This window comes from Spinacia oleracea, chromosome 5 (genome assembly GCF_020520425.1).
Source record: "Spinacia oleracea cultivar Varoflay chromosome 5, BTI_SOV_V1, whole genome shotgun sequence".
Lineage (NCBI taxonomy): Eukaryota > Viridiplantae > Streptophyta > Magnoliopsida > Caryophyllales > Amaranthaceae > Spinacia > Spinacia oleracea.
This window is the reverse complement of record NC_079491.1, coordinates 115,107,419-115,179,507: the sequence shown is the minus strand read 5'-3', so window position 1 is coordinate 115,179,507 and position 72,089 is coordinate 115,107,419. Positions and strand designations below refer to the sequence as shown.

General features: G+C 37.9%; 2 protein-coding genes across 4 annotated transcripts; both read left to right on the top strand.

Moving 5' to 3' along the window:
• The first annotated feature begins 63,546 nt into the window (after nt 1–63,546).
• LOC130460993 (uncharacterized) lies at nt 63,547–68,823 on the top strand. Of its 3 annotated transcripts, XM_056828843.1 has the most exons (12): nt 63,547–64,014; nt 64,102–64,134; nt 64,308–64,367; nt 64,519–64,578; nt 65,671–65,748; nt 65,844–65,900; nt 66,523–66,579; nt 66,674–66,736; nt 66,987–67,819; nt 67,909–68,025; nt 68,119–68,226; nt 68,498–68,823. In XM_056828843.1, the coding sequence occupies exons 1-12, from the start codon at nt 63,956–63,958 to the stop codon at nt 68,758–68,760; spliced, it is 1,788 nt and encodes a 595-aa protein (XP_056684821.1). In that variant the 5' UTR covers nt 63,547–63,955; the 3' UTR covers nt 68,761–68,823. The 3 variants fall into 3 exon arrangements, with proteins under 3 accessions (XP_056684821.1, XP_056684823.1, XP_056684822.1); XM_056828844.1 differs by lacking the exon at nt 65,671–65,748 and having other exon boundaries at nt 63,548–64,014; nt 68,498–68,822; XM_056828845.1 differs by lacking the exons at nt 65,671–65,748; nt 66,674–66,736.
• LOC130461801 (uncharacterized) lies at nt 68,798–71,233 on the top strand. The gene is made up of 6 exons (XM_056830019.1): nt 68,798–68,843; nt 68,960–69,064; nt 69,340–69,781; nt 70,428–70,755; nt 70,846–71,019; nt 71,213–71,233. The coding sequence occupies exons 1-6, from the start codon at nt 68,798–68,800 to the stop codon at nt 71,231–71,233; spliced, it is 1,116 nt and encodes a 371-aa protein (XP_056685997.1).
• The last annotated feature ends 856 nt before the right edge of the window (nt 71,234–72,089 follow it).

Below are 72,089 nucleotides of genomic sequence, written 5' to 3'. Positions count from 1 at the left end.
CTGCAAATAAAAAGTAGTTGTAGCGCATTGTTGAGAAATACGCGCTGCAATTAGTTGTCATTTTGCAGCTTATTTTTAGCACACGCGCTGCAAATTCTTTTTTTTTTTTTAATAAATAAATATAATAGCTCCGGTCAGATGCAGATTTATATATTATCCTTGGACAATCCTGTTATTTTGACAAAAAATTATAATAACAACATTATTAATAGGTTGCAAAAAATTTGCCATAGTTTCCCTTGTAATTTGCGAAACCCGGACAAAACGGGAATTTATAAAAACCTGTATAAAAGACATAACATACATATATGTTCCAACAACTACATATATATATGCTCCAAGTAGCATCCAACGTCATATCCAACATATAACAAAAACATAAAACATAACATTACTAGATCACAACAAACTCATTCGCCGGCATCCATCAAATAGTTGTCCTTAAAATACTTTGCCCATTGTTCTCGAGTTTCTTCTAACTCCTCATCAGAATATTGCATTTCTCTTTGTACATAACCCTTCAAAAAAGAAAAACTTGGTATTAATTACTCGAAAACTAATTTGAGAGAAAATTGAATCTTATACCTAATTAAATAAGCTCACGTACCTCAAACAAATTATCCTTGTATTCATTGTATACTGTGACAACATCATGCATGTATTTCATCAAATAATAACCACTATCCACTGCATCAACTTGTTGAGCACACTATTTACACAAATGAAGCACGTATATATGCTTTGTTTAAACTTTCTAAGACTCATTCCAATCAAGTTATGCACGTTTTAGGCTTGTTGGGTCGTTATGAACATATTTAGGCTTAAATGAGACCTTTTCGCTCCCATTCTTGAACTAATGAACTTAATGATTCATTTTAATCTAATTACAAGTTTTATATGCATTGTTTAAACTTTCTAAGACTCATTCCAATCTTGTTATGCACGTTTAAGGCTCGTTGGGACGTTATAGAACATATTTAGGCTAAATTGAGGCATTTTCGCTCCCAACTTTGCACTAAAGAACCTAAGGACTCATTTAAAACTAATTACATGTTTTATATGCTTTGTTTAAACTTTCTAAGACCCATTCCAATCAAGTTATGCACGTTTTAGGCTTGTTGGGTCGTTAAAGGACATATTTAGGCAAATTGAGGCATTTTCGCTCCCAACTTTGCACTAAAGAACCTAAGGACTCATTTAAAACTAATTACATGTTTTATATGCTTTGTTTAAACTTTCTAAGACCCATTCCAATCAAGTTATGAACGTTTTAGGCTTGTTGGGTCGTTATGGACATATTTAGGCTAAAATGAGACATTTTCGCACCCATTTTGGAACTAATGAACCTAAGGACTCACTTTAAACTAATGACATGTTTTATATGCTTTGTTTAAACTTTCTAAGACCCATTCCAATCAAGTTATGCACGTTTTACGCTTGTTGGGTCGTTATGAACATATTTAGGCTAAAATGAGCCCTTTTCGCTCCCATTCTTGAACTAATGAACTTAATGATTCATTTTAATCTAATTACAAGTTTTATATGCATTGTTTAAAATTTCTAAGACTCATTCCAATCTTGTTATGCACGTTTAAGGCTCGTTGGGACGTTATAGAACATATTTAGGCCAAATTGAAGCATTTTCGCTCCCAACTTTGCACTAAAGAACCTAAGGACTCATTTAAAACTAATTACATGTTTTATATGCTTTGTTTAAACTTTCTAAGACCCACTCCAATCAAGTTATGCACGTTTAGGCTTGTTGGGTCGTTAAAGGACATATTTAGGCAAATTGAGGCATAATCGCTCCCAACTTTGCACTAAAGAACCTAAGGACTCATTTAAAACTAATTACATTTTTTATATGCTTTGTTTAAACTTTCTAAGACCCATTCCAATCAAGTTATGCACGTTTTAGGCTTGTTGGGTCGTTATGGACATATTTAGGCTAAAATGAGATATTTTCGCTCCCATTTTGGAACTAATGAACCTAAGGACTCACTTTAAACTAATGACATGTTTTATATGCTTTGTTTAAACTTTCTAAGACACATTCCAATCAAGTTATGCACGTTTTAGGCTTGTTGGGTCGTTATGAACATATTTAGGCTAAAATGAGACCTTTTCGCTCCCATTCTTGAACTAATGAACTTAATGATTCATTTTAATCTAATTACAAGTTTTATATGCATTGTTTAAACTTTCTAAGACTCATTCCAATCTTGTTATGCACGTTTTAGGCTTGTTGGGTCGTTAAAGGACATATTTAGGCAAATTGAGGCATTTTCGCTCCCAACTTTGCACTAAAGAACCTAAGGACTCATTTAAAACTAATTAAATTTTTATATGCTTTGTTTAAAATTTCTAAGACTCATTCCAATAAGGTTATGCACGTTATAGGCTTGTTGGGTCGTTAAAGGACATATTTAGGCAAAAATGAGACATTTTCGCTCCCATTTTTGAACTAATGAACCTAAGGACTCATTTGAAACTAATTACATGTTTTATATGCTTAGTTTAAACTTTCTAAGACTCATTCCAATCAAGTTATGCACGTTTTAGGCTCGTTGGGTCGTTATGGACATATTTAGGCAAATTGAGGCATTTTCGCTCCCATTTTTGAACTAATGAACCTAAGGACTCATTTTAAACTAATTACATGTTTTATATGCTTTGTTTAAACTTTCCAAGACTCATTCCAATCAAGTTATGCACGTTTTAGGCTTGTTGGGTCGTTATGGACATATTTAGGCTAAAATGAGACATTTTCGCTCTCATTTTTTAACTAATGAACCTAAGACTAATTATTATGGTATAACACACTGTTCAACTAAGTTACTTGGAATCTTCATTTTACCCCAAGTACCTCGGATCCTCGGCACCCGAACGTGGGTATGGACACTTGACATTTTATTTTGGACCAAAATAATGAATTAACATAGCTGTTCAATTTATAATCTAAACACGATTAAGAGATTCATGCCAACCCGAAAAAACGATAATTTTGGGATACATGGTAATCATAATAAGCTACGAAGTGTGCTGAGACTGAAATATAAGTATGGTTAGAATGATAAAAATGATTTCCAAAGAACACAGTTTGAAGATCTTTACAAAAACTTCCTGTCACGGGAAAGAAAATTAAATGGAAGTATGAAGGAAAACTCCTTAAACCTAAAAGTTACATCTTACTTTTAGCCGAGTAAAGCAAATAAGGGGCTACGGATGCTAAGAGGTAGGTCTGAGAATTTGTAAAAGAACTAAAACAGAGTCCCACAAGTATAATGTAGAACCCAAGGGCTCTCAAAATGATGAATCATGGAAGACCTAAACCAAAGTCCCACAAGTATACTAATGCAGAGGGTTGAAATGATCTATGTCCTACACTCACAATATTCACAACTTGCTAATCTTTATGACTCGTGGAAAAAGCACGAGCATTTTGGCAAAATCCTAGACTAAAGCTTAGAAAATTATTCTATTATTAAATATGAGTTCTACAAGTCTGTTATTATGAAATATGAGTTCTACACGAATTCTTCTGCTTGTTTTGTCGACATAAAAACCCAAGTAATTTTCACCCTCAGCTTTTCTTTCAGTCCCAATTCAAAATAATGGACTAAACTACATGGCTGTCCCTAGGGCTTGTCATCCATGGCTTTGAAATCATTAAAAAGTCTAATCAAGGCCAGGTTTTACCACGGCCAAGCAAAAATGGGTTGTTAGACCTGTTACTACTTAATGAGGGCATGAGGCAGGTCAAACACAATGTATGTTGTTCATCCTCTATACTAGCAACCAATTCGCACAAATATGTCTCTTAATGCCTCCGATGTTCCCGTTCCCGTTACATTGACATTACAACTTGTATTAATTAACTTCGTTCCCGGTGCATTTTTCCTTTTTATGGTAGAACTTGCCATATTTTAGTCCCTGTAATCAACCTACTGTAAAAAAAAAAAGTTGGAAAATGGAAGGAAACTTCTGTTCTTCATTTTAGTTAACAATGAGAGTTTGTTTTCGTATTTTTGAAGATGAAACATTCCAAACTAAGATTAGTTATAGGATTTAATTTGTAGCTTTTTTCCAACTAAAACAGGAGCACCACAAATCACAATAACTAAACTAACCAACTAAAACATGGTAATATCATATGGGAATTGGGAGCAGCACGCCAGCACCACAAGTCTACAGACTACAATAACTAAACTAACATGTAATTGCAATAAAAGACTTGATTGAAATTGCAGACTAACTCACTCACTAACTCTAAGCCACACACTAACTCACTCACAGTCACACACTAACTCACTTACTTACAAATTGATCAGGGATGAATCGCATCAGATCAAGTTAATTAACAACATGAAGTTCAATGAAATTGATTTGGGCGGGACATTTATAAATTAAAATTTCGATAATACATAAATCAAATTAAAATTTTGAAAATCAAATCAATTAATCAAATGAATGTTGCGAAAATATTAACAGAATATCTGAATTGCTCAAATTGAAGAGGTGAAGAACAAGAAGCAAAAATTTACCTTGTATTAGTCGAGAAATTGGTTGAACTCGTTCCAAACAAGTTATGCACGAGTTCCCGTGAACAGATCGAAAAAGAACAGATGGCAGAGCAGCGGAGAAGAGGAAGGTACGTAGTGGAGCAGAGGAGAAGATGAAGGTATGCAGGCGGTGAAGTAGCGGAGGAGCGAGCTGCAGATGCGGAGGAGCGAGCGAGCTGCGGTGAAGTAGCGAGTGGCTATGGAGATTGGGAGAATATGCGGAGGAGAGAGATTGCGATTCTAGATCTGTGGTGGCTAGGTTGAGAAGATAGATTGAGATTGGGAATTCGAAAAAATTTCCTTAATTGCAGCAAACTAGAGACATGGAGGCTGCGAATATTATGAGTTGCAGCATTCAGTACGGCCACAAGCTGCGATTAATCAGTTTAATTGCAACTTGTACATGGTTCCCACGCTGCGAAATCCTCTTTCAAAAAAAAATTTAGCTTTTTCGCAGTGCTTGGTCAATGAAGTTGCTGCGAATAGTTCATTAAAACGTTGACCCGCGTTGACCAAACCCTTGTTGCAACTCGTATGACTTGCGTGAGTTGCAATTGATGAGTTGCAAATGACGATTTCTCTACTAGTGTCGCAGAGCTTGGAGAGTTTTACCTGCTGATAGGGTAATATTCTTGTACTGTTTTGCTCTCTTGTATTTGTATTTGTACTGTTGCCTGAGTTGTTGGTTTCGCAGGTGGTATGGTGTCCTTTTGCCAACGCGGTTGTACCTGCCTTAGCTGCTCGTGCCCATTTCCTGTCTGGGCGGCGGGTTTTGCTTCCAGAAGTGTATCTCCATATGTGGTATCTGGGGAAGCGGGTGTCCCCTCAGCACAATTCGGGGGAGATACTCATCCCCAAGGACCCACCAGGGTCCATGCTGGCGTTGGATGAAGAGTTGGCCGGCTCTATGTGGAGGCTAGGGGCGATGCTGTTTGCCGCTCTTGGAGGGATTTTGTACACAGGAAGAGGAGCTATGATGACTTCCTGAGGAGGCTGGCTCCACCAGTACGCTTTGTACTGCAGGTGAGCTTTTGAACCTTGTATTCTTGTATTCTTGTATTCTTGTATTGATGTATTCTTGTATTGATGTATTGATTGGATGATTGTATGGTTGTATGATTGTATGATTGTATGTAGGAGGAGGAGGTTGATCCTGAGGACATTCCTCATGCTGATAGGATCCTCCGCTATGAGAATTCGGACGGGGAAGAGGTGGTGGAGACCATTCCTTGGGCTTATCCTCCGCACCGGAAATCATATGATGTTATACCCGAGCATTATGCCCCTGTAAGTACTGTTGCATTTTTGAAACTGTTTGTAACTTTGCATGGGAAAATTGATCTTGAATTTTGTATGCAGGCGCCTAGGGTGAGAGTGCGTCGCTGGATGCTCTTGCTTGATTCTTGGAAGAGGCAGTGCGCCAAGCTGACCCCACTAGTAGAAAAAACCCTTATTGCAGCGGGCTTTTAGACCCCTGTTGCAGCGTACATCGTATGCTGCAACTGGGGGGCCTGCAACAAGTCTGAACTTGTTGCAGCGTACAAGTTCGCTGCAAAAAGTGATTTGTTGCAGCGGGCTTTTAGATGTACGCTGCAACAAGTGCCAAAAAATTGGCAAATTTTGGGACCTGTTGCAGCGTACATATATATGTACGCTGCAAAAGACTCAACTTTTTGCAGCGTACATTTATTTGTACGCTGCAACAAGTCTGAATTACTCAATTTTTTGCAGCGTACATTTATTTGTACGCTGCAACAAGTCTGAATTTTTGCGAATTTTTTTTCCCTTGTTGCAGCGTACAACATATATGTACGCTGCAAAAAAGCACTTTTGGCGGGAAAATTCTAATTTTGTTTAGGGATACCTAGAGTGCCTTGCACCAAATATAGAAACCTGTCAAAACAATAATAGAATAACGCAACCTGTATAACAAATATAAAAACAACAACTGGAGTTTTGTATATATCCCAAAACCAAAAGTGCACATACCGATACATTTAAATATATTTACGTTCCAATTTCAACGTACGCATACATTTTAACATAAAATATTGTTCTATAACATCTAAACCAACACGATCAAGCGCCCTCATGTCAATAATAAATACTTGGTGGTAAAATACTTCGCCCATTGCTCACGAACCACATCAATTTCCTCACTAGCATAAGGCGCAGTCCTCGGAGTATATACCTTACAAAAACAAAAAATTGATGGAGCATTAGATCGATTAAATGCAAATGAAATGTCACATTTTAATATTCAAGCAACTAATGACAATGTATTAATAGTCTAGAATACGAATCAATTAGTTACTTAATTACTCATCTAGCCGGCCTTCATAGTCATGTTGTAACGTGACTATCTCTAACATGAACTTCATAACGTAATAGCCACACTCAGTTCCGCCGATTTGTTGAGCACACTGATTAAGAAACATAATACTTTATCTTGCAAGGCCAATAATTAATAAAAACAAAGCAAAAAGCTAATTAAGAAACATGTTATACCTCTATATGAATGGGTTTACACGACTTAAAACTCGTTTTATTCGGACAATGCCCACCATTGCACTTGTACACTTGGTATGCCCTAGAAAATTAACGAAACATGGGTACTCATGAATATGATTTTGGCTTAGGTTTCTTACAGACTAATGTAATTTGTAAGCAAAAGAACTTACAAACTCAAGATTCCCCATGCATAATCTGTTCGACGTGGATCTCTAGCAGAATCGAAAATATATACATAACCTCTACGTAGGTCCATCACGTATAAATTCCAATGATTTCTGTATAATTTATAAATGGTATATTAAATATTTAATAACAATAATAATTAATATTTTATATGAAACTTATATAATATAACACACTTACTCTTGATTATATGGGATTAAAAACCAATTAGTTAGGTTAGGATTACCCATCTTCTCCTTTTCAATTTCAGCTTGGAAAATGTTTTTCAAATACATTGTTGGCGCTCCAGGGTCGGCCTTGATTCTAGTGCTTGACATAATCTCGGGACAAATGAACGAAATCCGAGACATTTCAAATGATTTGGCATGATCGTGCAATAAACACCTACAAAATAAACAAGATTACACTATTAAGATCGATAAAGAGAAAAAACTTCAAAGAAATAATAGTTATATTAACAACAATAAAACATTTAATTACAATATGTAGACTTGGATCGCTGAAATGTTTAAGCACGCCCCGCGAAGGAACTCTCCTATATTAGACGCAGTTATGTATGTTTCTTGATCAAAATCCGAGTGCCAAACTGAGGCCGCCAATGGGATGGTAGTAGTATCATATATATCATCAGGCGCCGAATTCATGATAAACTGCAAGTATTTGCATGACGGGCCAAGACCTTGAATTACATCGTGTACAAGTCCCGCTTTCTTGCTTTTGGTGGTTGATTCTTGTGTTTTACGATCACAACTACCCACGACCTCTAAGTTGGACTTAGGCTTAGAATTCGACTTCTTTGGATGCGAAAATTCCTATAACAATAGTCAATTAACATTAGTCATGTAATAAAAATCAAATGAGTCCTTAGGTTCTTTAGTTCAAATTTGGGAGCGAAAATGTCATTTTAGCTCAATATATGACCTATAACGACCCAACGAGCCTAAAATGTGCATAAATAGGTTCGAATGAGTTTTAGAAACTTAAAACTATGCATATTAGTCATGTAAGAAGAATCAAATGAGTCCTTACGTTCTTTAGTTCAAATTTGGGAGCGAAAATGTCATTTTAGCTCAATATATGACCTATAACGACCCAACGAGCCTTAAATGTGCATAAATAGGTTCGAATGAGTTTTAGAAACTTAAAACTATGCATATTAGTCGTGTAATAAGAATCAAATGAGTCCTTAGGTTCTTTAGTTCAAAGTTGGGAGCGAAAATGTCATTTTAGCTCTATATATGACATATAACGACCCAACGAGCCTTAAATGTGCATGAATAGGTTCGAATGAGTTTTAGAAACTTAAAACTATGCATATTAGTCATGTAATAAGAATAAAATGAGTCATTAGGTTCTTTAGTTCAAAGTTGGGAGCGAAAATGTCATTTTAGCTCTATATATGACCTATAACGACCCAACGAGCCATAAATGTGCATAAATAGGTTGGAATGAGTTTTAGAAACTTAAAACTATGCATATTAGTCATGTAATAGGATTAAAATGAGTGTTTAGGTTCTTTAGTTCAAAGTTGGGAGCGAAAATGTCATTTTAGCTCAATATATGACCTATAACGACCCAACGAGCCTTAAATGTGCATAAATAGGTTCGAATGAGTTTTAGACACTTAAAACTATGCATATTAGTCGTGTAATAAGAATCAAATGAGTCCTTAGGTTCTTTAGTTCAAAGTTGGGAGCGGAAATGTCATTTTAGGTTCGAATGAGTTTTAGAGGGTTTACCTTGGATGGTAAGTCTGTTGTCTTCTTTTGGGCCGCTAACACCGTTGTCTTTTTCTTGGAGCTACCATCCCTCTCTTTAGAAACATTAGACTTGGACTTCTTTTTAGGAGGTGAAGTACAATCCTTTAAAATTCAACAAAAACAAGAGTAGGTAAGATGTCGAATGTGCTTGCGTGAACATATACATTCTAAACAATAAAACATATATACCTCGCCGTCTTCGAAAATCACTAAGTGTATGGGCCATTTCACAAAACTACCCAGAGCACCGCCTAAGTTAGTGAAACACTAGTGGAAAAAATACCTGTTGAGGGGGGCATTTTGGGTTTATTGAGGCGAACAAGGCCCGCTGCGACAGACGTAGCTTCAACAGCTCAGTGATCTGTTGAGGCGGGCTTTGTTCGCCTCAACAGGTGATCTGTTGTGGGGGGCTTTCAAAAGCCCGCCTCAACAACCTCTACAGAAACGCGGAAAATAAGGACCTGTTGAGGGGGGCATTTAAGAAGCCCGCCTCAACAGCCTCCTCTGTTGAGGCTCACTTCTTAAATGCCCCCCTCAACAGGTCCTTATTTTTGCGCCAAAAATTCATATGTTGTTGAGGCGTACATTAAAAGCCCCCTTCAACAACATTAATTTTTTTTTTTCCAAATTCTTTTAAAATAGGCGGCAATAACCACAACTAGATATATACTCCATTGAGTATTGAAACCTGTACCCAATCAACACCAAAATAGCAAAGGTATGAATCTGCTTATCTTTGATAAATAAATCATTACATTAACTTCATTTATATTAACCCAACAGAGCAAAGCGTATATATAGTACGTATGTTTACAATTTTTAAACACCTAGCTAGTCTAACAAATTACAACTTATATTAACAACTAAAGACAAAAGGCTAGAGAGCTAATCTAACAAATGTCTCTAATCCAGCCACTTAGGTCCCTTTAGATCATGCATTACAAACCTTAAGTAAGGTCGTGTTGACTTTCTTCCAATCGACTCGATCCCTAGCCTGCAAGTTGCATGGAAGGAAAATATATATGAGTACCAAAGTTTACACTCACGATATTGTCTTTACATTCCATTGAAGCATAAAATTAAAAGATATAGTTGCAGACTATAGAGATAATTAAGTACGTTGTTGACCTATAACGACCCAATGAGCCTTAAATGTGCATACGTAGATTAGAATGAGTTTTAGAAAGTTAAAGCTATGTATATTAGTCATGTAATAAGAATCAAATGAGTCCTTAGGTTCTTTAGTTCAAAGTTGGGAGCGGAAATGTCATTTTAGCTCTAAACATGACCTATAACGACCTAATGAGCCTTAAATGTGCATAAATAGATTCGAATGAGTTTTAGAAAGTTTTAACTATGCATATTAGACATGTAATAAGAATCAAATGAGTCCTTAGGTTCTTTAGTTCAAAGTTGGGAGCGGAAATGTCATTTTAGCTCTAAACATGACCTATAACGACCTAATGAGCCTTAAATGTGCATAAATAGATTCGAATGAGTTTTAGAAAGTTAAAACTATGTATATTAGTCATGTAATAAGAATCAAATGAGTCCTTAGGTTCTTTAGTTCAAAGTTGGGAGCGGAAATGTCATTTTAGCTCTAAACATGACCTATAACGACCTAATGAGCCTTAAATGTGCATAAATAGATTCGAATGAGTTTTAGAAAGTTTTAACTATGCATATTAGACATGTAATAAGAATCAAATGAGTCCTTAGGTTCTTTAGTTCAAAGTTGGGAGCGGAAATGTCATTGTAGCTCTAAACATGACCTATAACGACCTAATGAGCCTTAAATGTGCATAAATAGATTCGAATGAGTTTTAGAAAGTTTTAACTATGCATATTAGTCATGTAATAAGAATAAAATGAGTCCTTAGGTTCTTTAGTTCAAAGTTGGGAGCGGAAATGTCATTTTAGCTCTAAACATGACCTATAACGACCTAATGAGCCTTAAATGTGCATAAATAGATTCGAATGAGTTTTAGAAAGTTAAAACTATGCATATTAGACATGTAATAAGAATCAAATGAGTCCTTAGGTTTTTTAGTTCAAAGTTGGGAGCGGAAATGTCATTTTAGCTCTAAACATGACCTATAACGACCTAATGAGCCTTAAATGTGCATAAATAGATTCGAATGAGTTTTAGAAAGTTAAAACTATGTATATTAGTCATGTAATAAGAATCAAATGAGTCCTTAGGTTCTTTAGTTCAAAGTTGGGAGCGGAAATGTCATTTTAGCTCTAAACATGACCTATAACGACCTAATGAGCCTTAAATGTGCATAAATAGATTCGAATGAGTTTTAGAAAGTTTTAACTATGCATATTAGACATGTAATAAGAATCAAATGAGTCCTTAGGTTCTTTAGTTCAAAGTTGGGAGCGGAAATGTCATTGTAGCTCTAAACATGACCTATAACGACCTAATGAGCCTTAAATGTGCATAAATAGATTCGAATGAGTTTTAGAAAGTTTTAACTATGCATATTAGTCATGTAATAAGAATAAAATGAGTCCTTAGGTTCTTTAGTTCAAAGTTGGGAGCGGAAATGTCATTTTAGCTCTAAACATGACCTATAACGACCTAATGAGCCTTAAATGTGCATAAATAGATTCGAATGAGTTTTAGAAAGTTAAAACTATGCATATTAGACATGTAATAAGAATCAAATGAGTCCTTAGGTTTTTTAGTTCAAAGTTGGGAGCGGAAATGTCAAACAAAGAGGCAGGGCTGTGTTTGATGACATAAAACCTAATTAGAGAAATTATTAGAGAAGTGGAATTAATGCAACTATCTTACTTATAGTTAGAATTCTTGGAAAATATAATCTCGGTTTGTATTTGCAAGAACAGGCACATTGGTAATGTCTAATTCTTATTTAAAAGAAATATGTTCATATATCTCAACCAGTTTTTTCATAGCAAGCTAAGGGAGACTTGCAGCATCAAGAATGATGAGAGAGGGAAACAAAATGATCCACTTTTAGATTTGGAAATAGGAAATGGGTTTTTTAAAGGGTAATGATATATGCAGCTTTTAAGTTGTAAATAAGCATTTAATGCATTTCCTAAATTGAAAGTAATTTTAGGAATGCATGACAAAATCATGTGTGAATAGCTGTAATTAATGCTTAGTTTAGGTTAATGTTTCCATTTTTTATATAATCTAGATTAAAAAGAATTACAGAATGACAAACGTAAGACTGAAGTGAGGTAGATAAATACCTTACACTTTTTTGAGGAGACAAAATTATTGGAGGGATTTATTATAAGAAAGTCAAAACCATGTTGTAGATGGGATGAATTCCTCAACTAAGCATAGTTTATGAATTCCTCAACAAATTATGGGAGGCCTTTCCTCTCATGTTACAAGGAGGGAAAGGTAGCGCTAATGCAAAAAATAAATGAAAGTTGTAAGCACAATACAGTCAGTGAGAGGAAAGGCACGCAGCACAATACAGTCAACTAATTATTGGAGGCCTTTCCTCTCATGTTAGGCGCAACATAGCAAAGGTTCTAACTCCAACTAGAATAAAGATGTATTCCGCTAAGAATGGGGAGGAGGAAGGGAGATTCAAGCTCGTTCCATACTTCGATCTTAATAATCAGATTATAATGAAGGTCAATGAAGTTTTTTTATCTGAGACATGTCATCAAATTATCCAGAATGGAAACAAGAACAAATTGCTATCAGATCAGACAATCCAAAACCAAGACACTGTTTAACTCTTTAAACAGCAGGCAAAGCAACAATTAACCAAAATATAATAAAATTACCTGCAGTCTCTGGATGTTGAAGTTAGACAGTTTCAAGAACCGAGAGCATTAAGACTGGAGTATAATGGCCTTCATCTCAGCACCAACAGACAAGTCAGCACCATCACAGAAATCTCAGCTTAGTTCTGAAACTTTTAGGATGGCTCTTGCTTTCTCTAGAACATATAAAGCAATTAAGCAAAACACGCACCTAAGGTGACACTGTCAGGATCACCTTCTCGGCATCACCAAAGCAGTGGAGAGAGACCGTGCCTTCTTTGACTTACCATTATCTCTTATGGAGCAGGCCACTTCAATACTTCATAGCCATTTTGGCCACTTAAATCAACTCATAACAAGAAATAGGTAGAGATTCTAAATTCACTGAATCATATACTAACCACACAGGCACGCAGATAAAAAGGGAAAGATTTTCATAAAATGTTGAAGAACTTTGTGAGAAATATCTGAAAATTACACTTTTAGGAATGAAAGAAACGTATCTTACAAGGATTTACAATTTGAACAATACATCCCTGACTCACCTATTATGATGAGATCAGACATGAAATAAGTTAGAGATCTGCCCCTTCCCTTTCCAACTACACACGGGTTGATGGTGATCTCCAAATAATGAAATTTAAGTTGAGGCATAGTGACATACCAGCAGGTCAAACAGTATGTATCAGGTAATAATATGATAAGCAATTAGATGACCCAAAACCAAGACACGATAGAACCAGTAGCCAAGCCAACTACTAAGAACCGTATACTAACTAAGAACATAGACAGAACAAAAATATTGCCGAAAAACCCTAATCCCCAATTTTTCGCAATTGCAGATTTCAAACAACAGCATCAAAAAATTGTCAAGATTTCTACAAACAAATATGAAGAAACTATTCTATTTCCACTAAACTTCTACAGAAATTTAGTCATCGATTCGCAAATTTGACAGTAAATCCAAACAAAAATTGTAAAAAATGAAAACAAGTTAAACAGATTTAAGAAGAAATTGAAGCTTACTTAAGAAAATTGCTTGAGTTGATCGGAAATTTGATTGAGTTTCCGGCGCTTTTCTTGATGATCTTCTCAACAGCTTCAAAAATGTCACAGTATGAGTTTGCGTTGGAAGCTAGAGATGTGAAGTACGACGACCAGTTTGGAAGAGATGTCGCAGCTAGCTTATCTGTTTGGCGGTGGTTTTGATTTAAATTTAATGTGTGCCTATTGAGGCGGGCAAATGAAGGCCCCCTTCAACAGAAAGACCCTATTGAGGCGGGCAATTAAAAGCCCCCTTCAACAGCTTCTTTCTATTGAGGCGGGCTAAGAAAGCCCCCTTCAACAGCTTCTGTAGAAGCGAACACCACAAAAGCCCGCCTCAACCTGTTAGTAAAATATTTGACCCGCGTTGACTAAGTAGCTATTGAGGCGCGCTTATGTATGCCCCCCTCAACAAGGGGGCTACAACAGGGGTTTTTTCCACTAGTGAAACCATCTCCCGTAGGTACCGGAAGAATATCATCAACATGTCCGTCGTAAACAAAATCAACTTGGACTTTATAGTGACCAGGCTTCATCGATGTAAAATGTTGGGGCAATGCACCATCTGAGGGTTGTACCATACCATCCGCCACGACAATGTTGTTGCCTGAAACTTTATCCTCAAGGGCAAGACGACATGGAGTCCTTTCCTTCATAAACAAAGGTTTCAATGCAACTTTGTAAGTGATACAGATTATTAAGTAAATGTCAACTAAAAACATAAAAGGATCAAGCAACTATGTTAAAAAAGAGTGACTACGTCGTACCTTTAACTCGCGTGGTTGCGGCACTAAGATGTGACGAGTGGTTCTTGTAGCACTAACATCAAGGTCAACTCTGGCAGAATCATTTAAGTGGAGGTCATCAGGTATCGGGGTAGAAATGGAGTTTAGTTGTCCTGTTTTTAACAAGGTGCTTAGTTGCTTTTGGAGGGCCTCTGCCACCCTTTTCTCTACCCTTTTCTCTAATTCACCTTCAAACTCCTTTTTCACAGAAGCTCTGATTGATTCGTAATTTTCTGATGAAGCTTCACCATGGTCACTTCTACTATGTCGAATACACGGACCGAAAGCCTTTTTGATACCAACCATGCCACCTGTTCCCTTGACACGCCCACGATGATATTTTTTCCCTATAGCTTTAGTGAGGGCATCCTCACCCTGTTCGAAAGAAAGATTTCCTTTTTCCTCTTCTGCGATGTACTCTAACTGCCAATTAGGAAAGTAAAATTACTTTATATTCTCTAATCAAAGCAAGTAAATATTAATTAATTATCGCTACTTACAGCTTTTGTTGCGATTTCAACAACTTCTGTATCGTTCGAGTCAATTTCCCACTTTCCCTCTTTATTTTGTACTTGATGGGCCAAAATCCACTCCTTTGATCTGTATTTTCTAACTCTATTAACATTTGAGGTCACTGATGAGTTCACCGAGGAGCTACTCGAGATAGGTAAAGCTGCATCTGGTGGAAGTCGTCCATCCTTTATCCAATCTAGTCGCTTTCTATTATAACCCTTTTGGCCGGTGCGATGTGGGTTCTTGTTGCATGATGCACTTTTCCTCGCCTTTTCACTACGAAGCTGTCAAAGACAACATAAAAAGATCGAAATAAATGTTTTTTCTGATAACTTTTTGTCCTAGAACCAATGTCAGTTTGCTACATGAAAAACTCTTTAAGGACAAGTTAAAGAAATATTATCATTACCAATGACTCTGGCAGGAAATAATGTTTAACAAAAGTCTTCCAATCATCCTCTGTGATATGGTTGTAGACATCCCAAGGCATCTTGTTTGTTTGATTTTTTGGCTTCTTTTCCTTCATAGTTATCCATCGGCGCACCAACTTGCTCTTGAAACAACTAAATCGTTTCGCCACACAAGAATGAAAATATTTCTCCCTCGAATGATTAGAATCATCGGTAATGTGGAACATAAGCTGTTAATAATTAAAAAAAGTTAGATTATAAAAATAGTATTTAAATCAAATTAAATAATCCCTAAAATATACAAATCAAGTTAATATCCAATACTTACCTTAGTCTCCTCCCAAAACCCCTTCTTGATTTGCTCATCTACCTTTGGATATAATGGGACGTTAATATTAATTCTAGTAGCACAACTCCCAACTTGCTTCCCGTATTCATGAGACCATTGTCCATCGGGGACATTATATACATTATACTCAAGGAACATAGGCTTAGCGACTTTAACACCTTTTGACGGACCACGGCCTTTAATGGTCTTTGTAATCGTACTAACATCTTGTGATTCGTCACCCGTTGTGGGAGTCTTGCCACCTTCTGATTCATGCCTAACAACAATTTGGTTTTCATTCTTCCTACCTATGTTGTTCCTGCATCAAGCAAATCAGTGCTCTAGCATAAAGAAGGATATCAGATCAGTGCAGATATCACAGATCAGATCAGCACTGATCAGTGCAGATCAGATCAGCACTGATCTGCACAGATCAGATCAGCACAGATCAGCACAGATCAGTGCTGATCAGATCTGCACTGATCAGTGCTGATCTGATCTGTGATATCTGCACTGATCTGTTCTGCACTGATCTGATCAGCACTGATCTGTGCTGATCTGATCTGCACTGATCAGTGCAGAACAGATCTGCACTGATCTGTGCAGATCAGATCTGCACTGATCTGTGCTGATCAGATCAGCACAGATCAGTGCAGAACAAATCAGCACAGATCAGTGCAGAACGGATCAGCACAGATCAGTGCTGATCTGATCTGCACTGATCTGTGCTGACCTAATCTGCAATGTTCTGTGTCATTCTTGGTGTGTTTGTTGAGGCAATATGAGAATGCAGGGCAGCTAACTCATTCTATAAACAAGTTCTATTAATCTAGTATAGTATGTAAGTTAGATCGTAAAATGAAATTACTTGATTGAGTTTCACTTAAACTCAAGCAACAATGATTAAGAAACTTAATGAGGAAATCTGACAATCTCACTTCTCTTATATCATGAAATCATATACTCATATGAGATAAGTCTAGAAAACACCATTTATGCTAAAATGAGGCTAATATGACCTAAGAACTCATTTTTAGGCTAATATGACATTTCCGCTCCCAACTTTGAACTAAAGAACCTAAGGACTCATTTTAATCCTATTACACGACTAATATGCATAGTTTTGAGTTTCTAAAACTCATTCGAACCTATTTATGCACATTTATGGCTCGTTGGGTCGTTATAGGTCATATATAGAGCTAAAATGACATTTTCGCTCCCAACTTTGAACTAAAGAACCTAAGGACTCATTTGATTCTTATTACACGACTAATATGCATAGTTTTAAGTTTCTAAAACTCATTCGAACCTATTTATGCACATTTATGGCTCGTTGGGTCGTTATAGGTCATATATAGAGCTAAAATGACATTTTCGCTCCCAACTTTGAACTAAAGAACCTAAACACTCATTTTAATCCTATTACATGACTAATATGCATAGTTTTAAGTTTCTAAAACTAATTCGAATCTATTTATGCACATTTATGGCTCGTTGGGTCGTTATAGGTCATATATAGAGCTAAAATGACATTTTCGCTCCCAACTTTGAACTAAAGAACCTAAGGACTCATTTGATTCTTATTACACGACTAATATGCATAGTTTTAAGTTTCTAAAACTCATTCCAACCTATTTATGCACATTTATGGCTCGTTGGGTCGTTATAGGTCATATATAGAGCTAAAATGACATTTTCGCTCCCAACTTTGAACTAAAGAACCTAAGGACTCATTTGATTCTTATTACACGACTAATATGCATAGTTTTAAGTTTCTAAAACTCATTCGAACCTATTTATGCACATTTATGGCTCGTTGGGTCGTTATAGGTCATATATAGAGCTAAAATGACATTTTCGCTCCCAACTTTGAACTAAAGAACCTAAACACTCATTTTAATCCTATTACATGACTAATATGCATAGTTGTAAGTTTCTAAAACTCATTCCAACCTATTTATGCACATTTATGGCTCGTTGGGTTGTTATAGGTCATATATAGAGCTAAAATGACATTTTCGCTCCCAACTTTGAACTAAAGAACCTAAGGACTCATATGATTCTTATTACACGACTAATATGCATAGTTTTAAGTTTCTAAAACTCATTCCAACCTATTTATGCACATTTATGGCTCGTTGGGTCGTTATAGGTCATATATAGAGCTAAAATGACATTTTCGCTCCCAACTTTGAACTAAAGAACCTAAGGACTCATTTGATTCTTATTACACGACTAATATGCATAGTTTTAAGTTTCTAAAACTCATTCGAACCTATTTATGCACATTTATGGCTCGTTGGGTCGTTATAGGTCATATATAGAGCTAAAATGACATTTTCGCTCCCAACTTTGAACTAAAGAACCTAAGGACTCATTTGATTCTTATTACACGACTAATATGCATAGTTTTAAGTTTCTAAAACTCATTCGAACCTATTTATGCACATTTATGGCTCGTTGGGTCGTTATAGGTCATATATAGAGCTAAAATGACATTTTCGCTCCCAACTTTGAACTAAAGAACCTAAACACTCATTTTAATCCTATTACATGACTAATATGCATAGTTTTAAGTTTCTAAAACTCATTCGAATCTATTTATGCACATTTATGGCTCGTTGGGTCGTTATAGGTCATATATAGAGCTAAAATGACATTTTCGCTCCCAACTTTGAACTAAAGAACCTAAGGACTCATTTGATTCTTATTACACGACTAATATGCATAGTTTTAAGTTTCTAAAACTCATTCCAACCTATTTATGCACATTTATGGCTCGTTGGGTCGTTATAGGTCATATATAGAGCTAAAATGACATTTTCGCTCCCAACTTTGAACTAAAGAACCTAAGGACTCATTTGATTCTTATTACACGACTAATATGCATAGTTTTAAGTTTCTAAAACTCATTCGAACCTATTTATGCACATTTATGGCTCGTTGGGTCGTTATAGGTCATATATAGAGCTAAAATGACATTTTCGCTCCCAACTTTGAACTAAAGAACCTAAACACTCATTTTAATCCTATTACATGACTAATATGCATAGTTTTAAGTTTCTAAAACTCATTCCAACCTATTTATGCACATTTATGGCTCGTTGGGTTGTTATAGGTCATATATAGAGCTAAAATGACATTTTCGCTCCCAACTTTGAACTAAAGAACCTAAGGACTCATTTGATTCTTATTACACGACTAATATGCATAGTTTTAAGTTTCTAAAACTCATTCCAACCTATTTATGCACATTTATGGCTCGTTGGGTCGTTATAGGTCATATATAGAGCTAAAATGACATTTTCGCTCCCAACTTTGAACTAAAGAACCTAAGGACTCATTTGATTCTTATTACACGACTAATATGCATAGTTTTAAGTTTCTAAAACTCATTCGAACCTATTTATGCACATTTATGGCTCATTGGGTCGTTATAGGTCATATATAGAGCTAAAATGACATTTTCGCTCCCAACTTTGAACTAAAGAACCTAAACACTCATTTTAATCCTATTACATGACTAATATGCATAGTTTTAAGTTTCTAAAACTCATTCCAACCTATTTATGCACATTTATGGCTCGTTGGGTTGTTATAGGTCATATATAGAGCTAAAATGACATTTTCGCTCCCAACTTTGAACTAAAGAACCTAAGGACTCATTTGATTCTTATTACACGACTAATATGCATAGTTTTAAGTTTCTAAAACTCATTCCAACCTATTTATGCACATTTATGGCTCGTTGGGTCGTTATAGGTCATATATAGAGCTAAAATGACATTTTCGCTCCCAACTTTGAACTAAAGAACCTAAGGACTCATTTGATTCTTATTACACGACTAATATGCATAGTTTTAAGTTTCTAAAACTCATTCGAACCTATTTATGCACATTTATGGCTCGTTGGGTCGTTATAGGTCATATATAGAGCTAAAATGACATTTTCGCTCCCAACTTTGAACTAAAGAACCTAAACACTCATTTTAATCCTATTACATGACTAATATGCATAGTTTTAACTTACCTAGACTCAATCCAATCAATTTATGCCATTTGAGACTTGTTTGGCCGTTATGGTTCATATTTATGCTAATTTAGTCAACTAAGGTCAATTTAGGTCAATTTATTCAACTAAGGTCAATTTAAGCCCGCTCGTTTTGATTTAGGTCATTCTAGCTCAAGATTAGGAGACATGTTAATTAGCGCAACACTAGGAGAAAACTTACAACTCACCAAAAGTAAATAAGAATTATAGATGTGGAATGCACTGATCTGTGCAGATCAGATCAGCATAGATCAGTGCTGATCAGATCAGCACTGATCTGTGCTGATCTGTTCTGCACTGATCTGTGCTGATCTGATCTGCACAAATCAGTGCAGATCAGATCAGCACTGATCTGTGTTGATCTGTTCTGCACTGATCAGATCTGCAGAACAGATCAGCACAGATCAGTGCTGATCTGATCTGCACTGATCTGTGCTGATCTGTTCTGCACTGATCTGTGCTGATCTGTTCTGCACTGATCAGATCTGCAGAACAGATGAGCACAGATCAGTGCTGATCTGATCTCCACTGATCTGTGCAGATCAGATCAGCACAGATCAGTGCAGAACAGATCAGCACAGATCAGTGCTACCCTCATCTGATCTGCACTGATCTGTGCTGATCTGATCTGCAATGTTCTTTGTCATTCTTGGTGTGTTTGTTGAGGCAATATGAGAATGCAGGGCAGCTAACTCATTCTATAAACAAGTTCTATTAATCTAGTATAGTACGGAGTAGTATGTAAGTTAGATCGTAAAATGAAATTATGTAATTGAGTTTCACTTAAACTCAAGCAACAATGATTAAGAAACTTAATGAGGAAATCTGACAATCTCACTTCTCTTATATCATGAAATCATATACTCATATGAGATAAGTCTAGAAAACACCACTTATGCTAAAATGAGGCATTTTCGCTCCCAGCTATGAACTAACGAACATAAGGACTCATTTTAACCTTTTAAATGATTAATATGATTAATTTTAACTTTCCAAGACTCGATCCGATCTATTTATTCACATTAGAGACTTGTTTGGTCGTTGTGGTTCATATTTATGATAAAATGAGGCATTTTTGCTCCCAACTATGAACTAAAGAACCTAAGAACTCATTTTTAGGCTAATATGACACTTTCGCTCCCAACTTTAAACTAACAAACCTAAACACTCATTTTAATCCTTTTAAATGGTTAATATGATTAGTTTTAACTTTCCTAGACTCAATCCAATCAATTTATGCCATTTGAGACTTGTTTGGTCGTTATGGTTCATATTTATGCTAAAATAAGACATTTTCGCTCCCAACTTTGAACTAACAAACCTAAACACTCATTTTAATCCTATTACATGACTAATATGCATAGTTTTAAGTTTCTAAAACTCATTCCAACCTATTTATGCACATTTAAGGCTCGTTGGGTCGTTATAGGTCATATATAGAGCTAAAATGACATTTCCGCTCCCAACTTTGAACTAAAGAACCTAAACACTCATTTTAATCCTATTACATGACTAATATGCATAGTTTTAAGTTTCTAAAACTCATTCCAACCTATTTATGCACATTTAAGGCTCGTTGGGTCGTTATAGGTCATATATAGAGCTAAAATGACATTTCCGCTCCCAACTTTGAACTAAAGAACCTAAACACTCATTTTAATCCTATTACATGACTAATATGCATAGTTTTAAGTTTCTAAAACTCATTCCAACCTATTTATGCACATTTAAGGCTCGTTGGGTCGTTATAGGTCATATATAGAGCTAAAATGACATTTTCGCTCCCAACTTTGAACTAAAGAACCTAAACACTCATTTTAATCCTATTACATGACTAATATGCATAGTTTTAAGTTTCTAAAACTCATTCCAACCTATTTATGCACATTTATGGCTCGTTGGGTCGTTATAGGTCATATATAGAGCTAAAATGACATTTTCGCTCCCAACTTTGAACTAAAGAACCTAATGACTCATTTTATTCTTATTACATGACTAATATGCATAGTTTTAAGTTTCTAAAACTCATTCGAACCTATTCATGCACATTTATGGCTCGTTGGGTCGTTATATGTCATATATAGAGCTAAAATGACATTTCCGCTCCCAACTTTGAACTAAAGAACCTAAACACTCATTTTAATCCTTTTAAATGATTAATATGATTAGTTTTAACTTACCTAGACTGAATCCAATCAATTTATGCCATTTGAGACTTGTTTGGTAGTTATGGTTCATATTTATGCTAATTTAGTCAACTAAGGTCAATTTAGGTCAATTTATTCAACTAAGGTCAATTTAAGCACGCTCGTTTTGATTTAGGTCATTCTAGCTCAAGATTAGGAGACATGTTAATTAGCGCAACACTAGGAGAAAACGCACAACTCACCAAAAGTAAATACGTGCTTTATTTTCCGATTTTGAGAACTTCTGAAAAGACACAAATCACCTAAAGCTTCTGAAAATTTCTGACTCGGGGATCTCAAGTCATCTGCATAGAAAGTTAGAAAACTTTGGTCGGGAACAAAAGTAAGATGTGGAAGTACAGTAAGAATTAAAGAAAGCTAGAAAAGTATAATCATGAACACAATGGAAGTATAAAATAAGAATTAAAGATGTGGAAGTACAAACTACACCTTCCTAAATGCTAGAAAAGATACATTTAATCTGATATTCAGTTAGCTAGAATTACCTATTCCCAGAAGCCAACTCATCTTATTCATTTACGGTTTATAACCCAAATTCCTTCCCTATGATCTGTACGCATATGATTAGTATTATTTGCATCTTCCTCCTCCGGTAACGGTTGAACAGCCGTTGGTAACAGGGGTGTTTCATCGTACTTGTCATACTCATCTTCATCCACAACATCATCAATACCCAGAATATTTCTCTTGCCTTGGGCAACTGCACGCCATATAGGATCAACATTGTCTACCACATAGAAAATTTGCTTAGCTTGTGATGCTAGAATGAATGGCTCGTCACTATCACTTAATCGATCAAAGTTAACCAATGTTAAACCAGGAAAAATTTCATCTTGTTTCACCCCATTATGGTTGTTGGCCCACTTGCACCGGAATACAGGGATCGTAAATTTGTTGTAATCAGGCTCCCATATTTCTTCGATAACACCATAATATGATTGTGTCGCATCAACCGGTCTTCTATCCTTGGCGCTTGCATAGACCCTAGATGTTGCAACATGCTTCACTCCACTATTCTGCACCACACTCTTTTCATCTTATCTTCTAGTGTAGAATGTGAACCCATTGATATCATACCCTTCATAAGACAGAACACATAGTCGAGGACCTCGAGCTAACCACTGGACCATTTCAGAAACATCTAGATTTTTTTTCATTTCCTCGGCTACTTCCTTCTTAAACCAATCAACAAATGTGAGATTATGTTCTTGCATCAACGCTCTTTCCTTCAACTTAGGATTCTTTTGTTGCAATTCTAGCAAATGCTTATCTATGTAAGGATTGACCTCGGTAAGATGTGCCTTATTCTTCCTTTCAGATGGAGGCGAGATCACATTTTTACCAATTACCCCATGCCCTTCAAGCCTCCCTGCATGACGAGATTTTGGAAGACCTATTTGCTCAAGCCTTGTTAAGAATTCAGCTACATATTGAGATATCTCTTCCTCAAGGACTCCTCGAATGATACTACCCTCCGGCCTTGCCCGATTCTTTGTTTTGTCCTTTAAATGCCCAAAAAATCTCTCAAAAGGATACATCCATCTTAAGAACACCGGACCACATAACTTGATTTCTCGAACTAAATGGACAATTAAGTGCACCATAATATCAAAGAAAGATGGTGGAAAGTACATTTCAAATCGACACAAAGTTTCAACAATATCATTGTGCAAAGAATCTAATTTCTCCGGATCAATCACTTTAGCACATATAGAATTGAAAAACACACAAAGTTTTGTTATAACATGTCTCACGTGTTTCGGCAATATCCCACAAAGTGCAATTGGCAAAAACACATTAATCATTACATGGCAATCATGAGACTTCATACCAACCAACCTAAGGTCCGAGAGAGATACTAGGCGCTTTACATTCGACGAATATCCCGAGGGAACCTTAATTCCATGTAAGCACTCACAAAACTGCTTCTTCTCCTTTCTTGACATTGTGTAACACGCTGGAGGCAGATAAGTCTTAGTACCACCCGCACCAGATTTTTCAACAGGCCACAAATCTGGTCGAATATTCCTCTTTTTCATATCTTTCCGCACATTCTCATTGTCCTTAGTCTTTCCAGGCATGTTTAGCAAAGTCCCAATGATAGCATCGCACACATTTTTCTCAATGTGCATTACATCGAGACAATGCCTAACCGACAAATCTCTCCAGTAGGGAAGATCCCATAATGGAGATACTTTCTTCCACAAAACACCCTTTTTAGACTTGGACTTGTAGCACTTGCCGTATTTGGTTTCAACATTTTTTATTCGTTCATAAACTTGTGATCCTGTCAAAGGCGTACGAGCTACTCTTTCCTCGGTGAACCCATTGAATTCTTTCTTCTTCATACGATAAAGGTGATATCGACTGAGGTGCTTCCTGAAATCTGGGTAAACATTTTTCTTGAAATTATGCAACCATGTGGGCTTCATGTCCTCTTCACATATAGGGCATGCTTGTTCTCCTTTGGTTTTGTATCCAGACAAGTTTCCATATGCCGGAAAATCATTTATGGTACAAAAAACCATAGCTCGCAATGTAAAGCTTGAATTGGTGTGTGCATCGAACATTGAAACACCTTCATTCCACAATAATTTCAAATCATCTATGAGTGGAGCCAGGTACACATCTATGTCATTTCCAGGTTGCTTAGGCCCCGAGATGGGGAGTGATAACATGATATGCTTCCGCTTCATACACAGCCATGGAGGAAGATTATAAATTGCTAGAAGAACCGGCCATGTGCTATGTTGACTGCTTAGAGTTCCATATGGATTCACACCATCTGCACATAAAGCAAGCCTTAGATTTCTAACCTCCTTACCAAATTCAGGATATTTCTTATCAATATTTCTCCATTGAACAGAATCTGCAGGATGTCGAAGGAGTCCATCTTTCTTCCTCACTTCCGCATGCCACGTTAAGTTTTTTGCTTGTTTCTTCAATGAAAACATACGCTCAAACCTAGGTATGATTGTAAGATACCACAAAGACTTAGCAGGCGGGCCCCTCTTAGCTGAATTTGCCCCTTTGCGTTTGTAACGAGATGCGCCGCATGTTGGACACTCATCCAAATGTTCATGCTCTTTTCTGTAAAGCATACAATCATTTGGGCAAGCATCTATCTTGTCGACCTCTAAGCCTAAGGGACACATCAATTTCCTGGCATAATAGGTAGAGGTGGGGATATCATTCCCTTCCGGCAAAAATTCACCTACCCACTCCAATAAGGTGTCAAAGTGTTCATCTCTCCAACCACCTTTACATTTGAGGTTGTAAAGTATTGACACACATTCCAACTTGCTGAATTTTGTACAACCGGGATACAATGGAGTTTCAGCAGCCTTTGATACTTGTTCGAACATCTGAGGTCGTTCGTCCAAGTGATCTTTCAGCCCATCCATCATCTCATTTATTTCATCATCTTCTTCCTCATCATCATCCGTCTCATTATTCTCATAAATATCATCATCACTCTCATTACTCTGAACATCAAATTCATGGACACTAGAACTTGGACGATCAGGTATTGTTTCACCATGCCAAAACCAAACATGGTAATCTTGCTTAAACCCACGGCGAAATAAATGATCCTCAATTTCATCAATGTCACCTAACCGCTTGATATTGTTACAATCACGGCAGGGACAATAGATTTTTTCGGCTTTTGTACTCCGTTGGTGTGCTAAAGCACATCTAATGAACTCTGCGACCCCACTCAAGTATTCTGCCGTAGTATGGTCACCATACATCCAACGACGACTCATTACTAATAACAACAACAAAAGGTTCCACACATAAACACATATATTAAGAAGTCACAAAATCATTAAGAAGTTCCGCAAATCTTTGGTTACATCATTTAAGTTTATCAATGCTTCACTGAAGTGATATTAGAAGTCCAAAAACAGTCCTAATAAGTAAAACGGAATGGATACTTAAGCATAGAATACTAATGTACACGTTTTATTATTACACTTACTATACTTATCCAAATTTTATTTATCGTAAAAATGATATGCACTTACTGTACTATTGATTTCAACTTTCAAAAGAGGAAAAGAGAAATTTTATGAAGATAATTAGATATATCAATACCTTATGCAATTGTTGAAATTCGAACAAGCACGATGATAGATTATGCTGGCAGTACGATCATCGCCCCTCTCTTCAACCATATGCGTATCTACCCATCTTCACAATTAACTGCAAATTAAAGAAATAATTGAAAAACAGCCAAAAAAATCAAAATAAAAACGAAAATAAAAACGAAAATCTAAACGAAAATCAAAAACGAAAATCAAAACGAAAATCAAAACGAAAATCAAAAACGAAAATCAAAAACAATAATCAAAACGAAAATCAAAAACTAAAATTCAACCCTAATCTGAAAACGAAAATAAAAAACGAAAATAAAAATTGAACACACCATACCGAAACCACCGGAACCACGACGCCGAGCAACCACCAGAACCACGACGCGACGGGGAGATGCTGAACCACGGAACCAAGACAGCGACGCAGGGCTGAACCACGGAACCACGGAACCAAGACAGCGACGCAGGGCTGAACCACGACGCGACGGGGAGATGAGCAACCAACGGAACCAAGACAGCGACGCAGGGCTGAGAAACTCTTGGGTTCGACGGCGACGCAGGGCTGAGTTCGACGGCGACCTTGGATATTTGTTTAAGGGAAAAGGCTTGGAGCTATAGTAGAGAAGGAACAACGTACGTACGTTTCTCGTTTGAGCGCGGTTTGTACGTTGCAACTAGGAAAGTAAAAATTTTAATTTGAAACGCGGACTTGTTGCAGCGGGCATTAACATGTACGCTGCAATAACTTCGGGTTGTTGCTGCGGGCTTTTATTTTGTACGCTGCAACAAACGCATTTGTTGCGAACAACTAAAATGTACGCTGCGATAACCCTTTAAAGGGTTTGACCCGCGTTGACCGACTGGTTGTTGAAGCGTATTTATACTTGTACGCTGCAACAAGGGGGCTGCAACAGGGGTTTTTTCTACTAGTGCCCGGAAGCTTTCTGGCCGGAACGAAGAGGTACCTCACTTGATCTTGAAACTTGTATACTGGAAATTTCAACTGGGAAATTGATTCTTGAAATTGTATCTTGTATAGGAGCGCCGTCGAGACCCTAGAGACTCTGTTAACAGGGAGCCTCAGGCGGAGACGTCCTTGGGACAGGAGGGACCAAGCCTGGAGCTGGGACAGCGGTCCGGTGCTGGTGCTCATCAGAGGCATTCTGATGCTGAGCGGGGAACTTCCCCTTTTGTACATGTTGATCTGACCACGCATTCATTTGGAGGTGCTAGGGGTTCACGGCCCTTTGTTCCTCCTTCCGACTATTACTTCGGAGGAAGTGGTCCTCAGCCTTGGGGTGCAGGTTCATGGGCTTGCTATGCGGAGATGGAGAGGATGCGTCAGGCTCAGATGTTTGGGTCGTACCCGTATATGCCGATGCCGCCGCCTTATCAGTATGAAGGAAATAATGCCCTTGGTCCAAGTATGCATTTTATGTTAAGTCTAATAAATGCGGTTCAGTATTAATTAACAAGTTAATAATTCAGTGAGATCAAGTGAGCTGAATGCCTAGCTAGAGGTCGCTTCAGTTCAAGTGGAATTAATGATATTAATCCACAGCTTACTCTTGACTGAACCCGTAGGGTCACACAAATAGTACGTAAACGGATCAAGTATTTAATGGCATAAAATACTCCATCTATGGATATTCGGAATCGACGGATCTTGGTTTCAGTGGGAGCTGAGATCGTCAAAGGCAAGCAAGTGAATACTCCGGAAACGATGATATTGCAGGAAACAGAAATATGGATCGTATCGGAAATATAAATATTATCCAAGTCGTAGATGTTGCCGGAAACGGAAACATGGTACGCATCGGAAAATATTATTGGAAATGGAAATATTGCCGGAATCAGAAATATTGCCGGAAACGGAAATATTGTCAGAATCGGAAATATTATCGAAATCGGAAAATAATTTCGGAAACGGAAATATTAAATATTTATTCGAAACGGAAATTAATTCCGGAATCGGAAATATTAAATATTTTTCGTATCGGAAATGAATTCCGGAATCGAAAATTTAATCGGAAGCATATCGTACGAATTAGCATCGGACGAGGCCTACCAGATGAAGGCCCAGCACGAAGCCGGGCCATCGCCCATCAATCCAAAGCGCAAACACACGCCAAGCCTCGACCAGGCCCAGCGCAAAGGCCAGGCCCGGCCAAGGCCTTGGGCGCGCGCGGATCAAAGGCAACGACGAGCTGGGCCGTGCCCTGTGCGTGGGCCGTAAGGCCTGCGTGCGGTGCATTGTGCCACTCGTGTGTGTTACTCGGAATCCTAAGGCTACCGGGATTCGTCATGTGATTAAATCTAATCCTAATAGATAAAGTTTATTTAATTAGAGTCCTAGTAGGATTATAATTAAATAGATTTGTATTATAATAGGATTATAATTCCTTTCCATAAACTCTATAAATAGGTGCCTAGGGTCACATATTTATACAGACAATTGAAGTATTCAAAGATATGATTTTGGAACAAAATCAGCCAAACACTTGTAGCCTATTGGCCGAAAATTCCTATAACCTTAAGGGCGATTCTAGTTGGTCAAGCTTAAGGCGGATCCGGACGTGCTGTGGACTATCTACGGAGAGACGACACTTGGAGTCCTAAAGACTTGTTCTTGTTCGGTTAGGGCGCAGCTAGGGAGGGCACGCTACAAAGTGTATGCATCTGAATTATGCTAAATGATTATGTGTAAATAATATGTTTCCTGGCATTAAGGTTTTCCGCATGATTTATGTTTTGTCATATGTATCATAACCTTACAGTGGTATCACGAGCCTCTTATTATTTTCATAATCTATATTGCATGAACATGGTTAAATTTTACAAATTTGCAAGTAATTAAAGGGGTGATTATTTTTCGTAATTAATTGCAAATTGCGTTTATTTAATTATATGTACGCAGTTTTTCGGCAGAATATTAGTTACTCAACCAAATCGAGTGTTTTTTGTGTCAATTTCGCATGTAAAAGGCATTCTAAAATTTTGACAAAAGTAGTTTTTTTTGGCCGAACCCATAATTCCCAAATTCGAAGCCTAACTATGACTTTTCGGAGGTTTAAGTTTTTCGAACGCAAAAGTTTGTAAATTTAAGATGTTAAATTGAATATTTGCGATTTTTGTTGATAAATCTTGAGTTTTTGATTGACCTACAGTATATGTTTAACAATTATGAATGCCTAGACTTGTTAATTATACAACCTAATTTATAATTATGATTAATTTGTTGAAATTCGAATAATTTAGAATTGATTTGTTTTTCATAATTAATTAATAATTTAATTAGGTATCCATGATTAAAATCCACCATAAAAATTGTTAATTTATGTTATATTTAAAATTTTTATGACCTAGATTTGAATCCATGTTAATCGGAAATTAATTAATTAATAAATTTTCAATTTTTTCGCCCAAAAATTATGAAATTAATATGATTTATTAATTTGTCGTTAATTTTAAATTAAAAATTAAAATTTTTTATGAAAACGCACATAAATGTTGCACGCCCAAAGCAAAGGAAGCTACGTGTTACCCTTAACGGGTGTTGTATAGTGCGGGCATGCGATGACGGGCAAGGGAGCTCGTCGCCCATGCAGTACGAATGCAACGAGCAACAAGCAAGAGGCGCGCGCGCGAACCAAGGGAGCTAGGCGTGTGTGACTCAATGGGCAATGGACGATGGGCGATGGGAGTGGCGTGTGCCAGGTGAGCAGTCGCGTGTGGGCAGCAAGCGAGCTGCGCCACAGCGCGCGCTGCCTCGCCCAGCGAGCAAAGCAGAAGCGTCGTGCTATGCGGGTTGTGCGCCGCGTGGCCTGGCATGGCTGTGATGCGTATGGCCTGCTCGTGCGCGTCTAGCGATCAGTCGATGCGGCGCAGCTGCCTCATGACTCGATGCGGCTTGGGCGCAAGCCCAAGTGCCTCGTCGTGTTGCGATTGACGCGTTTTGAATTTAATTTGAGATTTTCAGTTCCGAAATAATTTTAATTAATTTTAAAATTAATAATTTAAATTGTTTTCTCGGATTTTAATTTTGAATATTATTATTATACTAATTATTTTACTAAAATTAAACCTTGAATTAATTTAAATTCATTTAATTCAACTGAAAAATAAATTCAATAAATGGATTTAATTATAATTTTATATGAGCTTTAAATTTTAATTAAACTTTTATGTTTCCGGTTAGACTAGAAACACATTTTTATGTTTAAAATTAGTAAAGCATATAAAGTTATTGGTTTAAGTGGGAGCAATTTTAGTCATAAACTCTTGATTAGGTCTACAAACCCTTTAAGGTTAAACAACTTGATTAGAATTAATAAGGACTGAATAATTGGTAAATTATTGTGTTAGGTTATGATACATATGACAATTCATAAATCATGCGGAAAGCATATTATTTACACATAATCATTTAGCATAGTTTAGATGCATACACTTTGTTGCGTGCCTTCCCTAGCTGCGCCCGAACCGAACAAGAACAAGTCTTTAGGACTCCAAGTGTCGTCCCTCCGTAGATAGTCCACAGCACGTCCGGATCCGCCTTAAGCTTGACCAACTAGGATCGCCCTTAAGGTACTTAGAATTTTCGGCACATATAGGCAATTGTATGACTGAATTTTTGCTCTAAAAAATCACTTTGAATACTTGAATACTTGATATAAATTGTGAGCATTGATCACCTATTTATAGGGCATGGGTATCAGATATTAGAATCCTACTAGGAAACGATTTAATGAATCTGAATTAATCTAAAATTCAATCACTTAATTTATCTAGTAGACTTAGGAAATCAATCTTATACGAATCCTAACCGGTCAAGGTTTCGTACGCAAGCACAAACACACACGCAGGCGCAGCAGCCCACGAGGGGCGCCATGCACGTGCGCACGCTGAGCCTAGGCCCAGCAAGTGCTCGCAGCCCACGAGGGGCGCGCGCCTGCTGGCCTTGCTCTCGCGTTTGGGCTTTGCTTGCTTTGGTCGCGCGCGGGCTTTGCTAGGCGTTGGGCCTAGCTTCGTGCTAGGCCTTGCGTCTAGCAAGCTCGTCCGATGTTTATTCGTACGATACGCTTCCGATTAAATTCCCGGTTCCGGAATTCATTTCCGATACGAACAATATTTAATATTTCCGATTCCGGAATCAATTTCCGTTTCGAACAAATATTTAATATTTCCGTTTCCGGAATTATTTTCCGATTCCGATAATATTTTCGATTCTGACAATATTTCCGTTTCCGGCAATATTTCCGATTCCGGCAATATTTCCATTTTCGATAATATTTTCCGATACGTACCATGTTTCCGTTTCCGGCAACATCTACGACTTGGATAATATTTATATTTCCGATACGATCCATATTTCCGTTTCCGGCAATATCATCGTTTCCGGAGTATTCATTTCTTGCCTGTGACGATCTCAGCTCCCACTGAAACCAAGATCCGTCGATTCCGAATAACCATAGATGGAGTATTTAATGCCATTAAATACTTGATCCGTTTACGTACTATTTGTGTGACCCTACGGGTTCAGTCAAGAGTAAGCTGTGGATTAATATAATTAATTCCACTTGAACTGAAGCGGCCTCTAGTCAGGCATTCAGCTCACTTGATCTCACTGAATTATTAACTTGTTAATTAATACTGAACCGCATTTATTAGACTTAACATTGAATGCATACTTGGACCAAGGGCATTATTTCCTTCAGTCTCCCACTTGTCCTTAGGATCAAGTGTGCATTTCCTAATTCCTTTGTTGCTTGATGCTTGCTCTTGAACATAAGGTAAGAGTTGTCATCCTTATTATGTCCAAAGGTGTTCCTCGGTTTCAGAGTTCAACTGATCAAATAAACAGATAATCATAGCCTATGATTCATCCGAGCACGGCCATGCATTTCACAGTTTCTAGCTCTCCGAGTGGCCTTGTACAACTTTTAAGCATCTCATCCCGATTTATGGGAGGACAATCCCAATCTTGCGATCTTGAGATTAGACTTCGTTTGATAGGTGATTACCTGAGCGTTGCCTTTATAGCCTCCTTTTACGGTGCGACGGTTGGTCAACGTCAAAGCAACCAGTTCTCAAACAAGTAATCTCAAATCACTCAGGTATTGAGGATTTAGTGTCTAATAATTTTAATGAAATTTACTTATGACAGATTTTCATCTCTTACAGTAAAGTTTCATAGGTCTTGTCCGATACTAGTCTACCCAAAGTAAGTATCTATGCCAATGATTATGACATTGCCATGTCCACATAGTTCAAGAAACAGAACTACTAGTTATCTTGCATTCTAGTCGTCTAACGTTTTCTATGCGTCCAATTTTAAAGAAAACTCCGACTAGGGACCATTTTCAACCTTTGACATTCAAGTTCACTTCATAGACATTTCTTAGTCACAGGACTGGTCCTGACAGTCTATCTTGAATATATCGTCAAATTGAAGGGACTCATCATTTAATACTAAACCAAGATTAAATGGAATATGAAAATTCATTTCATATATGATAAATGTTCAACCCCAATGTTTTACCACCATGGGCCTCAAACCCATCTTCTAAAACAGTTCATGGAATTCAAAGCTATGCCTTATTTCCAGTGCTACAATGTGAGTGTTGTTTCTCACTTGTTGCATAGGTTTAGTTATCATGCTTTGCCAATCTTAATATCCTTTTCATCGAATGTTCTTCGAGATAGATGATAAGATCTTTTGAGTATGTTTATTTTGTGATCTAGTCTTTGCTTGCTTCAAGAGTGGTTCTACGCATTTTTTCAATGAAGAACCATCAAGCCAGCAGACATGTAATCTACCCAAGTTCAGTGAAGAACTCTTTAACATAAACAACCCTGTTTTATTGCTTCTTAGGCAATAAGTACTTTTACTTCAACTTTATAGGTTGCTAGTGATGCTTTGTTTGGAATTACTTATCCAAGCAGTTCACAGATATGTGGAATACTTTCCAGCTGTATCTTAGAACATAGAAATTAATATTTTAATATCCCACGCAACAACTCATGGTCTCCAATCCATGTTTCCATTTCAAAACACGATGCTCTATAGCTCGTCCTTATCAATGGTTAACTCCAAAGGGTCTTGCTTGATCCTTTGCCAGTGTTTATGCGTGTAGCATCAATATTTAGCATATCTTTATTTCCTTGAATCAAGAACTATTCCTATGTACCTTTCCAAGTACCATAAGTATTCTTGATCTCAATCTAGTTGATCTTCACTTAGATCAATAGAGATTGGTATATGTTCGTCATGCCTAAAGTCATACGATACGTTTTTTGCGATCCTCATATTATATCATACATGATAAATTCTTTTGCAGAATAATTCCCAATTGAATTCTATTCATGTAACTTTAGATCATTCAATTTCAGTAGATACTGAATCCAGCTAAATTCTTTGACATATAATATAGGTGAAGAATCTCATTAGATTCTTTGATGTTAACTTAGTAAATGCTTATACATAGTTCAAACATTCTTTACTTAGATTTATTCATATGGGTCGAATATCTCCAATGGAGTCTTTCGTGTTTAATTTAGTAAATGTCATTACTTAATCCAAAACAATATTATAAGATCTTTGTAAATAGATCTTAAAACCCAATATGTACTCAGTTTCGCCTTGGCCCGTCATTGATGAATAATTTCAAATCTAAGTCATTAGCATTTGAATGTTATTTCTCAATAGAGAGATATGTGTGTGATACACATAGGACCAATTAAGTTTTACGTACTTCCACTAAACTTCTTATATATCTATAAGAATCATGTACATTTTATGAAACTATAATACTTAATAGCTTCACTAAAATATATTTCTAATTCCCAATTGCTTGCTTAAATCTGTACTTAGATTTCATAAGCTAGCTTTCCTTTTCAAGCATTATTTGGATCCACAAATCCTATGACATGCCATGTACATAGTTTATTCCAACATTTGATTGAGGAATACGTTTTGTTATCCAATTGCCATATGTACCAATATGCAATCATTGCTTGAATTATAGACTTGAGAATTACGATTATGCATGAGGTTTCAACACAATCCACGTCGTGAATTTGCTTGTAACCTTTAGCAACTAATCTAGCTTTGTGTGTGAACACAATTCCATATTTGATGGTTTTTATCCTTAAAACAAACTTGCAACCAATAGGTGTGAACCTATTCTTGCAAATCAACAAAATTTCAATTTTGTCATCAAAACATTGAGTATGTTTTATGGCCTCTAACCATTTAAAACATTTGAGTCTATATATGGCCTCTAACCATTTCAGGGAATCTAGGTTTCGTCATAGCTTTCTTACAAGTCACAAACTCATTAATCTACATGATAATAGTTTGACTGCAAGTTGTAGGTTTCTTCACTATCTAATAGAAGAATCTCATAGTTTCATTGACCAGAACTCTATGTTTCTTTACTATCTAATAGAAGAATCTATAGTTCCAGTGACTTGAACTCTATGCCTACTTGGGTATAGAACATCAAACAACAGAATATCAATAGCCACTTGAAAGTCCTTTGAATATTCTGTTCTCCTTGAAGCACTTGTAAAGTCTTCTAAGAGATGTCTATTCTTTAAAGCCACTTCTAAAGTCTTTAAAGAATAAGTTCGGATTTTCTGAAGCACTTCGAAAAGCCTCCGGAATGTCCGTTTATGTTTGTTGTTCGCCTCGAAGACTTTCGAGGTCTATTTTCTCCCACTTGTCATTTTGGAAACGAATCTCCAAAAGGACATTATTTCGAGCAAACAAACATTATGTTCTCAAAAATTCGTGGTAGAAACAATACCCTTGTGTCTCATTTGAATAAATCACAATGAAACATATATCTATACTTGGGCCTTAGTTTGTTGAATAACAAACACTAAGCTCCCACTGAGTTTTGCAACTCTCTAGATATATTTTATGAAAAGTTATTCTGAAATTACTTTTCAATAGCTTTGACGAATTTGGTTTAGTTTGGTGGTATTTGAGCATTTTGTTTTAGAAATTATAGGAAAAGTCTTTATGATTCATCATTAATCGAATCAAGTACTAATTGACTTCGATTATTCCAACTAAGATATGCCATATCTTATGGACCTAGATTGTGAAATTACAACACACAATCATTGATGATCATATTTGGTCTCAAGTAATCATCAACATGATCTAACCTAGATCTTTATGATTTCTTGCCAAGTGGATTTTATACTTCTGAATCTTTGAACTAGCCAAACAGATTCAACTTATATCACATTTGAATAAATAAACCTATATTCACTCAAATCCATGTGAAATAATAAAGTCATAAAACCTTTCTTTAGCTTTGAACTCTATCGTCTAGGCGTTCTAACAATAGTTCATATTCTTTGTTACTTTCAACAAGTAAGACTAGCTGGTCTTAAGTTGATCTAGAAATCAACCAACTTTCAAAAGTCCATTAAAATAGAGCTTGTGAATGTTAACTTGTTGACATGGTCTAAGCAACAATGCCAAAGATTAGTGGAACTCAAATCAAGGGTTTGATTTGAACCTAGTAAAGTTTTTATTTTTAAAGAGTTTGTTTGTTTTAATCAAGCATATTGACTCAACCCGTAAATGACCATTTCATTCAAATAAACAAACAAACATTGTTTTTGTTCTTCTGAATGTGAGTCTTTCTGTGTTTGAAACAGAAATTTAGGTATGCTGATTATGGAACAAAATAGCCATTAAGTTCCAGCCTTTGAAAGGACTTAAAAAAAACTATATGACCCTACAACTAATGTAGCATTGCCATGCTTCATTTCCCACTTGTAGGTCATTAGTGTAGCCTAGCTTCCATTGTTTGAGTTATTACCGAAGTAAGAACCTCAAGCGGTATATGATACCAAGGAAGTTTGATTGCTAGGTCACTTCTCTTTAAACATAAACTTATAGGTAGAAACGAAATCGTAAATTCCTTTCATTTGTTCCTTGTTTTCCTATTTCTTGTACCCTTTCTTATAGTCTTAAGAATTGAATTCTTTAGTGTTGACTTTTATACTTTGTTAGACATGTCCAATGTCGCTCCAACAAGGTTCTTACCATTTTATGTTGAATATTAAGTTTCAACTAGATGATCTTACCAGAAGCTTCTAAAGTTCTCTAAGCATCTATCTATTCGAATGTCTAGGGACTAGACTCATTCGAGAATTAAATGGACAAAGATATTAGGTTGTTAACCATTGGTAAAGCTGAGCGTTTAAACTCAATGCTTTATGATATCAAAACTACATTGTATTTTGAATTCACAAGCACCAATCGGTTTGCCATTCGACTTTGATATTCGAAAACAACCATAAAAGTCTCTAAAAGAAACGTACATTTAAATTGCTCATTTTCTCTCATTTCCGTGAATCGTTCTTGGATTCACTACCAATCGAGGAAATTTACTGTTACCTTTCTAAAAGGATTTACTGCAGTGCAAGATATTTAATTATAAACAATAATTAAAACATATATTGAAGCATGCAAAGTCTAAACATTTATCATGAGTAATAACTTGAAAATTAAAGCAATCATGCAATTTAAACAAGTCATTAGCATTTTATTCGAATTATGTGTTCCGGCAGGTGTGAATAAAATGATTCCAAGACCCTAAAACCATTGAAGAATTAAGCACAGTTTGTCGACTCAATTCTAAAACATTTTAAGTAAGCAAAAGCCTTTTGCTAATAGCCTAGAAACTACTCTTGGTTGATAGGTACGTCTAAGAACTTATTAGGTAAACCTATTGATTTTGCCACGACATAAAAGGACTCCTTACTTATATCGTTGAGTTTCACCAAAACTAACATGTACTCACAATTATTTGTGTACCTTGCCCCTTTAGGACCAATAAGTAACACCTCGCTGAGCGAAAACTATTACTAGATTGATGTAAAGGATATCCAAGCAAGTGTATATTTTGGCATGGCACCTTTTAACTCAATTTTTAAGTTTGGAACTTAAGGCTCTTACTATGTTGGTTAGATTTTAAGTGAACTAAAATCCTTAATCATGCAACATAATCAAGCTTTGATCTCATGCATTTTAAGACATATTTAAAAGCAATAAATAACTTAAAACATGCATAAGATAAATGTGATCTAGTATGGCCCGACTTCATCTTGAAGCTTTTACTTCAAAGTCCGTCTTGAAAATCTCCGTGGGAGGCACCATTTTCTTCAAATAGGATAAGCTATAATTAAAACTAATTACAACTATTTGATGGTACGCAGACCATATTTGAATTGAAAAACAACTTTGGTACTTTAGACCAATTACATTCAAATTAATAGTACGCAGACCATATTTTCTATCCTATTTGGGCCATACTAGTCACTTCATAACCTGCAAAACAGTACATATACAATATATACCATTCACCCATTCATTATCATGAATGGCCCACATAGCTGGTTAGTAAAACACATTATGCATCACATAAACATTTGCAGCAATTAATCAAGGGCACCAATAATCTACCAATTATTCAATCCTTATTAATTCTAATCAAGTTGTTTTAACCTTAAGGATTTGTAGACCTAATCAAGAGTTTATGACTAAAAGGGGCTCCCACTTAAACCAATAAATTCATATGCTTTACTAATTTTAAACATAAAAATGTATTTCTAGTCTAACCGGAAACATAAAAATTTAAAGCTCATATAAATTTATAATTGAATCCAAAAAGTTTAATTTAATTTCAGTCGTATTTAAATTAATTCATGATTTTAATTTTAGTAAAATAATTAGAATAAATAAAATTTATTATAATTACAATATTCAAAATTAAAATCCAAGAAATTAATTTAAATTATTAATTTTAAAATTAATTAAAATTACGTAAACTGAAAATTTCAAATTAAAATTTCAAAACGATCTAATCACAACGCAACAATCCCACGCAACGCACGCCCATGGGCCATACGCACACAACCATCGCTGGCCATGTGCGCGCAGCCCATGCGCTGCGTCGCATCGCTGCTGCTCACCATCGCAAGGCATCAAGCGAGCTGGTGCTCGCTGCGCGCGCCAGCGCTCGATGCACGCGAGCCATCGCTCGCTGCGCTCGCTTGCCAGCACTCGATCCATGCGAGCCATCGCTCGCTGCGCGCCTGCCTTTCCCGCACGCGAGCTTGCGCTCATCGCACGAGGCAGCAGTATGCGAGCCGGCGCTCGCTGCGCGCGAGCCATCGACGTTGTGCGTAGCGCTCGTGGCACGCGAGCTTGCGCTCGCTGCGCGCGAGGCTCTGCATGCTTGCGCGAGGCAGTGCGCGCTGTGGCGCAGCACGCTTGCTGCCCACACGCGACTGCTCGTGCCTTGCTCTCGCCCCTGCCCACACGCCCATTGCTCACAGCCCACGACACAAGGCAGGGCTGCTGCCTTGTGCTCGTGCACCATGCCCTTGCTCGCTGCATTCGTACCGCATGGGCGACGAGCTCCCTTGCTCGTCGTCGCATGCCCGCACTATACAACACCCCTTAAGGGTAACACGTAGCGTCCATTGCTTTGTGCGTGCAAGTTATATGAGCGAGTCGCATAAAAATTAAAAATTTATATTCAAAATTAATGACAAATTAATAAATAATATTAATTTCATAATTTTAGGGCGAAAAATCGAAAATTTATTATTTAATTGATTTCCGATTAACATGGATTCTAGTCTAGGTCATAAAAATTTGAAATTTAACATAAATTTACAATTTTAATGGTGGTTTTTAATCATAGGTATCTAATTAAATTATAACTAATTATGAAAATCAAATTAATTCTAAATTATACCAATTTTCAACAAATTAATCATAATTACAAATTAGATTGCATAATTAACAAGGCTAGGCATTCAAACTTGTTAAACATATACAGTAGGTCAATCAAAAATTCAAGATTTATCAACAAGAATCGCAAATATTTAATTTAACATCTTAAATTTACGAAATTTTGCATTCGAAAAACTAAACCCCTTTTAATTCTTGCTAATTTGTAATATTTAACCATGTTTATGCAATTTAGATTATGAAAATAATAAGAGGCTCGTGATACCACTGTTAGGTTATGATACATATGACAATTCATAAATCATGCGGAAAAACCATAAAGCCAGGAAAGCATATTATTTACACATAATCATTTAGCATAGTTTAGATGCATACACTTTGTTGCGTGCCTTCCCTAGCTGCGCCCGAACCGAACAAGAACAAGTCTTTAGGACTCCAAGTGTCGTCCCTCCGTAGATAGTCCACAGCACGTCCGGATCCGCCTTAAGCTTGACCAACTAGGATCGCCCTTAAGGTACTTAGAATTTTCGGCACATATAGGCAATTGTATGACTGAATTTTTGCTCTCAAAAATCACTTTGAATACTTGAATACTCGATATAAATTGTGAGCATTGATCACCTATTTATAGGGCATGGGTATCGGATATTAGAATCCTACTAGGAAACGATTTAGTGAATCTGAATTAATCTAAAATTCAATCACTTAATTTATCTAGTAGACTTAGGAAATCAATCTTATACGAATCCTAACCGATCAAGGTTTCGTACGCAAGCACAAACACACACGCAGGCGCAGCAGCCCACGAGGGGCGCCATGCGCGCGCGCGCGCGCTGAGCTCAGGCCCAGCAAGTGCTCGCAGCCCACGAGGGGCGCGCGTCTGCTGGCCTTGCTCTCGCGTTTGGGCTTTGCTTGCTTTGGTCGCGCGCGGGCTTTGCTAGGCGTTGGGCCTAGCTTCGTGCTAGGCCTTGCGTCTAGCAAGCTCGTTCGATGTTTATTCGTACGATACGCTTCCGATTAAATTCCCGGTTCCGGAATTCATTTCCGATACGAACAATATTTAATATTTCTGATTCCGGAATCAATTTCCGTTTCGAAAAAATATATAATATTTCCGTTTCCGGAATTATTTTCCGATTCCGATAATATTTCCGATTCTGACAATATTTCCGTTTCCGGCAATATTTCCGATTCCGCCAATATTTCCATTTCCGATAATATTTTCCGATACGTACCATGTTTCCGTTTCCGGCAACATCTACGACTTGGATAATATTTATATTTCCGATACGATCCATATTTCCGTTTCCGGCAATATCATCGTTTCCGGAGTATTCATTTCTTGCCTGTGACGATCTCAGCTCCCACTGAAACCAAGATCCGTCGATTCCGAATATCCATAGATGGAGTATTTAAGGCCATTAAATACTTGATCCGTTTACGTACTATTTGTGTGACCCTACGGGTTCAGTCAAGAGTAAGTTGTGGATTAATATAATTAATTCCACTTGAACTGAAGCGGCCTCTAGTCAGGCATTCAGCTCACTTGATCTCACTGAATTATTAACTTGTTAATTAATACTGAACCGCATTTATTAGACTTAACATTGAATGCATACTTGGACCAAGGGCATTATTTCCTTCATATTGGTGCCCTTGATTAATTGCTGCAAATATTTATGTGATGCATACAATGTGTTTTTTACTAACCAACAATGTGGGCCATTCATGATAATGAATGGGTGAATGGTATATATTGTATATGTACTATTTTGCAGGTTATGAAGTGACTAGTATGGCCCAAATAGGATAGAAAATATGGTCTGTGTACCATTAATTTGAATGTAATTGGTCTAATGCACCAAATTTGTTTTTCAATTCAAATATGGTCTGCGTACCATCAAATATTGTAATTAGTTTAATTATAGCTGATCTTGTTTGAAGAAAATGGAGCCTCCCACGGTGAAATTCAAGACGAAGTTTCCAATCCATTTTCAAGTCGGACTTTGAAGTTGAAGCTTCAAGATGAAGTCGGGCCATACTAGATCACATTTAGCTTCAATATGTCTTAAATATGTATGAGATTGAAGCTTGATTATATTGCATGATTAAGGATTTTAGTTCACGTAAAATCTAACCAACATAGTAAGAGCCTTAAGTTCCAAACTTAAAAATTGAGTTAAAAGGTGCCATGCCAAAATAACACTTACTTGGATAACCTTTACATCAATCTAGTAATAGATTACGCTCAACGAGGTGTTACTTATTGATCCTAAAGGGGTAAGGTACACAAATAATTGTGAGTACATGTTGGTTTTGGTGAAACTCAACGATATAAGTAAGGAGTCCTTTTATGTCGTGGCAAAATCGATAGTGTGAGGGGGTCGAAAAAGCACGAGGCTAATGCATGACCTCGTCCCTCATGGGTGTGACGCTTCTTTTTCATTAAATCAAGTGTAATTGGATTTCCTGTGAGTTTACACCCAATTGACTAGTAACATAGGAGTCGCCATTCAGTTTTTAACAACAATGAGAAAAACTGACAAAACCCGGTTATCGTGACATAAAGGGAGTGCAATTATGTTTGACCACAATGGCCGTAGGTTCAATTCCCTTGTAATCCCAGGTGTGGGGATCTCTCAACATACACCCGCAAGGTAGAGATTGAGGGTTCGGGGGACTGTAACTACCAAGAGGAGTACTTCGCTCGTCGATAACTCCAGAGGCAGGATATCCTTACTAGCCCAGCATAAATAATTGAAGGGATATGCGTTAACTATTAAACTAATCTGAGTTGATTTTAGCAATATGCAACATATAATACTAGATCGATCGCGATTATCTGATTTAGATTGCATTAAGGGACCTAGCATGATAATCCAATTTCCCAAAAATATTATATTTGTTAGGCGTGATAGAACAATCAGATTTAGTTAGTTTAACAGTTCATAAAAAGGGCGAGGAAAGAAATTAAATCATCGAAAAGGGACACATTACGACGCACCCTTGAGAGGTGCGTCACGGTTCTCAGAAAACTAACCACTTTGACTTTGCTATTTCTCCTTTTTATTTAACGAATCTCAAATTATGGGACAGGATACGTTCTGTTCGATTTATGGATCGATTGCGATAGAACGCGTGATCAGTTTTGTAGCGTGAGGCTTAGGCTTAGGGGTTTAGAGTCAATACTCAGAATATGAATTGTGTGTCGTTTCACGTCGAATTTGGGGCTGTATTTATAGGGAAGAGTTCGTGGAAAGATAGAATTGCAGAGTTCTAATCCACAAAGAATTAGGAAAAAATACGTACCCAGGTTTTTTCACCGCCCAGAGCCAGGCGTTGAAAATAGGGTCTAGGCTGTTTTCTTAGTCAGATTCGGATTCCTGAAATCCGTAGTGTTTGAGACTTAATCGAGTCTTTTAGTGCGTATCAATTTCATGACGGAATGCGTCTGGGCCCGTTACGAACTCTAGGCTCGTTAGGATTTTAAATAATACGTAACTCTTATTTCCGAATCATATTAGGAATAGGATTCTCGCAGTTCTCTATCTTATTTAGGATTTATGTTGGAGTGCAACACCTAATTCTGACAGGTTTCTATCTTTTATGACTTGCCACTTTTAGAAGCTACCTTTTACGGCAGTTACTATTTTTAGCAGGTTTCCATAAATAGCAGGTTTCGGGTGAAATGAAACGGGGAATTGAGATTCGTTTATTTTATAGGAGATGCGTTGTCAAGTGGAGATTTATGTTTTCATCATCGAACCTTTCCCTTTCGGGAATGGGGACAAAAGTAGGTGTCTACAGTTAGCCCCCACTTTGACTGAGTCTTGGAGTAAGACGATGGTCAAAGTATTAGACGGAGTGCGTCACACAAGCCATGGTGTATGTGACCTGTTTTGCGAGGGTCTCACGAGCCCCCGAATGATAACATTTGACTTAAGGGTCATCACTTTGAAGTGTCGACATATCCCTCACGTGTCATTGGGATTTTTCAACTGATAGTATAGAAACTTCCTCACTTTGTCATTGGGAGTAGCTACAGATGTTTTTGAAATCAAAGCTATAAAGTGTAATTGGGCCTGGCAAAGCCCAATCACGAGGTAAAAATGTTTTTAAAGATTCTCATTTTCAGGGCTAGCTAAACAAGAAAACCCCCTTGTTTTTATGGGACGTAAAACGAAGGAAAATACAGCACATCGCTCTTTTTTTGGAAAAAACGGAAAACCAATCCTTTTAATTTTTGGAAAAGGGAAAACCAGAAAAAGTTATCGCTGCAGCGACTAAGGACTTACGCGACTTGTGACGTAGACCCCGCCGGCTAAAGATGGCGAGCCTGTCCGCTAAGGGTGGAAGCCCCGTCCGAAAAAGTGGACGAATCGTTTTTTGAATATTTGAAAATAAGGACCTACGCGGCTTGTGACGTAGACCCCGCCTGCTAAAGATGGCGAACCTGTCCGCTAAGGGTGGACACGCCGTCCGATAGAAGTGGACGAATCTATTTTGAAATTTGTTTTGTGTTTTTTATGAAAATAAGGACCTACGTGGTTTGCGCCGTAGACCCCGCCGGCTGAAGATGGCGAGCCTGTTTTATTTTGTTTTTGAAGTCTTCATTTTTGGAAAACTGAGGACCTGCGTGGCTAGTGACGCAGACCCCGCCCGCTGAAGGTGGGCGAGCCCTGTCCGCTAAGGGTGGACGTCCCTGAATTCGTTTTTTTCGATTTGGGAACTCGCGTGGTTTGTGACGCGATCTTGCCAACTGTTGATGGGCAAGTTCCTATTTCTTTGGTTCTTTGTGATTTTTTTTGAGAATTTCTTTTTATTCATTCTTGCAAGAGCGAATTCTTTCGAGGGATGCTCGAATTTAGTTGTAACCTGAACGTGGGCTGACAACGTGTTCAGACGGACCTTTGTCTTACGACCGTCTGCTTTCGTGATTTTGAGCTTGTTTATAGTTCTCGACTTGGTCTTCGATCAGAGGACCGTGCACAAGTGTCAATGACGACCTTTCCCTGAGGTCGAACCTGTTGTTTTTTTTTTGAGATATCCAAACATGATATGGTGTATGGCGCAGTCCGGGAATGTGATTTTGATCGTGCGCTCCTTGTTGGAGTCTATTTTTCGCGAGCCCCCAAGCACTGAGGCTCGTCGGTCGTTTTTCGCATCTTGTAATCATGTTTGGGGTCATGCTCGTATGTGCGAGCAACCTTTTATAGTAGTGTGCTACTTTAGCGAAGCCGTGGAGTGCGACTTTAGTTTTCAGGCGACATCCGGTTTTAGCTTGGCCCGGATTACTCATGACAGACAAACTTTTTTTATTTCGAAAACCAACGACTTAACGATAGACATTTTTGGTGTTTCGAAGAATGACCATGATATTTAACTTGTTTTTTTGAAAAGTGTACATAAGCATTTTCTGAGACGAGTCTAAGTTTCGACCAAGTTTTAATGTTTATATTTGCTTATTTGGGAGCTAAAGGTGCTTTGGGCTTGATCCTACTTGCAACAGGGCCTCGTGTTTAGCAACACGGTCTTAAGTCCTTTCCTGTTCCGCGTTTTGTGAAATCTGGGCCTTGGGCTGCATTTTCAGCGCCCAAGGCCAGGCGTTAAACATTTCGGCGCCCAACCGTGGGCGCTGAAAGTCTTTTCCTGGTGATATTTGACTTTCGTTCCGAATGGGATCAGGATGTCACTGGGTGCGTCCAGCTTTATATAGGGGTTAGATACGTCCCTATTTTCCACCACTCTCAAATTCTTTCTCTCTTTTTTGCTGTGTTTTAATTACTCATTGTTTTTTCCATGTCGATCCCTACTTTCTCACTCCAACGGACTGTTAGGCGTTCGCTACGGGCCCTTACTCCCATAGAAAAGGCTTTGTTAAAAGAATATCACTTAGAGGAACTTTTAGGCTTACAACAAATTAATATTGATTATAACTTTCTGCATGCTGCCCTAAGCTTTTGGGACTCCAATCATCATGTTTTTGCCTTTCGGGGCAACGAAATATGTCCTTTGCCAGATGAGTTTGCTGCGATCCTTGGTTATCCTACTAATGCTACTCCTGTTACCCCTGGCACTATTGAAGAGGGTAAAACAACCATAGGGACTTTCCTAGGACTAGATGATAACATGTTTGCTGAAATTATTGTAGGTGACGAGGTTAACTTGGCAAAACTTGTAAAACATCACTTTAGGCCTAGTAAGAATATGACCGAACAGAAATTGAATATTCGAGCCCTTGTATTTTGCTTGTTGAATCACTATTTGCTATCGAATAACAATGGTGAGTTCGGTGACATAAGGTTGATCCCCTTGATTAGCCAGATGGAAAGTTGTTATTCTATCATGCCGTTGGTTGTTGCCAAGACTTTGCTGAGTGCGGATGAGCTGAAGAAGGATGCCAAATCTGAACATTTTAAGGGAAGCCCCCTATTACTGCAGGTAATCGATATTTTTCTTGCGTACGTAAACACGTTTTTTTTTCTTCTCTTTTTTTTGCGTACAGAATGAGTTTCAGCGCCCAGGGCTGGGCGCTGCAATATACGGCGCCTGGTCCTGGGCGTTGAAACTGCGCCCCAGGAACCGTTTTCTTTCATTATTTTTTTTTATCGTGCCCGTTTTTTGCAGATTTGGCTCGTGGAACGGCTTAAACTTTTGGAAGCTCCTGCCGATCCTAAACATTATCGCCCTATACCCTTGGGTAACCGAAAATACTTGCACCAAGGCTAGGACGAGGCCGAATGGACCTCCTTTTTTACTTATGGCATCTGTTCTATTAAGTGGGTGGTACCGTGGTGGGGTTTGACTACTATGACGGGGGGTTCTGATGTATCGGTTTATGTTTCCTTGTTGGGGCTATCTCGTCCCATTTATATTTTCCCTTACCGAGTCATGCGTCAATATGGTTTAAGGCAGACTATCCCCTTTTCTGATACGGTACCACCTAAGGTAGCGGCCTTTTCACAAACACGGGTCCTAGCGTGGGCTAAGTATTATGATGGTCTCCCGCGTTGGGCCGTAGCTACAAATGGCTTTGTGGGTCTTTCTGAAAACTACAAGTTGTGGATGAGCTCCGATGATAAAGATGTGAGGGCCGAGGCTCGTAATGGGGAGCCGGTTGAGCTTTTGATACCTCGTATTCGTGTTAAGTATGAGGGTCCTGATTCTGCCAAACCTCGTACCTATAGTATTAAGACTGTGAAAGCTCGTCCTGATCGAAAGCGAAAGGAAGTTCCTCCCCGTTCCAGTTTCAGGCCTAAAACGATGCCTAACATGAAGGGGCCTGCTGTTGTTAAAAGAAATGCAAGCTCTCGCAAAGATCGTCGCCGGAATAATGTATGGGTTAGGAAGGCTCAGCCGCCTGTAGAAACAGTGGCTAGTCTAGTTGATGATAATAATCCTTCTCCCACCATTGTCTGTGCCCTTGAGGCTGAGCGGGCTATAACTGAGAATGTTCCTGAAGCCTTGGCATCTTTGGAAGTTAGTGTCCAGGAGCCGGTTCTTATGGAGATTGATATTGGGGCAGCGCAGAAGACTGTGGGGGTGGATCCTGCGAACATTGCTCTCTACAAGACTTTATTTGATGATCCGGAAGAACTAGAGTTGTGTAGTTCTTGCTAGGGTGTAAGTGCCCTTTATTTATTTCAGTTGTGTTTGTTTTTATTCTTAGCACTTTGTTTTCCTTCTTATTATTTTTTCAATAAAGGCGTATTTTTATTTTTCTTTTTCATTCATTTTTGTTTCTCCTCTTTTTTAGGCGTTTTTTTTTTTTTATATATATGTCTAACACTTTTTGCACAAGGAATATGTGTTTTTTTTTATTGTTGTTGGACCGAATCCTTGGTAAGGATTGCCTACGTATCTTGTCAGAATCAGGTCGCGCGTAGTTCTAGCTAGATAAGTTCTAGGATGCCAGATTTTAATAGATATGCCCTGAGGTGGTAGCATATTACTTAACCGGTCAAATGAGTGAAGTATTATCATTATTTTCGTCTGCCGTTTTTTTGCCGTAAGTCGCGTAAAAAATGAAATTCGACTATGTTTTGTATGGCTATATTTTTGGTAAGCCTATTTGGATACGTACTGTACCCCCCAAGTGTTCGTTATTTTTCCGTTGTGTGCGGATAAAATGACGAGCACTTTTGAAAAGAAAATTTTTGGCAAGCAGAGAGTTTCAACGCCCAGGCTGGGGCGTCAGAAATTTCGGCGCCCAGCCCTGGGCGCTGAAAAATGACTTGGGCGGTCTATTTTGGACACTTTGCTTCACATGTTCTTGCATTTATTTCTTTTTTTGTGCCTTGATATTTTGCTCGTATTTAAAATCAATTTTGAGGCTATTTTGGAGGCTTTTTTGACCGTTAGCGTGAAATGCATTTTTGTCCGGATTAATTTTTTCTATTTGTGACTCAAAACAGTTTTGAAAATGGGGTTAGGGTGCGGAAGTTATGAAGATCTTTGTGTAGGCTTTTGAGGTGGGTTGAAGTGCGTGTTGTTAGTGAAGGGTATGATGGAATTATGTTTTATGAATCTGTTTTTTGGTAATATTTGCATTGTTTTGGATTTTGATTTTCTTTGATTTTGGGTTGCATGGATTGACTCTTATGATGACACTGGTTGGCTTTTTAGGTTTTGGGGATATGAATGGGATAGTGTGGTTTATTTTGTGGGTTTCGGGAATTGGTTCCCATGGCACTATTTTAAAACCGAGTGGGCTTTGTTTGTTGGGCCTAGAGTGGGCCGCCTCTTTATTTTTGTATTTTGCAAGTACATTTGGTGTTTATTTAGTGTTAGAAAAAAAATTTAGGAGAAATATTACGCCTTTATTGATTCGGAAAGTAAGGAAAACACACTGAAATAAAACTGACCTATATTCTAAGGGGCCTTAGGACCATCTAAAGTCTCTATTATTTTTTCTATCAATCTAAAGAACTACTAGGCGCTTTTTACTAATGGTGCTCTATGTGGCTCAAGCCTGGGGTTTAGTCTCATAAAACTTCGGTCCTTCACCAGTACTCATCTTGAATTCCATTCCTTTTGCATTGACCCACTGATATGTCTTCACCCATCCGTTCTCGACCTCTTCTAGTGTTGATGCAGGAGAGATTAACCGGGTTGGATCGAAACCTTCATCTTGTAAAGCTAGGGTAGTCATCACAGTCTCGTTCTCCATAGGCCTCGATTCGTTAAACAATGTCCATAGAGCCTGGTTGTCCAATATTTCAGCTATTTTAGTCTTGGTGAGGTGGGGTGCCTCATCCAAGGTGTGGCAGTCATGGAAAATTCCAAATCCGGGTTTTAGCAAGCCATCCTTAAAGAAGGGTTCAGGGAAATCACAGCATGGGTGTTCTTCTCCTTCCCGAACGAACATCCCATTAAGGGTCCTTTGATACGGGGGAAGGAGGGTGGTTTGTTTTGCTTTGTTAAGGCGTAGCCTAGACAGGCGATCAGCAATATCTTCCTTCGTTGGTTCATAGCATAAGCCAAAGGGAGTAGATTTGTTTGGAAAAGGATGGAATGTGTATTCCTTCTTCCTTATGCCCAATGGGGTTCCTGGGAAATAACCTTGAGCTAACAGCATTCTAGGGATGACTCGGGATGCATACGGGTCTAGGAATGCTGGATCATAATCTTCGATGAACTGGATTGTTTCTTCCATTTGAAACCCGTAAAGGTCGTCTGCAGTTTCGGCCGTTCCAGCCATAGTGCAACTGACTTCGAGAGGAGGAGTGCGGATTTCCAGTATTACCCCGTTATGGTTAAGTTTAACCATTTGGTGCAAGGTAGAAGCCACACCTCCCAAGTCATGGAGCCAAGGTCGCCCTAAGAGGAGGTTGAAAGTGGGCTTGATGTCGATTATTTGAAACTCCGTGGTGCGTGCCAAAGGCCCGGTTTGTATGGTAAGGTTGATTTTTCCCAATACAGGCCTTCGGGAGTTATCATAAGCTCGTACCCCTTTCGTGGAGGTTTGGAAGTCATCGTTTCCTAGCCCCAAGCAATGGGCGGTTCGCAATGGGCAGACATTAACCGCCGAACCATTATCTACGAGCGCTAGGGGAATTTTTTGTCCTTTGCATCCAACCACTAGGTAAAGGGCTTTATTGTGAGCACCCCCCTCTTTGGGCAAGACTTTGTCAGTGAAAACTATGGCTTTTTCTCCGGCATCTCTCGTGACATGGCTAACCAATGAGTCAGGTGTGATATCTGTAGGTACTGAGATGAGGTCGAGTGAGCGAATAAGCTTTTCGCGATGTTCCTTTGAAGTACACATGAGATCCCAGATGGTAATCTCGGCCTTGGTTCTTTTTAGTTGTTTCAGGAGAGGATTTTCAATGACTTTTGCGACGGTGGCGTGCCGTCCATTCTCAGGAGTTTGCCTAACCGGGATGTCGTCCATAGGAGGTGGGTGAATATCCGGTTGGTATATTCTTCCGGATCGGGTGAGGTTGTCGACCTCGGGCTTCTGAGGGGTGGTGTCAATGAGAGCATACCCGGGCCAAGTTTCGGTGAAGAGGTCCTGGCCCGATACTTGAGATAGGTAAATATCTTCAGCATCATCATTCCACACACCGCACACTTCTCTCTCGATTCGATCCATAGGGACCACAGCGAGTGGTGCACCTTGAGGCGTGATGTACACCATGGGGTCGAAATTCTCTGGTTGGTCGAGAGAGATGTGACAAGAGTCGAGTGGGCTCTTGTTGTTGTTGGGTTTGCCAACGTTAGGGAGAGGTATCACTTCATCCTCTATCATGTCCTGGATCGTATGTTTTAGATTCCAGCAGTTTTCAGTGTCATGCCATTTCCTTGATGGAATTTGCAGTAAGTACCTTCGACCCAATATTTGCTTTTGACAGGAGGGTCACGGGTGGGGCCTATAGGTCTCAACTTTCCTTGATTGGTTAGTCTTTCAAAGGCTTGTACCAAAGTCGACCCGAGTGGGGCAAACTTTCGGTCTCGGACCCATCTTCCAGGGCTTCTTCGGGCGGGAGTCTCTTCTACAGCATGGACTTCTTGGGCTTGGGATGTGTTACCCCGATTATAGGTGTTGTTTTTATATGTGGGTTTGCTTTTTATGGTTTTGGCGAGGTCGTCCTCGATCTTTATTCCCACATCATAAACTCTTTTGAAAGTGTCAAGTCCCAGGTACCTAAGGTGTTGTCTGTAAGCCGGGTCCAGGTTGTCAATGAATTTTTGGACCAATTCTGTTTCGGGAGGCCTATAGATTAGCTGGGCCGCCTGGTCCCTCCATCTAGCAAAGTAGGTCGTGAAACCCTCATTTTTCTTTTGGAAGAGAACTTCCAGCTCGCGCATGGTGACTTGGAAATCCATGTTAGACGAGTATTGCTTGATGAAGACATTGACAAAGTCTTCCCAAGTGGGGAAGAGCTTAGGGTCCTGGTGATAGTACCATTTGAGCGGCACAGGTTCCAAGGACAAAGGAAAGGCAGGTAAGTACATGGACTTATCCACGCCTTTCAAGTTCATGGCATTCACAAAGCTCAGTAGATGATCACGGGGTTGTCCGTGGCCTTGAACTTTGGTAAGTCAGATGAACTGAACTTTTCTGGTAGTTTGCCAGGAAAAGGTTCAGGATCGAGGGAGAAGTATTTGCTCCCCATGGTTTGCTGTAGGACCATTTTTTCAATCCTCTTCTCGTTATCGAGTTCATTTTTGGCTTGCGCAGCCGCTAAAGCTTCATTTTCCATTTTCAATTGGCCCATACGTTGGGTCATTTGGTCCATCTGGTCTCGCAAATCTTCGATGGACATGTTTGAAGGTGCGAATCGAGGTTGGGGAAGCGGAGATCCTTGAAATGAGGGACGACGGACGGAGCTTGGAGTCGCTAAACCTGATGTTGGTGATGTATCTTCGAGACGCACTAACCGTTGATTCCTTGATCGGCACCAAGTGGCAGGACTAGTCCTAGGCATAAGATAAGCTAAAGTTTAGGTTCCCAAAGTTTCAAGCATTACTTAGTCTAGACTTCGACTCTCTCTATTGGTTTTTCACTCTTTCTTTTGTTGGTACACTTTTTGGTTTTTTTTTCTTTTGGTCATTCTTTGGATTTTCGAAACACTTGCCCGTGTGACATTCATAGTTGTTAGCATGTTCGGTTTTTTAGTGCCGAGCATTGTTGTCGTAGGAGGCCTAACAACGACGCAAAGATTTATTAATTTTTTACGAGCCGCTTTTGAAATCGAGTGCTTTTCTTACGCCCTCGTAGCAATTCTTTTTACGGACATTTTTTTGTGCTACGTATTTTCCTTTTGCGCGGGCACCGAGGCTGCTGCGCCTGACCAGAAGGCCAAGCAGCAACTTCAGCGCCCAGCGAGGGGCGTGAGAAATTCTGGCGCCCAGCCAGGGGCGTTGAAAATGCGTCCCTGGCTGGTTCTCGTTTTTCTGTCTTCTGTTATGCGACTTCGATTTGCGTGCTTGCCTAATAACGTCCTTTACGCGTAGCAACGTTTGTGGTATAGGCCATCCCGAGCGTCGCTTATTTTTGTGGCGATCATTCGGGTTTGCAGAACACGTATTTCGGTATAACTCTTTGGCAAATTAGTCTATGAATGTTTGGGCAATTTTTAAGGTCGTTGGTTTTCTAGGATAGTTTGTCACACACAATCACATATTTCGCTACACATAACTAACATTCATCATGAGGCGACAATAACATGTGATGTAGTTTATGATAGGCTTCTATGGGTAGTTATTTGCGCCTGGCTTGGTACCGCTTCTATCGTAGATCCAACACATGCCCCGGTCAAGGTAGTGTCTTCAACAGACGAATTTCGCTCAAGAGGCCAACCCGCAAGTGCAAGCCAAGGGGGCATGCAGGCGAGAGGGACCTAATGAGCGAGCGTTTGGGTTCGGGATAGGTGTACTACCTGCACAAGTACCGAGTGGGCAACATGCGCCGCGTATGCACCCCCCTATTGGCGAAAAAAGGTATCCTTAGTCCCAACTCCCGAGGGAGCCGAGATTCGTTATGATGTTCTGCCCGTTCACATTAATATGTTGATTTTTCAGGTCGTCCCAACTTGATGGGGAAATAAACGCGGGGTAGGATCGTTTCACCCTTCGGCTATTTTGATTACCTACAAGCACGAGTATTTCCTTCACTATCCCCAGTGGAGTCGCCACTGCGAGGGGGTCGAAAAAGCACGAGGCTAATGCGTGACCTCGTCCCTCGTGGGTGTGACGATTCTTTTTATTCAGTCAAGTGTAATTGGATTTCCTGTGAGTTTACACCCAATTGACTAGTAATATAGGAGTCGCCATTCAGTTTTTAACGACAATGAGAAAAACTGACAAAACCCGGTTATCGTGACATAAAGGGAGTGCAATTATGTTTCACCACGACGGCCGTAGGTTCCCTTGTGATCCCTGATGTGGGGATCTCTCAATATACACCCGCAAGGTAGAGATTGAGGGTTCGGGGGACTGTAACTACCGAGAGGAGTACTTCGCTCGTCGATAACTCCAGAGGCAGGATATCCTTACTAGCTCAACATAAATAATTGAAGGGACATGCGTTAACTATTAAACTAATCGGAGTTGATTTTAGTAATATGCAACATATAATACTAGATCGATCGCGATTATCTGATTTAGATTGCATTAAGGGACCTTGCATGATAATCCAATTTCCCAAAAATATTATATTTGTTAGGCGTGATAGAACAATCAGATTTAGTTAGTTTAACAGTTCATAAAAAGGGCGAGGAAAGCAATTAAATCATCGAAAAGGGACACATTACGACGCACCCTTGAGAGGTGCGTCACGGTTCTCAGAAAACTAACCACTTTGACTTTGCTATTTCTCCTTTTTATTTAACGAATCTCAAATTATGGGACAGGATACGTTCTGTTCGATTTATGGATCGATTGCGACAGAACGCGTGATTACTTTTGTAGCGTGAGGCTTAGGCTTAGGGGTTTAGAGTCAATACTCAGAATATGAATTGTGTGTTGTTTCACGTCAAATTTCGGCGCCCAGAGCCAGGCGTTGAAAATAGGGTCTGGACTGTTTTCTTAGTCAGATTCGGATTCCTGAAATCCGTAGTGTTTGAGACTTAATCGAGTCTTTTAGTGCGTATCAATTTCATGACAGAATGCGTCTGGGCCCGTTACGAACTCTAGGCTCGGTAGGATTTTAATTAATACGTAACTCTTATTTCCGAATCATATTAGGAATAGGATTCTCGCAGTTTTCTATCTCATTTAGGATTTATGTTGGAGTGCAACACCTAATTCTGACAGGTTTCTATATTTTATGACTTACCACTTTTAGAAGCTACCTTTTACGGCATTTACTATTTTTAGCAGGTTTCCATAAATAGCAGGTTTCGGGTGAAATGAAAAGGGGAATTGAGATTCGTTTATTTTATAGGAGATGCGTTGTCAATTGGAGATTTATGTTTTCATCATCGAACCTTTCCCTTTCGGGAATGGGGACAAAAGTAGGTGTCTACAGATAGGTTTACCTAATAAGTTCTTAGACGTACCTATCAACCAAGAATAGTTTCTAGACTATTAGCAAAAGGCTTTTGCTTACCTAAAAGATTTTAGAATTGAGTCTAAATACATAATGTGCTTAATTCTTGAATGGGTTTTAGGATCTTGGAATGAATTTAATTCACACCTGCCGGAGCACATAACTTGAATAAAATGCTTAATGAACATTAAATTATGCATGTCTGCTAGAATTTAAGTTTATTAAGAGAAACTGTGAATGATTATTTATTTGTTTATTCTTTTTCAATTGTAGTTTTAATTATGGCAAACAACAATTCATTCAACATTCGATCGATTCTCGAAAAGGAGAAGTTGAACGGGAAAAAATTCCTTGACTGGCAAAGGAACTTGCAAATAGTTCTTATGTAGGAAGGAAAGGAGTATGTCCTGGAAGAGGCGATGCCCGAAGCCGCAGGCGAAGGGGTCACTCAGGCAGCCCTCAATCGTTGGATTGATGCCAACAAGGATGTGAAATGTCTAATGCTTGCAACCATGGGTGCAGATCTGCGGAAAACGTTCATCAACTCAGATGCTTTCACGATCATCAGTGAGTTAAAGAACATGTTCCAAGATCTGGCTCGAGTCGAAAGGTTCGAGACCCATAGGCAAATTCTTGAGACCAAGCTTAAGAAAGGCGAGCCCGTAAGTCCACATGTTCTCAAAATGATTGGACTCATTGAGAATATGAGTCGGCTGGATCAGCAGTTCTCTCAGGAAATGGCTGTAGACACCATCCTCCATTCTCTTCATAGTGGGTATGATCAGTTCAAGCTGAACTACAGTATGAATAATCTGGACAAAACGCTCACTAAGCTACACGGTATGCTGAAGACCGCTGAAAAGACGCTCAAAAGTGATAAGCAAGATGTACTTATGGTGTGTGGGGGCAAGTTCAAGAAATCTGGAAAGAAGAGGAATGCTAAGAAAGGTGGCAACAAGGCGAGCCCAACTAAGCAAACTGGCGCCAAGTCTGAATAGAGGAAGGTCAGTCAACCCACTTCTGAATCTGAATGCTTCTATTGCAAGAAGAAGGGGCATTTGAAGAGAGATTGCTTGAAGCTAAAGGAAGATCAGAAGAACGAAACAGTCGTTCCATCTTCAGGTATTTTCGTTATAGACTGTATACTTGGTAATTCAACTTCTTGGGTATTATATACAGGTTGTGGCTCACACTTATGTTCCAATCCAAAGGGACTAAGAAAAAGTAGAAGGTTAAGCAAGGGTGAAGTCGACCTACGAGTGGGAAATGGAGCACGGATTGCTGCATTAGCTGTAGGAACTTATTATTTGTCGTTTCCCTCTGGGCTAGTATTGGAACTGGAAGAGTGTTTCCATGTTCCAAGTCTTACTAAAAACATCATTTCTGCTTCTTGCTTAGATGCTAAGGGATTTTCCTTTTTAATAAAAGACAATAGTTGTTCGTTTTATTTTAAAGAGATGTTTTATGGATCTGCTAGATTAGTCAATGGACTTTATTTATTAGATCACGACAAACAAGTTTATAACATAAATACCAAAAAGGCCAAAAAGGCCAAAAAGGCCAAAAAGGATGATTCAGATCTCACCTATCTGTGGCATTGTCGATTAGGCCATATTAACTTGAAACGTATAGAAAGACTTCAAAGGGAAGGAATTCTAGAACCATTTGACTTGGAGGATTATGGTAAGTGCGAATGATGTTTACTTGGCAAAATGACAAAGCAACCTTTCTCTAAAGTTGGAGAAAGAGCAACTGAACTATTGGGTTTAATCCATACAGATGTATGTGGACCAATGAGTACAAATGCTAGAGGTGGTTTCAGCTACTTTATCACTTTCACTGGTGACTTCAGTAGATATGGTTATGTCTACCTAATGAAGCATAAGTCTGAATCCTTTGACAAATTCAGAGAATTTCAGAGCGAAGTAGAGAATCAATTAGGCAAGAAGATCAAGGCACTGCGGTCTGAAAGAGGCGGTGAATATCTGAGCTATGAATTTGATGACCATCTGAAATAATGTGGAATTCTATCAGAATTGACTCCTCCTGGAACACCACAATGGAACGGTGTGTCAGAACGGAGGAACAAAACCTTGCTAGACATGGTTAGATCAATGATGGGTCAGGCCGAACTTCAAATAGAATTTTGGGGACATACACTAAATACAGCTGCACTCACTATAAATAGAGCTCCGTCTAAAGCTGTTGAAAAGACTCCATATGAGTTATGGTTTGGAAAGCCTCCAAATGTGTCTTTTCTTAAGATTTGGGGATGTGAAGTATACGTCAAACGATTAATTTCAGACAAACTTCATCCAAAATCTGACAAATGTATCCTTGTGGGATATCGAAAGGAAACAAAGGGGTATTACTTCTACAATACATCTGAGAACAAGGTGTTTGTTGCTCGAGATGGTATCTTTTTGGAAAAGAATCACATTTCCAAAATGACAAGTGGGAGAAAAGTAGACCTCGAAGAAATTCGAGTCGAACAACAAACTCTAGAGAATGCTCAAGATGACATTCAGCATGAAACTCAGAGATCTTTAGAAGTATCTGGTGAGAATCATGGACAATCTAGAGATGTAACCCCGCGTAGATCGCAGAGATATAGATCTCAACCGGAAAGGAACTTAGGTATTTTGACGAACGAGAGCTATGATGTTCTATTACTTGAAAGTGATGAACCTGCGACTTACAAACAAGCTGTGACGAGCCCTAGCTCCAAGCAATGGCAAGAAGCCATGCATTCTGAATTAGACTTCATGTTAGAAAACCAAGTATGGGATTTGGTCGATTTTCCAGATGGCTACCAAGCCATAGGAAGCAAATGGGTTTTCAAACTGAAAAATAACAAGGATGGAATTGAAAACTTGAAGTTTTCAAAACTAGATTGGTTGCAAAAGGTTACAGGCAAGTCTACGGTGTGGATTACGATGAAACCTTTTCACCAGTTGCAATGCTAAAGTCTATTCGGATAATGTTAGCAATCGCTACATATTACGATTATGAAATATGGCAGATGGATGTCAAAACCGCTTTCTTAAATGGTGTTTTAACAGAAATTGTGTTTATGACACAGCCTGAGGGTTTTGAGGATCTAAAGAATGCTAAAAAGGTATGCAAGCTAAAGAAATCAATCTACGAATTGAAGCAGGCATCAAGGAGCTAGAATATACGTTTTGATGAAGCAGTCAGTGACTTTGGTTTCATCAAGAACGCAGACGAATCTTGTGTATACAAGAAGGTCAGTGGGAGCAAAATTGCTTTTCTAGTATTATATGTCGACGACATATTACTTATCGGAAATGATATTCCTATGTTGAACTCTGTCAAGATTTGGCTTGGGAAATGTTTTTCGACGAAGGATCTAGGAGAAGCACAGTACATAATGGGCATCAAGATTTAAAGAGATAGATCTAAAAAGATGATTGGACTTAGTCAAACACTTATATCAATAAGGTGCTTGAAAGGTTCAAGATGGCAGACTCCAAGCGAGGCTACCTACCCATGTCTCATGGAATGACTCTAAGCAAGACTCAGTGCCCAAAAACACTTGATGAGCATAGACGAATGAATGGGATTCCATATGCATCATTGATTGGTTCAATAATGTATGCTATGATATGTACACGCCCGGATGTTGCGTACGCACTCGGTGCTACGAGCAGATACCAGTCAGACCCAGGAGAGGCACATTGGACTGCTGCCAAGAATATTCTAAAGTACTTGAAAAGGCACAAAGATGACTTCCTGGTCTATGGTGGAGATGATGAATTAATTGTTAAAGGCTATACGGACACAAGTTTCCAAACCGACAAAGATGTTTGTCTTATGCCTTAACGGAGGTGCAGTAAGCTGGAAAAGTGCTAAGCAAAGCACCATTGCGGATTCTACAACTGAAGCGGAGTACATTGCTGCACATGAAGCAGCAAAGGAAGCTATATGGCTAAGGAAGTTCATAGGTGAACTTGGTGTAGTCCCCTCCATTAAAGGACCAATAGCCCTATATTGTGATAATAACGGAGCTATTGCATAGGCAACGGAGCCTAGACATCACCAAAGAGTCAAGCATGTACTTCGTAGATTTCACCTTCTACGAGAGTTCGTTGAAAGAAAAGAAGTCGAGATAAGCAAGATTGGAACTGATGAAAACATCTCAGAGCCATTGACTAAACCTCTGCCGCAGGCGAAGCACAACTCGCACACTACAGCTATGGGAATCAAGCATATTGGAGAATGGCTTTGATGTCCTTGTTTAATGTTTTAAAGTGTTAGAGTTTAATTCTTTATAAAACATTATTGGTTAATCATTCACAATAAATGAATAGAATTCATTTTCCATTTAATTTGTGGTTTATTAAATGATGAGTCCCTTCAATTTGACGAAATATTCAAGATAGACTGTCAGGACCAGTCCTGTGACTAAGAAATGTCTATCAAGTGAACTTGAATGTCAAAGGTTGAAAATGGTCCCTGGTCGGAGTTTTCTATAAAGATGGACGCATAGAAAACGTTAGACGACTACAATGCAAGATGACTAGTAGTTATGTTTCTTGAACTATGTGGACATGGCAATGTCATAATCATTTGCATAGATACTTACTTTGGGAACACTAGTATTGGACAGACCTATGAAACTTTACTGTTAGAGATGAAAGTCTTTCATAAGTAAATTTCATTAAAATTATTAGACACTAATCCTCAATACCTGAGTGATTTGAGATTACTTGTTTGAGAACTGCTTACTTTGACGTTGACCAACCGTCGCACCGTAAAAGGAGGCTATAAAGGCAACACTCAGGTAATCACCTATCAAACGAAGTCTAATCTCAAGATCGCAAGATTTGGATTGTCCTCCCATAAATCGGGATGAGATGCTTAAAAGTTGTACAAGGCCACTCGGAGAGATAGAAACTGTAAAATGCATGGCCGTGCTCAGATAAATCATAGGCTATGATTATCTGTTTATTTGTTCAGTTGAACTCTGAAACCGAGAAACACCTGTGGACGTAATAAGGATGACAACTCTTACCTTATGTTCAAGAGCAAGCATCGAGCGACAAAGGAATTAGGAAATGCACACTTGTCCCTAAGGACAAGTGGGAGACTGAAGGAAATAATGCCCTTGGTCCAAGTATGCATTTGATGTTAAGTCTAATAAATGCGGTTCAGTATTAATCAACAAGTTAATAATTCAGTGAGATCAAGTGAGCTGAATGCCTAGCTAGAGGCCGCTTCAGTTCAAGTGGAATTAATGATGTTAATGCACAGCTTACTCTTGACTGAACCCGTAGGGTCACACAAATAGTACGTAAACGGATCAAGTATTTAATGGCATTAAATACTCCATCTATGGATATTCGAAATCGACGGATCTTGGTTACAGTGGGAGCTGAGATCGTCAAAGGCAAGCAAGTGAATACTCCGGAAACGATGATATTGCCGGAAACGGAAATATGGATCGTATCGGAAATATAAATATTATCCAAGTCGTAGATGTTGCCGGAAACGGAAACATGGTACGTATCAGAAAATATTATTGGAAATGGAAAAATTGCCGGAATCGGAAATATTGCCGGAAACGGAAATATTGTCAGAATCGGAAATATTATCGAAATCGGAAAATAATTCCGGAAACGGAAATATTACATATTTGTTCAAAACGGAAATTAATTCCGGAATCGGAAATATTAAATATTGTTCGTATCGGAAATGAATTCCGGAATCGAGAATTTAATCGGAAGCGTATCGTACGAATTAGCATCGGACCAGGCCTGCCAGATGAAGGCCCAACACGAAGTCGGGCCATCGCCCAGCAAGCCAAAGCGCAAACACACGCCAAGCCTCGACCAGGCCCAACGCAAAGGCCAGGCCTAGCCAAGGCCTTGGGCGCGCGCGGATCAAAGGCAGCGACGAGCTGGGCCCTGCGCTGTGCGTGGGCCGTAAGGCCTGCGTGCGGTGCATTGTGCCACTCGTGTGTGTTACTCGGAATCCTAAGGCTACCGGGATTCGTCATGTGATCAAAATCTAATCCTAATAGATAAAGTTTATTTAATTAGAGTCCTAGTAGGATTATGATTAAATAGATTTGTATTCTAATAGGATTATAATTCCTTTCCATAAACTCTATAAATAGGTGCCTAGGGTCACATATTTAGACAGACAATTAAAGTATTCAAAGGTAAGATTTTGGAACAAAATCAGCCAAACACTTGTAGCCTATTAGCCGAAAATTCCTAGAACCTTAAGGGCGATTCTAGTTGGTCAAGCTTAAGGCGGATCCGGACGTGCTGTGGACTATCTACGGAGGGACGACACTTGGAGTCCTAACGACTTGTTCTTGTTCGGTTCGGGCGCAACTAAGGAGGGCACGCTACAAAGTGTAGCCGAAAATAATATGTTTCCTGGCAGTAAGGTATTCCGCATGATTTATGTTTTGTCATATGTATCATAACCTTACACAGTATTCCTCTCCTCATCACGGAGTTCATCCCTGCGCTGGCACAATTCGTATCTCGGAGGAGGATCCTAGTACCCCTGGGACGGAGCTGGATCGGGAGCTGGAGCGCCTTAGGAGGCGTAACAGGGACAAGGGGCCTGTGGTTGACGTCACCGCTGATGATGACTCAGACTGACCCTGCATGGTACCGAGTTCCAGCTTGCCTAGGTTGATTTTGTATAGGCTGAATTGTATTGTGTTTGTATGGATTGAAACTTGAATTTTTGTATGGTTTGAAGATTTTTGAAGATTGGCTTTTGTATGCTTGAAATTGTACGCGTGGTGTGTGCCTTGAAATTTTGTAGCTATATGCATGCATGACAATTTTGCGAAAAAATTTGAAAAAATTTGCCCATTTTTTCGGGTGTATGTACCCACTATAAGCCCCCACTTTGACCGAGGTTTTTTGGTTAAGAAAAGCGCAAGTCAAAGTATATTCAACTTTTGCTAATGCACATGCAGACTCGACTTAGGACGCCGATCTAGGACTAGAATGCTTGAATTTTGAAAGAAAAATTAATCCAAAATCTGCCCGAAGCGTTGATCTGGACTTCTTGAAATTGCGCGGCTTGCGTCTTTGGAATCTTGAATAATGGAGGTTGTACTCTGCTGTCCGAAACATTAAAGAGTGTGTACTCGGAGTCATAAGAGAGGACGGTGGCCTCGTCCTTTGGTGCAGGCTCCCGGCGTCTGGCGCGGGCTTGGCGCCTGGCGCATGTGAGCTGTCGTGCAAGCCAATTCTTTTATAAATAGGGAGAATTTTGGATCATTTCTTGTATCAATCCTTCCCTGCTATCATTGCATACTGCTTCCTCTCGAAAAGAAAATATGGTTGTGTCTTTTGAAAGTGCCTTGAACTCGTGGCTTGGTTCGCTAGGCAAGTTGGAAAAAAGGGAGCTTGATGGCATGTATCTTGGGGTGCTCGTCTCTTTCCGGTTTGTAAAATTGGACTTGCACTTCATTCTTGCTGCTTTGGAGGCTTGGGACCCGAATCATCATGTCTTCCCCTTTGGAAATAATGAGCTATGTCCCCTCCCTGAGGAATTTAGTGTCATATTGGGGTGGCCCATGATGCTGGAGCCATGCATGCCTAGTGTCGAAAAACACTTTTTCTTGAGCTTTGAAAGGTATTTGGGCCTGAAGCCCCCACTTTTAAGTTCTGTTGTATACGGCAGAGGGGTGGATTTGTCCCTCTTTGTCACCTACTTTGTTGGGCTTGATGTTCCCAAAGTTTTCCGCTTGAGAGCCTTGAGTTTTTGTATATTTGCTCGCTTCCTGTTTTCGAAGCAGGGGTTTGGCAATGGCGATGCCTCCCTAATTGAGATTGTAGAGCAGTTTGCTAATGGTCGGGACCCAATGCCGCTCGTGGTTGGCGAAACATTGATGGGCCTTGACATGCTGAAGTCGGACCCCTCTTTATTGCCGTCGGGAAGTCCGGTATTACTCCAAGTAAGGATTTGGAGCCTTCTTGTATATTGAATTTTTTACTTGTATTTGAATTTTGAATGTTGAATTTTGAAATGCGCTTCTTGTATACTCCCCAAGGTTTGGCTTATGGAGAGGCTCATGTTGGTGGCACCACCGGAGAACATGGAGAGCTACAATAGAAAGGGTTTAACTGTGCGACCCATGTTGTATGGCCGGCTTTCATTGGATGAGTGGCGGTGTGCACTCTCTGGGATTGAATCTTGTATAAGGTGGGTAGTTCCTTGGTGGGGAATTGCTGCTATGAGGCATGCCCCTGGTTCTACTGCTTTGAGGGTGCCAAGCCTCACAATGCTGGTCTTCTACTCGCCTGCTCGAGTGATGAGACAATATGGCTTGAAACAGGAGATCCCGAGCTGCAAGGAAGAGAACCCGAAACCTGTTGCGCTGAATGCAAATCGACTTGGAGTTTGGAGGCGGTATTGGATCGCCAAACCATTCTTGAGTATCCAGTTCCCGCCTGAGCCAGTTACTCTGTCTGCGGGGTACATAGTATGGATGATAGGCCTAGGCCAGAGGGACATTTCTTTCTCAGGACCAGCTAGAGTCTGAGGTTCTAGAGCTAGACGTCCTGCATCAACTAACTATGAGGAAGGTGACGGGAGTGTGGCCCATCCGGTGCTTGACCGTTCGGAATCTAAAGGAGGTTCGTCGTCCTCCCGTCTTGGAAGGCTTGCAAGTTCCTTCTCCCGCCGCTTGGGCAAGGGGAAGATTGATGATTGATTGCGGGAGGAGCCAGAGGATAGTACTCAAGGTACCAAGACTCGAGATCATATTCGCCCGACCCTAGATCTTTGTAGGCTAAATGTGTTTGAAATTGTATTGGAAGGAATTGTGTTTAGAATGTGTTTGGAAGATGTGTTTAGAAAGATGTGTTTGGAAAATGTGTTTAGGAAGTGAAAAGGCTTTTGAACTTTGCTTCACTTGATCTTGACTTTGTATTTGAATTAGCTTTGAAGGCCTTAGGGCCAAATAAGTTATTGTGTTAAATTCCGCTTGAACATGCTTTTCTTTGAATTGGCACATTTGGAATAACAACAATTGAACTTTGAAATTTGATTTGATTTTTAGGATGCCCTTAATTGAGGAAATTTTGAATTTTTTTGTATTAAAGTGGCCGGGCCTCGGGATGAGGTTGCCTACGTGTCCCGTTACGGAATCAGGCCGGACGTAGTTCTGACTACCTTACAAGACCTGAATTTGGATTCTAGAATTTGAACATGGAACTTGGGAATAGAACTTCTTGAGTTGATCGAGGCTGGTAAGAGATCTGAATTCTGTTCCGTCGAAGTGTGTTAGTTCAACTGCTCCCCCGGAGAGGATCTTCTTGACGATGTATGGGCCTGCCCAGTTGGGTTTGAATTTTCCCCTTGGTGTTAGGTTATGATACATATGAATAAACATAAATCATGCGGAAAAACCATAAAGCCAGGAAACATATTATTTACACAAAATCATTTAGCATAATTCAGATGCATACACTTTGTAGCGTACCCTCCCTAGCTGCGCCCGAACCGAACAAGAACAAGTCCTTCGGACTCTAAGTGTCGTCCCTCCGTAGATAGTCCACAGCACGTCCGGATCCGCCTTAAGATTGACCAACTAGAATTGCCCTTAAGGTACTATAAATTTCGGCTAAATAGGGCAAGTGTATGTGGCTTGAAACTCTTACCTTTGAATACTTCAATTCTCGATGTAAACATGTGACCCTAGGCACCTATTTATAGAGTTTATGGAAAAGGACTTGGAATCCTATTAGGATACTAATTTATTTAATTAGAATCTTATTAAAACTCTATTAAACAAATTCTATCTTTATTAGGATTAGGATTTAATCATATGACGAATCCCGCTAGCTTTAGGATTCGAGTAACACACTTCGAGTGATACGCTAGCACCGCACGCAGGCCTTACGGCCCAAGCACAGCGCCAGCCCACTTCGTCGCAGCCCCGCGCGCGCGCCAAGGCCATTGCTGGGCCTGGCCTTGCGCTGGGCCTGGCGTGGATATCCCTAATTGCTATACCCAGGTACAGCCAAGATGGCTGTACCCCCTGCCCAAAACGACGCGCAGCGTCGTTTGGGTAAAATACCCAGGTACAGCCAACTTGGCTGTACCCCCTGCCATTGTTAGGCGCGTGAATCCCACGCGCGGGTAGTTAATTTTGAAAAAAAAAATGGCACGTGAGGGTAATAATTTCGCGCAGGAATGGCCTATAAATACAAAAAAAAAAAGAGGAAAATCATTTCGAAAACCGTTCAAATTCTCAGCACGCAAAAAATTTTCTCTCTCCTCTGCCCACTCTTCTACTTCGTTGTTTTCTCTCTCTTAAAACCGCCATTAAACTTCCTGCAACCACCTCAATCAACTTTCTCTCTCTTCAAACCGCTACTAATCTTCATTATTAAAGCTGAATTTCCACAAAATATCAAGAGAAGAAATCTGTGACTTCTTTTTACTGAAAAAAAGAGAAAAATGGATGTTCGTGACGAAATTGACATGAACAAGCTTCAAAATCCACCGAAAAGCAAAAAGTAAGTAATTACAATTGATTCTGATGTTTCGATTTTATTTTCGAACTAAAATGAAATCTAATTTTGCTTATTTTCGTTCTATTTCAGAAAAACGAAGATGCCGAAAGAAAAAAAGGAAACGTATGTAATTTAATTTCAGATTTCCAACATGCAACTGTTTTATTACTTAAATATTTGTTTAATTCAGTTATTTTCAGTATTTTTCTTTATAATGTTCAAGTAATTTCATTATAATGGTCAATTTTTTGGTTTATGATGTTAGCAAACCCTAACTTCTGATTTTTTGGCTATAGGACTGGAAGATCTAGTGAAGAGCAAAAAATCGGGAATGCAAAGCAACTAGACATGAAGGAGTAAGTTATTTTAAGTTTTCGTAGATAAATTCATTTTAATTTACATATGTTCAATCAATTTTATGTTAATGTTCAATCGTTTTTAATTTAATGTTCATTTTCGTTGCGTGATGATTTAACCAAACCCTAACTATTGGTTTTTTGATCACAGAACTGGAAAATACGAAATTGAGAAGGAAATTGAAGCTGAAAAGCAAATAGACACATTCCAGTAAGTAATTTTTATGTTTTTGAATATCTATTTCTATTTAATTTGCGAATGTGCCGTTTTTGACATTTGATACAATACAAATACAAATTAATGATACATTGTTCATATTCATAGAGATTTAACAATAATCTTATTGATGATTAAAATTTGGATTGGGAATGTCAATTAATTTAAATATTATTATAATAATGTAAATGTGATGAACTTTTGTTGAGTTTTTCTAATCTTATGTTAGACGTTCAATTTATGTGTAAAATGTTCATATTGTTTAAGCTAGATATTCATTTTGGTCCACTGAGTTTTGTTCATTCCTCTGTAAAATAAATTAAGTCTTTAGAACTCATGATAACTATCTTATGCAAAATGTTCAATTGATTATAGCAGAATATTCAATATCTTTTTGGAAAATGATCATATATTCCAAACTGGATATCCTTTTTGGTCTACTGAGATTTTCTTTAGGAATACTGAATTATTTCGAATGTTATATATATAATTAAAATAATTTGAACATTTGTTCATTCATATGTCCAAAAACTAAATCCAGAAATCATGGTAACTGTCTGTCTCCAAAATGTTCAATATATTTTGATAAAATATTCATTTTCTTTTTATAAAATATTCAATATATTTTGATAGTTCATTTTCTTTTTATAAAATGTTCAATTTTTTTTCTGGAATATATTTTGTTACAGAGTTTTGTTTTGGAATATACTATGAATTATTTCTAGTATTATATTCATAATGGAAATGTTCTTTGTACTAATATTCAATTTTTCTACAGTAAAATTTTAAATCTACACTCATCTGCGAAAAATGTTCAATTTATTTTGCTAAAATATTCAATTTTTTTTAATAAAATGTTCGTTTACTCTGATATACTAAGTTGGTTTAGAAATCTTCAATTATTTCAACTACTATATTCATAATTTCAATGTTTGAACTTTTGTTCATTTCTTCAGTCCTTTTTATTATTAAAACTCATGATAACTGTTTTTATGTTAAATGTTCATTTTGTTTTCATAAAATATTCATTTCTTCAAACTGAATTTTGCTCTGGACACTCATTAGTTATACATTTATAAAATCTAGAGAACAACCACAAAGGTTAATACTCAAATTTAAGCGAAGACCAACTAAATCCCAGCCAGAGGTTCAGAAAGTATTAAGGTATAAGATAATATCAATTTTTTATTAAATTTGAATGATTTTTAATATTATATAATATAATGTGTGCATTAACATCATATTAATAAAAAATACAGTGAAGGAGATGGGAAGGCATGTACAACTTCTGAGACAGAAGTTCAAAAACCATTGAGGTATAATATAATGTCCATTTTTTACTACATTATGCATGTAATATAAATGTTCTTTTTCTTAAAGTTATTTGTTCAATTGTGTATGGCTTAATATTCATTCATAAATTGAAAGTTTATCTCATCTGCGTTTATGAATTATGTTCAAAAAATATCCTCCTTGTGTTCAAAGTTTTTATGAATTATGATCAAAAAATTTACTTATTATGTTTAAAGCTTCTCCTATATAATCAAAGCTTTTCTCCATTGTTCGTTCAAATTTTTTAACCTTTATGTTCTAAGTTTTTAGTCATATGTTCAAAGCCTTTCTTTCTGTTTATATCTCAGTCAAACTATTTGGTTATATGTTCAAAGCTTTTCTCCATTTTGTTCAAAGTTTTTAACCTTTATGTTCAAAGTTTTTAGTCAAATGTTCAAATTTACCTATTATGTTTAAAACTTTTCTCCATTTTGTTCAAAGTTTATTACCTTTATGTTCAAAGTTTTTACCCTAATGTTCAAGTTTTTAGTCATGGGTTCAAATTTTACAGTATAATATAATGTCCATTTTTAGCTTTTTAAATAATTTTTTATTAATTTTATATAAAATGACTTGTACGTTTACACCTTACTATTCAAATTACAGTGAAGGAGATAAGAAATCTTCGTCAAAATCACAGCCTGAAGTTCAAAAAACATCAAGGTAAAAATTAATATGAATTTTCAATTTAGTTGAATCGTTCATAATTTTTATATAAAATAGCATGTATATTAAAAATATATTATTCAAATAACAGTGAAGAAGATCAAGAAGAGTCTTCAAAATCTTTGGTACAAAGAAAGATTGCTACAAAAAATAGGTAGAATTTGGCATTTATTTACAATTCATTTTCTTCTGCATATTTGTTCATAATGGTTTCATTGTTTGTTCATTCATTTGGAATTGTTTGTTCTTTATTTTATATGGTTTATTCTTTATTATTGAACGACTCTTTCTTTCTTCTTTATTTGTAACTTTATATATAAATGATATTTTTCATACGTTTTCATATATATGATCACACATTTGTCGTTTTAATTTATTGAATTTTTTTGTTCTTTGTTTATCAGGGGCAACAACTTACTGAAACAACTTTTAGCAAAGAGCATAAAGCAGAACAACAAAAAAAAGGCTGCACAAATGGTAGCTGCAGCTGCTGCTGCTGCAATGGCCAGCAAAGAAGCTGACAAAAGGATAGATACACCTACCGTTGCAGCACAAATAGAAGCTGAGAAAATGGCACCTGCAGCTGATGCAGAAGACAAAAGAGTCGCTCAGGAAAAGGCGTCTGCAGCTGAGAAAGAAGCCAAAAGAGTGGCTGAGGAAAAGGCATCTGCAGCTGATGCAGAAGCGAAAAAACTGGATGAGGAGAAGGCATCTGCAGCTGATGCCCAAAGAGAAGCTGAGCTGAAAGAAGCTGAAAACAAGAGGATCGAGGCTAATAAGAAGAAGGAAGAAGAAGATAAAGGTGAAGCAATGAAGAAGGATTTAGAGGAAAGAAAGAAAGAATATGAAGAAAAAATGAGCCAGCTTATGGCTAAAAACAACAAAGAGTTGATAGAGGAAGCGGAAAGGAAAGAAGCTGAGAGAAAGAAAAGAGAAGATGAGAGAAAGAAAAAAGAAGACGATGATGCCACAAAAACAATTGCCATGGTGGTTGAAAATGTAAATGCTTCAGAGAGTGAAGCTCAAACCATTGGTGGTAAAGGCACAAAAAGAGGAAAGAAGACAACAGCTACCAAGAAGAACACCATTCTAAGTATTACTATGGATGAAGAACTACAAAAGAAGTTGCACAACATATCAGATTCATACAATCCGAGAAGAAGTACAAGATCAATGGTGAAAGTGCAACAAAATGTTGGTGCTGAAGTAGTTAGCAAAGAAGAATTTGAAGGCAAAGGTAACTATTTACATTGTTCAATCTTATTTCAATAAATATTCAAAATATATTATTATGTAAGTTGTACTTAGTATTTGTTAATAATGTAGATGTTTCTGGAGTTACTTCCAAAGTAACAAATACTCCAAAGAAAAGGAAAGCGGCTGAGAAAGAAGATGAGGATGAGCCTTTGGATGTTGAGATAATAAAAATAAAAAAACAAAAAGGTAAACATATTTACAAAAAAACATTGTTAAAAAATAATTTAAGATAATTGATAAAATGTTAATATGTTAAATACATTGTAATTTTTTTTACAGGAGTTGAAAAAAAAGCACCTGTTAAGGGAAGAATTCTTCCTCTTAGGAGTGCATTGAAAAGAAATAAGAAAAATGATATTGAAGAAGTGAAAGAAGAACAGAAAACAGGTATTACATTTAACATTGTTCAAAGTTTTTTCAAAGAACGTTCATTTGGTTATCATAAAATGTTATTTTTGTTTGGATAAAAATTCTTTTTGTTTTTATCTCACAGTTATTCAAACTATTTGGTTATATGTTCAAAATTTTTCTCCATCATGTTCAAAAGTTTTCTATATTAAGTTCAAAGTTTTCTCCATTATGTTCAAAGCTTTACTATTTCGTTCAAAGTTTTTGGGTAATATGTTCAAACATTTTTACTATTTTGTTCTGTTCACAGAACTTGCAAAAGTCAATGTTAAAGGAAAAAGGAAAATGAAAAAAAGAAAGGAAGAAGAAGAAGAGGTTCAAGAAGAAGAGGAGTTAGAGGGAAATGATGAAGAAGAGCAAGAAGAGGAGGAAGAACAAAATGAGGAAGAAGAGGAAGAAGAGGAAGAAGATGAGGAAAATGAGGAAGATGAAGAAGATGAAGAATGGGAAGAAGAAGAAGAAAAAGAACAAAACAAGATGCCAAAAGGTATATTTAGTATACTAAAATATTAAACATTGTATTACATGTTTATCAAAACTTCTTAATTGTATGTTCTTCTCCAACAGAGAAAACAGTACCGGTGAAAGAGAGGTTGGTTCGGTTTGAAAAACAAAGACAAAAAATAGGTAAATTTAAAATTTATTTGTTCTCCATAAAATTAAAAATTCTACAATTGTTATTAAAACTTACTTATACGTGTTCCTTTTCCAGCATCAAAAAGAACAGCAGCAAAAGCAAACCTACCTGCTGAAAGAAAAACAAAAAGGAAAATAACTGATGAAGAATATGAAGTGAAGGAAGAAAATATAGAAAAAGGTAAAATAAACTCTTTCTTTCAACAGTTCCATATGTAAGTATAATAATTGATGTTATTTAAAATGTTCATTTTGTTTATATAAAATGATCAATTTTCTTAAAAAGAATGTTCAATAGTAAAACAAGTAATGTTTAATATATTTAAATAGAATGTTCATAATTACAATACATAATGTTCAAAATTTTGAAATACAATATTCATTATTGAAATAATTAATGTTCTACAAAATTTTGAAATACAATATTCATCATTAATTTTTGGTTTTGTTAATCAGCTTTAATTGTGGAACGGGAGGTTTCCCCTTTGGCGATGATTACCAAAGAAGTTCCTGCAAAAAAGAAACCAAAGAAATCAATTGCTGTTTACAAGGAAAAAGTAGCAGAAGAAGAGGAAGAAAAAACTGGAGTTAGAGGAGGACATGGAAAATTCATCAGTTTCATTTCCATGATGAATGAACAGAAGAAGGAGGCCGTTCGGAATATCGGTCTAGGAGCATTGCTAGATTTCCAGCTACCTACTTCATCCCAACAATTTGTTACATGGCTATGTAACAACTTTGAGGAAAACAGCCAATATCTTTATCTGCCGAAGAATGAGAAAATCCTGATAGAATTTGAGGACGTGAAAAAGATATATGGCCTTCCTAGCGGTGAAGTAGACATAGTTGAGGCAAAGTCTGACAAGGCTAGTGAAGAGTTTTCTGCATTCATGGCAAGGTAAATGATCTTAAATCTATACTTATATTTTCAATATATTATAGACTTCAAAAATCTAACTGCATTATGCATGTACTACAAATGTTCTTTTTCTTAAAGTTATTTGTTCAATTGTGTATGGCTTAATATACATTCAGAATTTGAAAGTTTTACTACAATTATAATGAGAAAAAGTTTTTTCTGTGTTTCTCATAGAATTATTCATAGTTTTTCCTTCTTATGTTCAAAGTTTTTATCAATTATGTTCAAAAAATTTCCCTAATATGTTTAAAGCTTCTCCAATATGTTCAAACCTTTTCTCCATTATGTTCAAAGTTTTTTTCCTTTATGTTCAAAGTTTTTAGTCTTATGTTCAAAATGTTTTCCTTAATTAAATTTTGTTCATTAACAAAAACAGATGGAAGAAGACAGTAATACATGAAAAGTGGAATCCTAAATAAATTTTGTTCATATTTATTAAATTTTGTTTTTCTTAATTAAATTTTGTTCATATGTCTATGCTTGTTCTTTTTCTATAACCCTGATTCATATAATTGTTCATAATTGTTCATAGTTGTTGTTGAGTTTGTTCTTTCTTTTTATATTGGTTGTTCTTTCTGTTTGGGAATGTTTATCTTAATTAAATTTTGCTCATTTAAATAAACAGTTGGAAAAAGATCTTTGGGAATAAGGTCCCATCAGTTCAGAAAATTTTAAAGTACTACAGTCAAGAAGACCAAATTGAGGCTGGACCGGATGCAAATTTCATTACAAGCTTCTTGGTGGTCACTGTCAACACGTTGATCAAGAGCACGTTGTCAAACCAAGCATACTTCAAATTTTTGTTCTCAATGATGAATCATGAGCAGATCCGGAACTTGAATTGGTGCAAGTATGTGTGGGAGGCACTGCTCTCAACTACTGCACAGTATAAGAAAAACCTGAAACAAAAGGACAAAGCAACATTTTTCACAGGACCATTGCCGTTATTGACGGTATAACTTCATTTACACCTTCTAAATTGATGATTTTAATGTACTTGATCAATCTTAGGGATTTTCTAACACTTATACTTTGTATGTCAGATTTTCTATTTTGACAGAGTTCAAAGAATGAACTTTTTTCCTCCAAGACGAATTCCACTTGTGTCCTGCTGGACAAAGGAAATAGGACACAAACGGAATAAATTGGAGGAAAGTGGCTTTGGATTGGGGAAGGTGTTACCCAAAATCAATATTGAAGAAAAACAAACGCGCAAGGTATTACTAAATACATCAAATTCTAATAGATTAAATTTAATTCTTCTGCCAAATATAAATATGGGTAATATTAATTTTATGTTCCTTCCTTTAATATGTTAAATAATATTTTTAGAACATATATAAATAAATGCTCATAACCCTTTGCTTAAATGTTCTTTATTTTTGCATATAATGTTCATACCTCTCTAAGACATATCATAACATAACATAATGAAGAATTAGTGCAATATATAAAGATAAAATGTTCAAACTTCTTTAGTTATTTATTCAAACTGTATCAATAAATGATAAAAAATAAGTGTTCAAGCCTATTTATTTATATATTGTATATGTGCACAAGTGTCATTCAGTATATATAGTTGTTCATACTTTTACTTTTAAATGTTCAAACTGAAACACCTAAAAGTTTTTCTTGAGCTTTGAAAGGTATTTGGGCCTGAAGCCCCCACTTTTAAGTTCTGTTGTATACGGCAGAGGGGTGGATTTGTCCCTCTTTGTCACCTACTTTGTTGGGCTTGATGTTCCCAAAGTTTTCCGCTTGAGAGCCTTGAGTTTTTGTATATTTGCTCGCTTCCTGTTTTCGAAGCAGGGGTTTGGCAATGGCGATGCCTCCCTAATTGAGATTGTAGAGCAGTTTGCTAATGGTCGGGACCCAATGCCGCTCGTGGTTGGCGAAACATTGATGGGCCTTGACATGCTGAAGTCGGACCCCTCTTTATTGCCGTCGGGAAGTCCGGTATTACTCCAAGTAAGGATTTGGAGCCTTCTTGTATATTGAATTTTTTACTTGTATTTGAATTTTGAATGTTGAATTTTGAAATGCGCTTCTTGTATCCTCCCCAAGGTTTGGCTTATGGAGAGGCTCATGTTGGTGGCACCACCGGAGAACATAGTGTCGAAAAACACTTTTTCTTGAGCTTTGAAAGGTATTTGGGCCTGAAGCCCCCACTTTTAAGTTCTGTTGTATACGGCAGAGGGGTGGATTTGTCCCTCTTTGTCACCTACTTTGTTGGGCTTGATGTTCCCAAAGTTTTCCGCTTGAGAGCCTTGAGTTTTTGTATATTTGC

Excerpts from the sequence above, each read along its gene's own strand:
- LOC130460993 (XM_056828843.1), top strand. The coding sequence starts at position 63,956 with ATGGATGTTCGTGACGAAATTGACATGAACAAGCTTCAAAATCCACCG. Across the intron at positions 64,368-64,518 it reads AAGCAACTAGACATGAAGGA|AACTGGAAAATACGAAATTG; the intron begins GTAAGTTATTTT and ends TTTTGATCACAG. Across the intron at positions 65,749-65,843 it reads GAGGTTCAGAAAGTATTAAG|TGAAGGAGATGGGAAGGCAT; the intron begins GTATAAGATAAT and ends TAAAAAATACAG.
- LOC130461801 (XM_056830019.1), top strand. The coding sequence starts at position 68,798 with ATGTTCTTCTCCAACAGAGAAAACAGTACCGGTGAAAGAGAGGTTG. Across the intron at positions 68,844-68,959 it reads TACCGGTGAAAGAGAGGTTG|CATCAAAAAGAACAGCAGCA; the intron begins GTTCGGTTTGAA and ends TTCCTTTTCCAG. Across the intron at positions 71,020-71,212 it reads AAGAAAAACAAACGCGCAAG|ACATATCATAACATAACATA; the intron begins GTATTACTAAAT and ends TACCTCTCTAAG.